Genomic DNA, 72,089 nt, shown 5'->3' on the forward strand with positions numbered 1-72,089 from the left:
AAGAACCCATTGTGGCCCTCGAGTCAAAAAGTTTGCCCACCCCTGTTCTAAGGAGAACCCCTTGGAGGCCCTACAATAACCCTATGAGGCTGGGCCTTAGTTTACCCTGTGTTCAGAAGAACAAATGATCGGAGAGATGCAGTGACCTGAAGAGTCACAGCAAGCAGGCGACTGAGTGACCGCTGTGTTGTGGAGGGACAGGGATGACCTGGTACATGGTTGGTCCCACACAGGTTGTTAGTAGCAAATGTTCTGTATTAACACAGAATGGTGGGTGGGTATGAAGGTTGGGTCACTGCCCAGGAAGGCGGGCACCAGGGATTTGATCAGATTGTCCAGGCGGGGGCCTGGGCAGTGTGCATCTTGCAGGTCCTTTCTTTTGTCTGTGAGGGTGAAGTTTATTTGGAACCCCGAGTGAGAGGTGCTGGGCTATTTGGCTACTGTGGCTATTCTCCATCTCCATCTGAAAGCTGGAGTGGAACAGGTCTTCCAGGTATAGCCTGAGCCAGGGCTTCGGGGTACCGAGAACACTGTCATGGGCCACTGTCTCTGAGGTTTTCTAGCGAGTCATACAGCATATCCAGGTCCTCCGCCAGCTCAGGGACATGCTCTGAATACTCCTGCTTCAAGTCTAGGTCTTCCTCCCACACTTGCACCCTGCACAGCTATATCCTAACTTTCTTGTTGGAACATTGTTGCCTGGTAACCAATGGTGTTCTTATTACTCTTTTGTGCTGCTTTTTGGCTCCTCCCACATTGCAGTCCTCCTTTTCCAGGTCCTGCACCCGCTCAGGATCATGGATAGCCTGCTGCTCAGAGAATATTTCATCTTCCCTCTCAGTGTACTGAACCCTGGATTTGGCTTTGGGCCTGGCCTGCTGAGTGTTATTTTCAGGGTCCATGGACTGGCTGGACAGGGAGTAGATGCTGAGCTCCGCCATGTAGGCAGATGCCTCCCTGATGGTTTTGTAGAGGCTCAAAACCTGGCCATCCTCGGAGGCTCCCTGCATCACCTCAGCCATGTCTATGTTACCCACTGTGAGCATCTTGTACCCTTGATGGTCTGTTTTTTAAGGTGTTGCTTCTGCTGCAGCATGATCTGCAGTTTGTTGCCTAGTGGTAGAGGGGGTCCTGCTAGGAGAATGTCAGCTCTAGGTCAGTCTTCACTAACCCACTGGGGAGCAGCAGAATCTGATCAGACCTCAGGATGCACTTTGAGTCCTTAATTCTCACAGCTATCACTAAGGAGATGATCTCCTTTGCCAGGGCCTTTAGAACCACCAGCTTGGTTAAGGTGAGGTTTCACAGCCTGGGCATGCAGGTGGAGGTGGAGCTGGAGCAATCCACCTCCCAGGGAGCAAGAGGTTCATGGGCACCTGTTTGTTGCGGGCAGGGGGGATGCTGTCCAGCTCTGCTGGTGGTGGATAAGCTGTAGCAGCATGCCATATTATTTCCAACCTGTGTTGGGACAGAGAGGGCACGTTCCATCAGAGGCAGCTCAAAAACTGCCAGATGGGTTGGGGGCTACAGCTCAAACTGAACCCCCAGACACTCAGTGATTGATGGCAAGAGGTGGGGCAGGAGTGACCACAGGGGCACACGCTAACCTTGCTACCTTGCAAACTCAGAGACCTAAAGTAACCACAAAGGATGTTCTGAAATAAAACTTTTAAACTAAATCAGTTTATGGTGGGTAGTCATGTCCTAGGCCGGCATCTTCCCTGACAAAGGTCAATTGTTACCTTACCTGAGCCTGTCTATTGTCTTTTTGCCTATAGTATAACATATCTTTGGAATGTCAATATAACTTTCCTTAATTCAGACTCCTGAAAGCACATGCCCCACTCTGCTCTCTGCAGAGACCACACACCCCCTCATTGTCACTGAGTCCATTGTTGATTGTTAACTGTCCTACACACACATAAGTGAAAGAAGTATGTGTCTATCATCTTGCTGTTTATCTAATCCCAGAGGTTTCCCCACTTTGCTGTCTCTAGCCTCCCTAATCTATCACTAATAGATTTCGTGGAATCCATATAGGTCTCCTGTATTGTAATGCCTAACATAAGGTGCAAAACTGCCGTTCCCCAGGGCATTATCTGCTTCTATTGAGATTTTTGTTTCCCAGCAATTAATGACACTTTGGCTCAAATTCACAAAACTTCTTCACAGGTTTGAAAATTTCTACATTGACAGGAGAAAATATTCTTGACAGGAAAAGTAGAATTGGAGGTGGGGACTGGTGAAACACATTAGTGTCTTAGGTCTTTTCTTAGCAAAGGACGGACAGCACATGCTTGTACTAACAGTATCAGTCCTGGGATTTCTGTCTAAACATCTCATTCGAAGATGAAAACACAGAGGCTTTTCCTGGGGTGGGAGGGTCAGGCTATTAGGACAAGTGGGATGTTCAGGGTACCATGGTTGATATGGCAACAGAAAGGGATGATGTCCAGGTCCCACAGCAGTGAAGAGATGCATCGCTAGCCCTAATAACAGGTCCCATGCTGGTATGTTGTGTAGCCCACGGAGGCCCCAGCTCCTGACCTGGAGGGGACAAGGGGATGTGGTCCGCGGGGCAGTAAATGGCAAAGCAACAGACTTGGTACCTTGAGCCCCATGTCCTTTTGGGGAAATCATCCCAACTAATCACAATGCTGTGTAAGAGTGGGAGAAGGTTTGTAAGGATGGTCAGGCCAACATGGACACTCGGGGATGGGCATTAAAAAGAAGAAGTAAGTAGAAAAATGCAAAAATACTCTTGAGTGAGCATAAAGTGAAATGGAACTAAGTCTCTCCTCTGATATTCCTAGCACTTTGTGGATAGTGACTTTGCATCTCTTCTGAAAGAGGATGGACAGTGAGAGTGGGTTCGGAAGAAGAGATGGGGATCCAGATTCCTTTGGAAATTGGAATCTGGGATAGATCTTAGGGGAATAACAGGGCAGCTTCTGGAACCCAGACCTCCCTTTGACTGCATGGGGTCCACGAGTCTGGGTCATCTCAGCACCCACACTCACCCTGAGGCCATGCTGCACACTTGAGGATGTATGGGACACCTGTTTCCCCTCTAGGGACATGGAGTAGAGGACCCCATCTGTCAGCTCCATTTCACTGTCCTGTGCGGAGCTCTGTAAATGCAGGTCCCAGTCACCAGAAAATCCTCAGAGCCCCCTTTTGCTGGTTCTCGGTCCCTGTGACCCTCCACTCCAGACACACACACATACACCCCATGGTCCGCTTAGAGTAGACCCTCAAAGGGGAAGAAAATGCATGACAGCCTGAGGGCCTGATTCCCATTGGCACAGATAAGAAATTCCTCTGGAAGCCCATCTCCATCTGCCTGCCAGTCCTGGGTTGTGAACATGACAGAACTGCTAGGTTATCCACCACCCAGCAGCCCCATCCTGCCCCGGGGGCTATGTTGTGAAGGCAAACCCCTATTCTGTAAAACTACTGTTTGGAATTCTCTGCTATTCTTTAGACGGCCTCTTATTCAAAAAATAAGTTTGCTTTCTAGCCCGCTTTAGCCTGCTTGAATAATGGGGGAGATAAACTTAGCTGTCTGACCTTGTAGGCCAGAGACTAGATACACCCAATGCCATGCCAGGTGCATTTTTAATTGGATAGAACTGTGTAGTTTTCAAGGCCTCCGCCAGCTAGCAGACAAAGGGCTGGCTCTTCCATAAAAAGGGAAGTTCTGCTTGTAGCGGGGCTTAGAATTTGGATTCATTTCCCTAAGTCCACCACAGTGAATAAAGTGTAACTCCAAACTCCAGAGCGTCGTTTGGTTCTTCTCCGGTTTTTCTGTAACAATGTGGGCTGCAAAGGGATGGTGCACAGAAGTGGCCTAGCCAGGATTGGTCTGGCCAAGGCCGCCTGTGTTACCTTAAGCCATATTCTGGAAAATGGCCAGAGAGAACAGGGACAAGGGTTGAATCAAGGTCTCCACCATCTGGAAAAGCTCTCACTGCGGGGTCTCTGGAAGCAAGAGCAGCAATCACTGGGAACACAGCAAGAGAAGATCTTACACTGGAAAATGACTTTCGCAAGTGAGCTTGCGGTTGGGTTGTTGCTAGAATGTGGGTGCCTGTTTACAAGGGTCCCCAGTTCTATTGGGAAGTGACCTCAATTCCAGGGATTGTCTTCCGTGAGTCCCCTCATCTACTAACAGCTCTGCAAATAGTCCTGTGGGCTGCTGTCTGCAGGTCTCTATTCTCTGGGAAACACCGTATCTTTACACAGTTGCCCCCAACACTCTCCTCTCCCCAGCACCCTAGAAGGCTTAACCTAAGCCAAGGTCCCAGAGTTGAGGAGACAGACCTGGATTCAGACTCAACCCCTCATTCTTACCTCTTCTTAATCCTGCATAAGTCATTGTACCTGTCAGGGCTTTTCTCTCTCCCGCCTGCACAATGGGTTATTGCAACAAGTGTTTCTTAGGGCTGCTCAGGCTCATTGGTGGGTAGGAGCTATAAAGTAGGAGGAGGAATGTCACATCTAGGTAGTGCCTCCAACCTCTCTTTCCTTCCAGTTTTCACCTTCTCTGTGTCTGCTTTGCTTCTCCTCCCACACAAGGTCACTACATCTAGACCAGTGGATTGTATCTGCCAGGTCTGCCGTAGCACACCTCAGTTCTGGTCCTGTCCCACTGACAACAGCAGCTCAGAGGGCACCAAGGGGGGCTGGGTTGTGCCATTCAGCTGTGTGCCCCAAGTTGGGTGAATGTGTTTTGATGGACAATTAAAGTTCTCTGACACCATGAGGAACTCATTTAGAATTATGGTGCTGTTTATGTCTTTACAGAATGTTTACCATATGCCAAGCGCTGTGGAAAGAGCTGATGGAGGTCTGATTGAGCACAATCTTGGCCTGGGACAAGCTTCTGATCTCAAGGAGATAAGACATAGCATGAAGTGCTGGCACTTTAAGGGTAACAGATATGGTGGATGTGCTCTGGAGGGATAGTGAATGATTGTACATTTGGAAACTACCTGGAGCTCATAGCTGTTGAATTGCACTTTGAAGAGACAAACAGATGTGGTTGGCCAAGAGGTAGGCAGCAGGTCAGTTATGTACAACGTATCATAAGAAGTGCTATGCAGCTGTGCAATCTTAGGTTCAAAATTATTAAAGAACAGGGATAATATTCATGTTAAATGAATGGTGAGTGGGAATGTAGGGTGACCCTATATTAGGAATGACTGTGTTTACATTTAGATTAAAGTATTCAAGTAGCTTGAGGGGGAATGATCCAATCATCTGAAATGTTTCTTGTTTAATCAGAAGGCTTCCATCAATATGCTTTGGTTTTATGTACTATTTTTTCAATGAACATATGGCAGGGTGATGTGCAACCATTATCCCCACACTACCTTGACCCTGCCCTCAAGTCCAGTGGCTGGGATCTTGCCTGGCTTTTCTGTTCTGGAACCCAGGACCTGAATCAGGAGCTCAATACAGACTCCTTGAAATACCAGACTTGAGACAAAACCTGTGTTTTCCTAGTGTGAAATGATGGGACAATGACTTCTACTAGAAGGTACCCCAAAAGATTGACTCTTACTATTTTATTGTAGTCTTGAGGCAAGCCCATGCAAAGGCTCAGTTTGGTGTCTGCTTCCAATTCTGTCAGAACCAGGAGCCCCACAACACGTGTGCCATGTCTCACTCGGCCACTAGAGGGCAGTCATTGCAGTTCATGGCAATAACCTTGACCCACTTCCAAATTTGACAAGTTCACTTTCTTCAGAAGGTGCTTCATGAACTTGGAGGATTTCTTTAGGAATATTCACTTGCTTATGTTCTTCAATTTAATTTGGAAGCTAATGTAAGTACCCTTCAAGTTAGAAAAATAAGATGATCCTCTCCTGGCAGCTGTCACTTGTGGCACAGACATGTAAAATCACGTATTACACCTTGTATGTGCACCTCCATCCCTACCTTTCTCCCTCCCTCCATGTATAAAGGTCTGTGCAAAGTGTCTCTGACCTTACATGTGATGTATTACAGACATCTGTCTATCATGTAGCCCCATCTTGGTGATATGGATTTTTGGGTAGCAAGTGGTCTACACATAAGCCTGCAGAACAGTCTCTGGAAACTGGGAGGCTGGAGGGGGTTGACTGGCAGGACATCTCAGGCGAACCAGGCTGGCTGCTTGCACATCTCTGGTTAGAGGAGTGTGATGTGGGCGGTGTGGCCCCCTACAACTGTGTCTCCTGAGATAGGAGTCCTGAGGGCCAATTTTTTCAGCGGTGCAACCCCCAAGGCCTTGCAGGGGCACAGCAGGCATCTTATTATTTATGGAAAGAAAAGGCTGTGCTATTCAAGGGGATTTACCTCCAGTCTCAGCAACTGCCCCGTCATCTGAAGTCTGTGACAGTCACCATTGTCCTGCCCACCCACACTCAGCTCAGCGCCTACACAGAAAGGAGGCTGCTCTGACTTGGCCACTGTTTACTGTTTACTGTTTACAATGCAGCAGGTGGTAGCACATCTGGAAGTTCAGTGACACCTGTGCCTGGAGCCTGCTCTGGCTCTGGAGAAGGTACCAGAGTTGGTGTTTCCTCTTTAGGTGTTCCTTGATCTTACTCTGGAGCTGCTAGATCCAAAAAAAGAACATATTACCACCATGACTGACTGATTTGTGTACCTTCCAAAGAATGGATCTCTCATCTGCATCACTGAAGTCTCTGTTCCAGAGCCCACCCCAGGAAGTAATCCACACTGCAGGCCATGGGGCACTGACCTGAGGGACTATTTGCTCCTGCCTATCCCAGCCTCTGGGAGCTCTTCTCTGTGGAATCCAGCCCCATTCCCTCCCCACTCACAGACACCACCATGCACAGCGATCTTTGAACCCCTCCGTGTTTTCTAGGAGAAGCCCTCAGACCTCTGCCCTCTTGCAGAAATCTCACAAGGCAAGGCATGGGATCCAAGATTTTTCCAGCTTCTCCAAGTCACAGCCTCCATACTTCCCTTAAGGCTCTGATCCAAAGCCCATTCACTTTTTCTGCTGGTCTTGAGATCCACTTTCTGCTTCCAAATATGGCAAGGTGCAGCGATATTGGAACGAGGAAGTCATATGGCCTGACCTGTGGATGCTACCTGCCTGTGCAACCTATTGTGACTAAAACACTCCTGACTAGAAGGAAGCTCTGGAGGGAAATCCTGGAGTCAGGGCATTTGTTGACTGAATGAGCCCAAACCAGCCCTATCTCAGATAGCTGGGTGACCCTGGGGAACCCCTGGGATTGCTAAACTGGCTTCAACCAGGATAAGGATGCCTAATGGAATCTCCAATCTTTTTCTCAAAATAGAAAATAGCTTAGACTAAGGCCCCAAGAAGAATCCAAATAAGGCAGGAGGTTTGTTAAGAAAAGAAAATGGTCAATTAGAACAACCACAGACCCTCTGCACACCTCTCCAGTGTCCAGGCACCCAGAGAGCCATTTCCCAGGGAGATTCCTCCCCCAACCCCTAGTCCCTACAATAACCCTATGAGGCTGGGACTCGGCTCTCCCCATGTTCAGAGAAACAATCGCGCGGAGAGATGTAATGAACTGAAGACACAGCAAGCAGGTGGCTGAGTGACCACTGTGCTGTGGAGGGGCAGGGCTCACCTGGTACATGGTTGGTCCCACACATTGGTTAGTAGCAAATCTTCTCTATTAACACAGAAATGTGGGTGTGGTCAAAGGTGTGGATGCTGCCCAGGAAGCTGGGCACCAAATATTTGATCAGTTTGTCCAGTCACTGTTCCTGGGAGATCTGCACCTTACATGTATTTTTTTCTCCGTGTGAGGGTCAAGTTTATTTGGAAGCTTGAGTGAGTGGTGTTGTGGTCAACATGGAGGCCCAGGGCTGAGCTGACTGGCCTCCATGTCAGGCTGAGGATGCCCCCAATGGGAGGCCAGCCCTTGCCATTGGCCACCCAGCTCTGAGTCTGGGCACAGGGTGGAGCCAGCTCCCTGTGAAGCAGAGTCCTGGCTTCCAGGAAAGGCAGGTGGAGAAGGTGTGGACAGTTCTCCCTGGGTGGGTCAAGGTCCAGAAAAATAGACTTGTTCAAAGCTCTGATGATTTAAAGGGTTAAATTTTATAGAATCTAAAGTAAGGTTATGTTTAGGAGTATTTTATTCAAGGTTCTCTACAATACACTATATGTTACTGAATATCATTAAGAAGTACAGTAGAAGTATAAGCATATGTAACAAACACAAAATGTTAAATACTGCATCAAAATGGGGGTGGGGGCACCCTCTCTGCAATGGCTGCTGACACAGGCTGTGGCCCAGGATCTGGCACCAAGGCCTCAAAGGAACTGGGGTGAGTTGCTCAAATGGGGCAGGTGGTTCTGCCTCTTAAAGTTCAGTGAAAGCTGGGCCTGGATCTGGCTCTGTCTCTGGTAAGGCCACTAGGTTGGAATTGCCTCTTGAGCATTTTCCTGATGTTGCTCTGGAGCTGGTTCTGTAGATCCAAGAAGAGGTAATGTTACCACCTTCACTGGCATTTATTTATTTATTTATTTATTTATTGTTTTGCCTTCTAAAGGCTCACTCACCCACACCACCCACGGAGGCCTCCTCCTCTGTTTCCTCCTCAGTGGTGCAGCTGTGAATGGAGACTCTGGGCCTGGTTTGGCAGGTCAGCGACTGGAAATTTGAGCTCTAGGGAAGCCAACAGCATCATCAGGCTGGGAAATCCTGGAGGTGCTGGTCCACCCAGATGCCCAGGATGCAGGAGAGGGTTCTTGGGAAAGAGATAGGTGGGCAGCAGGGTCTGAGGCCTGGCCTTTCCTTCCACACGACCCTCCCAGAGCACCACTCAGAGAGCCTGGGGTTCTGTATCTGCTCCTCCTGCCCATCCAGAAGCCCGACCTACTCCTTGTCCATCTTCAGTCTGGCAGTCCTTGCAGAGAAATGCCTGGTCAGCCAGGAGGGGCTGGCAGAATTCGCTCCTAACTGACAGCTCTGGATCAATGAGGAAACCACCAGTCCCCTTCTCCAGGGGAACCTGACAGGCTCTCTCAGTGTCCCTGCCCCTCTCACGACACTCCTATTATGACTGAGAGGGCTGGTATCCACTGTGTTCATGTTATTCATTGGCACAGAGTAGGTGCTTCAGGAATATTGACCAATGACCGAACAAAGGAACCCCAGGGCCTTTCTATCACCTCAATCTTTGGCTCCTGCACCTACATGCTGCATAATTCAGGAGCTGTCCTGTGTGGTTCTTTGCCTCCCATTGAAACTCAGCTCCCACAGGGTGGGGTGCAGCTGCCAAGCTGCCACTGAGGAGGTTCTACCAGATTAGTGATCAACGTCCCCGGGATAGGGGTGCAGGCAAGATTGGATTAGGAGGGGAAGGATATGAATTTGCTGAGGGTCTGACTCTCTCACTGAGCTCCCACTGCTCTCCACACCACCTAAATCCACATGCACAGCTCTCTGACTCCTTCCCTTTTTGTAGGAGAAGCCTCAGACCTCTGCCCTCTTACAGAAATCCCACCATGTGTGGGATCCAGGGTTTGGCCAGCACCTTGAGTTCACAGTCCCTATACTCCCCTCATGGCTCTGATCCAAAACTGACTCACGTTTTCTGCTAAAACAGAATTCTATCATCTCTTCACAATACAGGCAGAGGCAGCCATAGGTAGAGGAAAAGAGGAGGACATCACATGTGCTGTCCTGTGGACACTACGAGCCTGTGTTTCCCAGTGTGACTGAATCACTTCCGACTAGAAGGAAGCTCTTCAGTTCAGGCTTGAGGTCTTCTCTGAGCACTGGATTATGGTCAGTGCCTAGAGACATGTCTGTACCTGTCAGGGTGACTAATATATGTGCTGAATGAATGAGCCCAAACCAGCCCGATCTGAGAAAACTGGGTGACCCTGGGGCCCCACTGCTCACCCCCGGCATACCTGATGCAGATTCACCTGGGAAGTGGACTCCTAATCGTATCTCCAATCTCTTTTTGAAATCTGGAAACAGCTTAGCCCAAGACCCCAAAGAGAATCACAAATTTGGCAGTGGCTTCCTAAACAAGAATAGGAAATAACCAATTGGCTCAATCACAGCCCCTCCAGCAGACCTCTCCACTGTCTAGGCACCCAGAGAATACTTACCAGGGAGGACCCCAGTGAGTCCCTACAATAACCCTAGCTCCTGGGTTCACCGAGGGTTCAGAGGAACAAACACTCAGAGAGTTGCAGTGACCTGAAGGCAAACAGCCAACAGGTGGCCTGGTGATCATGTGCTCTCGAAGGGGAGGGGCTCACCTGGTAAATAATTGGTCTCACAGCTGTTGGGTGGTAACAAAAGTTCTGTAAGTATAGACAGGAATGAAGGTGGGTTCCCTCCCCAGGTATTCAACCACTTTGTCTAGCCAGTATAGCAGGGCCCTGTGCACCACACAGGTCAGGTTTTTTGTTGTTGTTGTTGTTTGTTTTTTTCTCCCTGTGAGGCTGAAGTTCATTGGAAATCTCAAGAATGTGGTGCTGGGGCCATTTGGCTGGGTGGCAGCTGGATCCAAGGGCTGGCTCACCGGCCTCCCTGTTCTGCTCAGAATGCCAACAATCAGAGGCTAGCCCTTCAGCTCTGGCCACCCAGCTCTGAGTCTGAGCACAGGCTGGAGCTGGCTCCCCAGGGAAGCAGAGTCCTGGCTTCCAGGATGGGCAGGTTCTCAAGACCATAACCCTTTTCACTTGGAATGCTGGGGATCCTGAGGCCAAAACATATCTTCCATGATTCTCGAGCTCAACAATACCCTCCTGAATGTCCACGGACAAGAGCATTCTTGTATTGAACAGAGCAGTTAGGAGCTCCCAGTGAGAAACAACCCCCTTAGGTTCCAGGCTCTGAGTGCATTCATACTCAGAACAGTTTCTCTTTGGGTGGCTCCAGGGCCTGTGTCTGTAGTAAACCGATCTGTTCACAGAAAAGCAGCTGGGTCCTTCTGGGCTTAGCCAAGGCAGAGCTAAGGGCAGGGAGAGAGGCAGGGCTAGAATGTGGAATTGGGATGTCCAAAGATGCAGATGGGGAAGAGCTTGACGTGAGAGGACCACTGGGCTGCCAGCTGGAAGAACGTCACGTCGTTCGACTCTGTGCCATCAATGACGACTGGCAGCATTTTCTGCTGGTTCTTTGCCTTGCAAACCAGGTGACCGATGCCCTCAATGCACTGGATTGTGGACTCCACATCCTTGTTCTTGGTTTTCTTGGGCGCCTTCTTTTTCATCTCATTGGTGACCACTGTCATGGACATGGTGGGTGTTGCTGTGTCCTCACCACTGCTGGGCAGCCTGCTGGCCTGGATAGACTGGAAGAAGCACTTGAGTGTGCTTTTGGCGGTAGGCAGGTCTTTATTCTCCACAATTCTCTTCATGTCTATTGGTTGGGCTGCTGTTCCGTAATCCACCTGCAGCTCCATCATCTCTGCATGGACACTCTGGCTGGGGGAGAAGAGGCCCCCACTCATTGACGAAGGGGAGAGTGTGTTGGATGAGGCCTTCCTGGCAGGAAGAACACTGGAGCATGAGGGGTCCACATCATCTGAATCTCTTGACATGGCTGAAGATCGATCCACTCTTCCAACCTTCACTGCCCACACTAAGGGAATGAGCTTCTGTGAGGACATCTCATTGGGGCGCTTCTGCTGCTCATTGAGCATGGCCTCTGCGATGGGCAGCAGGTAGACACAGTTGGCACCTACTCTGTGATTCTCGACAAAACGCCCTGTGTGTCCTGCAAGGTGTTCTGGGACTCCAGGTTGTTGAACATGTCCCACCAGTATAGGTCCTGGAAGAAGTTGTTGTAGCGACATTCCATGGAACCCAGGTATCTGGCCAGGGGGTGGGAACCCATCAGGATGACCAGAAAACGCATGTAGTCCAGCCATTGGGGTGATTGGTGAGAACACTGCTATCAGAGCTTGGGAATTGCAGTTGCAATATCTCTGCATCCGGGAGATGATGATGCTAAATGCCTCCTGGACATCAACTGTGGAACAAGCGCACACCACAGGCAGTGTGTGCCCCTGCAGGATGTCTGAAAGTAACTGGCCCTGCCAGTCCGAGGTGTTGACCAGGATGATGTTCTCGGGCAGCTTGTTCTGGGAAATGAGGGTGTTGTTTGGCTGGTCACTCATGGGCTTCCTGGGGATCTGCCGCTGGCTCTGTAGGTCTGGGCCGTCATTGTTCAGGGTGTTGAACCACTCATTCAGGGCTGTGTTGTAGCCCCGGTGGCCAGCCTGTTTCCCCTTGGCCTGCTGGAGGGGATGACTACAGACTTGGAGAAGAGCACTATGGATGGGAGCATCTTGGTGAACCAACCCCAAATGGAGGACTCTGCCTCCAGGTTGTCCTCCAGCTGCTCCCCAGGTGAATTCCTTGGACTATTGAGTCAGAGCCACCATCACTTGACATGCTGTCAAAGTATCGCCTGAGCGTGGGCTTTGGGGTGCTGGGGACACTTACATCGTCCTCCATGTCTAGACTACTCTCGCTGGAGCTGTCCACAGGGTGATACCGAAAGTCCAGGGCCTTCTCTACTTTGGGGACATGCCTCACCAGGGCCTGTTGTGAGGATACGACCTCCTCCAGCACTTGGTCCATGAGCATGCATTCCACAGCTCTCGGGTGGTAATTCTGGTGCCTGGTCATGCATCTCCTTCTTACTATCAGATTCCCTTCATGAAAGTTATTCCCCTGGGATGAACTGTGGGTGGCATTTTAGCTAGCTGCCTGCTGAAAGTAGAAGCTCTCAGACATGTTGGCAGAGTCGTTATGCAAGGTCTGGGCCTTGGTGCTGGCCTGTATGGCACCGACATCATGATCCATGGGCTGACTGGACAGGGTGGCCATCCAGGATCTTGTCCATCTGACGGGTGGGTATGCTGTAAGCCACAAATTTGGAGTCACTGTGGCTTGGCTGCTTGCCTCCTTGGGCCCATGTGATCTCAGGCAGATGGGCCAGACTCAGTGGCTCCTTTCAGATGCTGGCACTGTGGAGGCCCCACATCTCCATCTGCAAGCTGTAGTCTGACAGGCCTTCCAGGTATATCCTGAACTTGGGATTGGGGCTGCTGAGGACACTGTGATTGTCCCTCATGTCTGGGCGGCTAGACAGGCTTTCGAAGTATTGCCTGAGCTGAGGCGTTGGGGTGCTGAGGACACTGTCATCGTCCTCGATTTCTGGATCACTGTCACTGGCGTTCTCCAGCATGTCATACAGGAGGTCCAGGTCCTCCTCCACCTCCTGGAATGCTCCACATAGTCCTTCCTGCCCAATGTCCAGCATCTCCTCTGACACTTTGACTGTGTGCAGCCATAACAAGACTTTCTGGTGGTAGTTCTGTTGCCGAGTCATGGACCTCCTTCTGACTATCGGATTCCCCTTGTCGAAGTCATCCTCCTCCTGTTCCTGCCTGTGGCTGGCATTGTAGCTGGCCCCGAGCTTCGAGAGAAAGTTCTCAGACTTGCCATTAGAGTGGTTCTCTGAGCACTCAGCCTTGAGATTGGCTTCTCTGGCGCTGTCCTCATGGTTGATGTACGGCATGGACAGGGAGGAGGTATGGATCTTTTCCACCTTGCTGGTGGTGTGCTGTAGCCCACAAATTCATTGCACTGTCACTTAGCTGTTTTCGTCCCAGGGCCCACGCATTTTCTGTCATGTGGGCAACAGTCAGAGGCTCCTTTTTGGTCCTGGCAATGTGGCTTCCTCGCATCTCCATCTGCTAGCTGGAGCCTGACAGGCCTTTGAAGTATGGCCTGAGCTTGGGTCTGGGGTTGCTAAAGACGATCTCATCATCCTCCATGTAGAGGTCACTTTTCCTCCGGTTCCGCATCATGTCAGCCCGAAGGTCCCTCTCTGACACTTTGGACCTGTGAAACAGCACCAGGACTTTCTGCTTCAAGATTCCTTGTATTGATCACTGCAGCTTCTTCGGCTTCCTCTTCTCGAAGTCATCCTTGTGAAGGTCCTGTCTGTGCTTTCCACTCTAGCTGGCTTACAGCTCAGAAAAGGAGCTCTTATCCTGCCCTCAGTGTTGTTACCTGTGGACTTGGCCTTGAGGCTGGTCTGCTTGGCACTGTCCTCCTCATTGATAGGCTGGCTGCACAGTGAGGAGATCCAGATCTCGGCCATCTTGGTGGAGGACTCCTTGACTCTGCTGCAGAGGCTCAGCATCTGGCCACACCTGGGGTTTTGGTGCATGACGTCAGCCATGTGGATGGCGCCAGAGGCCAGTGTCTTGTAGCCCAGGACGTTCCTGTTCTTAGAGCACTTCCTCTGCTCCAGCATGATCAGGAGCTTGTTACCTTCTCCCTTGAGGAAGTGGTTGTACTGCAGGGAGAAGGTGATCACCAGGTTGGTCTGCACCGGTCTACTGCGGGGCAGCACAATCTCTTGGGACCTCAGGATGCCCTTGGAGTCCTGCATATTCACAGAAATCACCACGGAGATGAGGTTCTTGGCCAGCTTCTTGGAGATCACTAGCTTCTTTAAAGTGAGACTGCACCACCTGGGCACTCAGCTGGGGCTGGAGCAGTCCACCTCCCAGGTAGCTAACAGGTTCCTGGGTACCTGTGCTTTGAGCACTGTGGATGTGCTGGCCTGGCCCACAGTTTGTGAGGAAGCTGCAGCTGCTGGCACCCTACTGGTCCTTTTCCTACTCAGCATTGATGGTTTGTCCTCTTGTGGTGGAACAGAGGAGGGACATGTTTGGTGGCAAGAGGTGGGGCCTAAGTGATCAAAGGAGATTGTGGTCACACAAAAAGTGGGCACTCACTAACCTGTGATTAGGTCAGAGAATGCCTGGGTGGTGGTCTTTTAAGCTCAGGGACCTAAAGTTTTCACAAAGGATGTCCTGAAGTTAAAACATTTCTAATCAAAAGCAGTTTTTGGTGTTTCGCTACATCTAGCCTGGCATCTTCTCTAAAAAATGGTCAATCTTTAACTTAGCTGAGCCTGTCTATTGTCTTTTGGAATCCACAAAAACATAGCTTTGGAATGTCAAAGGAATGTTCCTTGTTTTGGACACACCGTGCTGTGTGGAGACCACAAATCCCCTCATTGTTATTAAGTTCATTGTTGGCTGTTCTATCCTATATCCACCAGTGTGAAGAAGTATGTGTGTATCTATCGCCAGCGGATTTGATACAACAAACATACATCTCCACTTTTGATGGTAATATCTAAAATAAGGTGAACACGGCCATTCTCCACAGCATTGTTTCAATGCATTGAGATTTTGCTTCATGGCAATTGACAGGTGGGCTCAGATAAAATCTCTACAATTGTTCACAGTTTTGAATGCTTCTTACATTGACATGTACTTGGCACAATACAGCAGGATCCCGGAAAAGCTCACCCAGCACCACTGTGCAGACCTACACCTGGTGCTAGGATGCAGGAAAGGGCCCATTGACTTCCCAGCTCCCTGTCCATTTGGTGAACTTGTGTGAGTTGTCTCTTGGACCCAGGACTTCCCCTTGCTTGTGCTGCGGACTTTATTTGAGCCGTATTGTTAATACTGTTGGGGGAACTAAGTTTAACGATTGACAGATCCCAGGCTAAGGAGAGACAGGAGGGAAAATGGGCCTGGACTTGACCACTGGCTTTTCCATTGGAATTGCCATTTGAGAGTCTGGGGCAAACACCTGGGCTGTACAAATGACAGCTGGTCTTGTTCATCTCAGAAGATGAAGGGGATTTTGATTGTGAAAAATCTTTCACTTAATATTGTAATTCAATATCCAATTACATGCTCTTTCCTGCATGAATCTCAGGTGTTCTTAGACAAGTAAGGATCTGTGCTGCTGTGTCAGAGGTCAGTCCTCAGGACATGCAGGAGCCCCATAAATTCTCACACAACTGTAATTAAACTAACTGGCTCTTCAGGGGGAGCACTAATCAGGTTTGGTCCACCTGCACTGGTGGCCCTTCTGGTTGTTGTAGACAGCAGGGAGAGAAACCGAGGCACATAAGAGGGTTGAATGAGACTCTGGGAAAGGGAGCAACATGCTGCTCAAGCCCTAAAGCAACAAACCTCAATCCACTACATCACACCTCTAGAAAATTTGCTGAGAGACTGCAGATACCAAACAACAATAAAAACAAGAGCCACAAACACACCTATAATTAACATTGGAAGTTGTGCCTCCATGGCTGGGAACTCCCAGACTCCAGCCCTCATTACTATTCCTGATAGGACACCTTGACTTGCAAGTGCTTTACAGAAATGAGAAGATTTAACTAGAAAATATTAACTGAAAATGGCCAATATACAGTTGTCTTTCGGTGCCTTAATTAATTTTTCCCAGGCAAGAAATACAAACACCACCATTAGAAAAATGCCTCCTGAAAATTAAACTGATTGAATGAATAGGAAACACATCTTGATTTGGAAATTAGAAACTTCTAAGGAGGAGCACAGATAAATTCTCTTTAAAAACGAAATTAATAAGAAATTTCAGAGATTATCTCTGAACTCTCCTGAAGCTAATAAATTCTAACATCCATTCTCCCCCTTCTATAGAACTTCCACTATATGTGTAGCTCTGCTGTAAAAAAGAAGGGATTCTTACCATTTGCCACAGTATGGATGGAGCTGGAGAGCATTATGCCAAGTGAAATAAGCCAGTCAGAGAAGGATAAATACCACATGATCTCACTAATTTGTGGAATATAATGAACAACGTAAACTGATGAACAATGTCAGATCCAGAGACGGAGAGGCATCGAGTGGACTGTCAGGCCTTGGAGGGAAGGTAGGGGAGGGTGGGGGTAAGGGGGAGAGATCAACCAAAGGACTTATATGAAAGCATATAGGCCTAATCAATGGACACGGACCACAGGGGGTCGGGGGGAGGGCATGAGCGGGGGGATAGGGGGTAACGTGGGGATAAGGACACATATGTAATATCTTAATATATATATATATATATATATATATATGAATAAAGTAGCTATACTATCTAATAAAAGAGAAACATGGTAATTACCGTACGACCGCTACCCTTCCCATTGGCTAATCAGGGAGATATGCAAATTAACTGCCAGCCAAGATGGTGGCCGGCAGCCAGGCAGCTTGAAACTAACATGAGGCTTGCTTGCTTCAGTGACAGAGGACTCCAATGTTCCCCGCCTGCTGCTGCCGGCCTCTGAGCCTGCAGTTTGAAACATTGTAACAAATATAGAAGCTAAACAAAACCCAGAAACCTGCTTTTAGTGAGCCAGGATCTCAGAGCTGGAGTTATACATTGTTTCGATTATAGAACCCAAAAACCAGATACCTGCTTTCAGCAGCAGAGGCCTCAGAGCTGGAGCCAGAGCTAAAGCTGGCCCAGAATAAAAATAAGAGGAAAAAAGGAGCAGTTGGGAGCTTCAGCCCTCAGCCCCTCACCCAGACTGGCCAGGCACCCCAGTGGGGACGCCCACCCTGAAGGCTGTGTGACCAGCTGCAAACAGCCATCATCCCCTCACCCAGGCTGGCCAGGCACCCCAGTGGGGACTCCCACCCTGATCCAGGACACCCTTCATGGCAAACAAGCCAGCCCAACCCATGCACCAGGCCTCTATCCTATATAGTAAAAGGGTACTATGCCTCCCAGCACCGGGATCAGTGGAGCCGAGAGGCCTCCCGGCACCAGGATCAGCATGACAGGGGGCAACGCCCAAACACCCTGATCGCCCTGCAGCTCTGTGTGTGACAGGGGGTGGGGCCACAACCTCCCTATCCACCCTGCTCTGTTCGCGACAGAGGAAGGTGCCCCAACCTCCTGATCAGCCCTCCTCTGTGCCTGATACGGGGGAGCTCCCCAACCCCCTGATTGGCCCTGCTCTGTGCATGACAGGGGGCAGCTCCCCAACCCCCTAATGGGCCCTGCTCTGTGCATGACAGGGTATGGAGCCCCAACCCCCCTGATGGGCCCTGCTCTGTGTGTGATAGGGGGTGGCGCCTCAACCTCCCTATTGACCCTGCCTTGAGTGTGACAGGGGGCAGTGCCCCAACCAACTGATTGGCCCTGCTCTGTGCGTGACAGGGGGTGGCGCCGCAACCTTCCTATTGACCCTGCCTTGAGTGTGACAGGGGGCGGTGCCCCAACTCCCCTATCGGCCCTACTCTGTGAGTGACAGGGGGGAGCTCCTCAACCCCCTGATCGGCCCTGATCTGTGCATGACAGGGGGGAGCTCCCCAACCCCCTAATGGGCCCTGCTCTCTGCATGACAGGGGGGAGCTCCCCAACCCCCTGATCGACCCTGCTCTGTGCATGACAGGGTATGGAGCCCCAACCCCCTGATGGGCCCTGCTCCGTGCGTGACAGGGGGTGGTTGCCGCAACCTCCCTATTGACCCTGCCTTGAGTGTGACAGGGGGTGGTGCCCCAACCCCCTAATCGACCCTACCCTAAGCATGACTGAGGGTGGCATCGCAACCTCCCAATCTGCCCTGCTCTGTGCATGACAGGGTGCGTCGCCCCAACTCCCCAATTGGCCCTGCTCTGATCCCGACCAGGGGATGCACCTAGGGATTGGGCCTGCCCTCTGCCTCACAGGAACAGGCCTAAGCCAGCAGGGCGTTATCTCCCGAGGGGTCCCAGACTGCGAGAGGGCACAGGCCAGGCTGAGGGACCCCCCCCTACCCCCCGAGTGTACAAATTTTTTGCACTGAGCCTCTAGTTATTAATAAGAAAGAACGAAAGAAAGAAAGAAAGAAAGAAAGAAAGAAAGAAAGAAAGGAAAGAAAGAAAGAAAGAAAGAAAGAAAGAAAGAAAGAAAGAAAGAACGAACTGGTGAGCTGATAAAATTGTCAAATTACAATATCAAACACCTGAAACACTATAACTATATAAGATTGTATATCAACTATTCTTAAAAATAAATTTAAAATAAAAATAATTAAATTTCTCAGATGTTGTTGGCTTTTTAGAAAATTAAACCTGAGAATGAATATTCTAAAATTTAAAAAGTTATCTTTATAAAAGTTAATGAAATTGACAGGCATTGAAAAAGCATCTGATCCAAAATGCAACAGCCATATCTGATTATTAAAATATTGTTGTAAAATACAAATAGATAGTTACTAAATATCTTTCACTTAAAATCTTTCACTTAAAATCCTCTAAAACTCCTCATTGCACCTGGAATAAATCTTACAACCTGAACAAGACTGCAGGCTCTGGACCCCATGACCTGCACAACTTCTGTCTCACACTCGTCTTTACTCCAGCCACCCTGGCCTGTATTTCATTCCTAAAACCCGGGGAGCTCTTTCCCACCTCAGGGCCTTTGCACACACATCTGTGTCTGCAAGGCTCTTTGTTCAGGACTTCATAGGACTGACCTTTTTCCTCCTTTACATCTCATCTCCCCCCAAAAAACATCAACATGTGGAAAGTGTTATCTATCTCTACATCATGGAAGTGAATAGAGTCTATTTATATTCTCTCATTTTTTGTTTTTAAATTTTTCATTCCACCTGCTCTAGACTTTCAAGAGAAAAAAAGGCGCGGTAAAATGTATTCATCTTAAACTCATTTTAAATGTTTTTGGTGAGACCTGAAATACTGATCTAATATGTTCCCCTAAATCAGTGGTTCTCAAACTTGGCTGCACATTAGAATCACCTGGGAGTCTTTTTAAAATCCTGATTTCTGGGCCTCATCCTCCGAAAATTCTGTTTCTTTGTTACTAATGTTGTGGCCCCAACCCATAACAAAGAAACAGAATTTCCGGAGGATGAGGCCCAGAAATCAGGATTTTAAAAAGGTTCCCAGCTGATTCTAATGTGCAGCCAAGGTTGAGAACCACGGCAATAAACAGCTGTCCCAGGGCTATTTGTTGCCAAAGGGCCCCATAATGATCCACTCAGTCCCATGTGTGCTCTGCCCTGTTCCTGATGTCGCTGCCCAGCTCCCAGGACCTGCTCACTCCAGCACCAGGGCCGCACTACCTGAGAGTCCTTTCTAGTTGACAGAGCAAGTCCCCTTCTTATATTCTTTTCAACTGTTTCCTGATTTGTTTGCATATTTATTTTTAGATAAAATTTAGAATAGTTTTTGTTTCCCCAAAATCCTGTTATGATTTTTACTTCAAAGAAGTAAATTGTAGATTAATTCATGAGACTATGTGCCCTTGCAACATTTTATCTTTCTATCTAGAATTTAGGAAGTCCCTCCACTTAGGATTAAATGGAGAAATAGAGCATTGGAAGGCCCTGGGCAATTCCTGTTAACATCTTAAGGCTTTAGATTGTTTTGTTGACGTTACACTTTGCATTTCCACCTGATTGTTTACATACATATGTATTAATAAAGTAATGGACCATATATATTGAGTGTCCACCATGTGCCTATTCTTTATGTTAAGCCCATTTTACTTAATTTTATCCTTGCAATTCATTTTCCACATGAAAGGAGCAAGCCTTAAAGAACTCAGCTAACATGCCTGAGGTTTTAATGCAAGTGGCAGTGCCATTCTTCTCACTAAATTATTGTTGTTGTTGTTGTTGTTAATCCTCACCCAAGGATAAGTTTCCATTGATTTTTAGAGAGAATGGAAGAAAGGGGGACAGACAGAGAGACATACATCGATGTGAGAGAGAAATCGATTGGTTGACTACTGCTCTTCCCAGACTAGGGACAAGGATCTAGCCTGCAACCAAGGTATGTGCCCTTACTGGAATCAAACCCAAGACCCTTCAGACTGCTGGCTCCCCGCTACTACTGGCTGACTGCTCTGTCTCTTCCACTCTCTGACTGCTCTAATTTAATTGAGAATATCCAGAATTTCTTTCTGGTCACTAGTATAAAGATTCTTATATCCACATACAACCACTGAAAAAGCATCTGATCCAAAAGGCAACAGGCCAGTTAGATGTGCTGATACCTCCACTCCAGGGCCCTGAACCACACTCCCCAGAACCACCTGGATGTGGAAACAGGCAGCTGTAAGAAAAGGGGGAAATAGACGTCATGTCCACCACAGGCCATTGCCAAATAAAACGTCAACTTCTGGTTTCCACTCTGACATATAAGAAGTAGGAAGTCCTTACTTTCATCCTTACTATAAAAAATGAAGAACAGGTGAACAATCTGAAAAAAGGAACCCTTTTGAAATCCATCAGTTCATTGAAGTCACATGACTATGAAACTAACTTTTGCTGCTGCAAACCACTGAGGTTTAGGGCTCTGTTAGCACAATACAACCTGGCCTATCTTCCAGATAAGACAGAAAACATCTTTTCCACTCAAAGTGAGAAACAAAATCAAAAAGCATAAGAGAAGACAGATTTGACCACATCAAAATGGAATGCATTTCCTTGGCAAAACACACAGCAAGTGGAGACAATGGCAAGCTAGAGAAACCATTTGCAAGTGACATGGCAAAAAGCTGATATCCATAGCAATTGAGATTTCCTAACAATCCAATGGGAAAGAGGGCAAAAGCCCTCCAACTGAAATTCCAAAACAAGAAACAGGGCAAATAGTATGTGAAAAGGTATCCAATTGCAGTATAAACCAGAATGAAAAATTCAAATGAAAATATTGCTCTCTCAAAGCCTGGACAGGGTGCCTCATCAGTTGGTTGGACAGTCATGTCATACACCAGAAGGTGGCAGGTTTGATTCCTGGTCAGGGCACATACCTAGGTTGTGGGTTCTGAAAATGTTCCAGAACTAGAGTGTGTTTGTGATGTGATGTGACAGTTGTGAAAAATTGTGAATGTACTTGAATTTGGAATTTACACTTTGAGGGATCATAGAGTTAAAATTTATATAATTTAAATTTATTTTAAATAAATTTTATTTTAAATAAGTATTCTTTTACTGAATCATATAAGAAAAATACACTAAAATTCGAAGTATGTGTAAGATAAACAATTTTTTTTATATTGCTGTTATCAGGGAGGGGAAAGCCCTCCTGCCATAGCAGCTGACACATGCTGTGGCCCAGGACCTGGGACCACAAGCCTCAAAGGAGAGGAGGACAGTGGCCTGTATCCTCCAGATGATGGTGCTGAAGGCTGCCTGGACCTCAGGCTTGGAGCAGGTGCACACCTCGCCAGCATGTGTTGCTGCAGGACTCAGCCAGGAACTGCCCCTGCCAGTCAGAGGCATTGAGGAGAGGGTGTTCTCGGCAGCTAGTTGTCAGAGATGAGGATGCTGTTTAGTTGATCATACACTGTCATCCTGGGGATCTGCAGCTGGCTCAGTCGGTCAGGACAGTGCTTGTCCAGGCTGTTGACCTGCCTTTGTGTGGCTGTGCCACTTGTCGCTCCTTCTGGGATGTGCTCCAGCCCCAGCAGCCCACCTGCTGCCCAGAGGATCTGGGGGAGGGGATGAGGAGAGACTCGGTTTGGTGATGTGCCCGCTGATTTCTAGCATCTCATCCTGTCACGTTGGTTGGATTTGGCTGCTCCTTCTGGCTCCGGCACTGTGGATGGTCTAGATCTCCCTCTGAGAGCCGGGGTAACATAGGTCTTCCTAGAATGGCCTGAGCCAGGGATTTGGGGTACTGAGGACAACTCTCATGATCTACTGTCGCTAATGTTCTCAACCGAATCACACAGCACATTGAGGTCATCGTCCTCCTCGGTGACATTCCCCCAAGACTCCTGCTCCAGGCTCAGTTCTTCCTCCCACAGTTTCTCCCTACGCAGCCACGCCCCAACCTTCTTGATGGCATATTGTTCCCTTGTCATGGGTGGCACACTTCCTCCTCCTTGGAGCTGCTTTTTGGACTCCCCAAAGTCAAAATCCTCCTCCTCTTGGTCCTGCCAGAGCCTGGGATCACGGCTAGCCTGATGGTCAGAGTAACTAAAGCTGGACTTGGCATTGGGGCCAGCCTGCCGGGTGCTGTCCTCCACTTCCATGGGCTGGCTGGACAAGGAGGAGATGCTGACCTCAGCCACATGGGCAGATGTCTCCGTGATGGTGCTATGGAGGCTCAGCATCTGGCCGCCCTGGAGGGGTCGCAGCATCAACTCAGCCATGTTGATGGTGCCCATGGCGAGTGTCTTATACCCCATGAGGGCCTGGGTGCTGAGGCGCTGCTTCTGCTGCAGGAGGACCTGCAAGGTGCTGCCTTTCCTCTTGAGGGAGTGGGGGTACTGCAGGGAGAAGGTCAGCGCCAGGTCGGTCTGCACTTGACCACTGGGGGGCAGCAGGATCTCATCCGACCTCAAGATGGTCTTGCAGCCCTGGATCTTCACACTGATGACCACACCCCTGACCTCCTTCTCCAGCTCCCTGTAGATCAGCAGCTTGTTTAAGGCGAGGCTGCACTGCCGAGGCACACAGGTGGGGCTGGAGCAGTCCACCTCCCAGGTAGCAAAGATGTTCATCGGCACCTGAGTGTTGAGTGCAGCGGGCAGGTTGTCCAGGCCTGCAGCCGCAGGCCCCATAGAGGCCTTATTTGCACCCTGTGTTGGGACAGAGGGGGCACATAGCATCAGGGTCAGCTCATAAACTGCCAGGTGGGTTGGAGGCTACAGCTCAGACTGAACCCCAAGCACTCAGGGATTGGTAGCTGGAGGTGGGGCAAGAGTGATCACAGAGACCACATGCTAACCTGGCGGCCTTGCAAACTCAGAGACCTAAAGTAACCACAAAGGATGATCCGAAATTAAAGTGTTTTATAAACTACTTGTAAAAGCAGTGTATGGTGGGGAGTCATGTCCCAGGCTGTCATCTTCCCTGACAAAGGTCAATCTTTACCTTAACTGAGCTTGTCTATTGTCTTTTTGAATCTACAGCAACATATTTTTGTAATGTCAAAGTAATTTTCCTTCTTTCAGAACACTCAAAGCACAGGCATCATTCTGCAAAGACCACAAATCCGCTTATTGTCATTGAGTTCATTGTTGACTGTTAACTATCCTGCTCACACCTATGTAAAAGAAGTATGTGTCTATCATTTTACCTTTTATCCAACCCCAGAGATTCCCTGCTTTGATTTCTCCTGCCTCCCTAATCTATCACCAATGGATTTCATGCAACCCACACAAGTCTCCTCTTTTGATTGTAATGTATAAATCAAGGTGCAAAGCTGCCATTCACTGGAGCATTACTATCTCATTCGGTTGAGATTTTGCTTCAGCGCAATTGTTTACACTTTGGCTCAGAGAAACTCTGAAAAATTCTTCACAGGTTTTCATGTTTTCTACATGAACAAGAGAAAAGGTTCTTGGCGGAATCCACTTGAAGGTGAGTTATGATGAGACACATTAGTATCTTATTCATTTTCTTAGCAGAGAATGGACAGCACCTCCTGGTGTGAACAATGTCAACCTGGGATTTCTGACAGAAGATCCCATTCTGAGATGGAAACACAGAGGCTTTTCCAGGGGTGGGCAGGTCTGGATATTAGGACAAGTGGGGTGTTCAGTGCAGCACCCTTGACATGGCACAGGAGGGGATCATGTCCAGATCCCACAGCAGTGAACAGTTGGATCGCCAGCCCTGATAACAGGTCCCCCTCTCAGTATGTTGTGCATCCCAGGGAGGCCCCAGCTCCTGACCTGGAGGGACCACAGGGATGTGGTCCTCGGGGGGCAGCAAAGGGCAAAGCAAGAGACTTGGTACCTTGAGCCCCATGTCCTTTTGGAAAAAGCATCCCTACTCATCATGATGGTGTGTAAGAGTGGGAGAAGGTGTGTAAGCATTGTCAGGCCGACCTGGACACTTGGAGATGGGTGTTAAAAAGGGAACGTTTGTAGAGAAATTCGAAAATACACTTGACTGAGCATGAGGTGAAATGGTACAAAGTCTCTCCTCTGATATTCCTAAAACTTTGTGGGCAGTGACTTTGCATCTCATCTGAAAGATGACGGACAGTGAGAGTGGCTTGGGAGGAGGAGATGGAGAGCCAGATTACTGTGGAAAATGGAATCCAGGATGGATCTTGAGAGAATAACAGGGCAGCTTCTGGAACCCAGGGACCCCTTTGCCAGCATGGAGTCCTGGAGTCTGGGTCACCTCAGCACCTGCACTCACCCTGGGGCCATGCTGCTCACTGGAGCATGTATGGGGCACCTGTGCCTCCTGCAGGGGCAGGGAGTTGAGGACCCCTTCTTTCAGCTCCTCGCTGTTCTCCTGCGTGGGGCTCTGTGAAGACAGTTCCCAGTCACCAGGGGGAAAGCCTCAGGGCCCTGTTTTGCTGGTTCTGTGACCCCTGGGTCCCTCCACTGCCGACACACACACAGTGTGATGAACTCAGACCTCCCTTGCAGAGGAAAATGTCTGACAGCCAGAGGGCTAGGAGTGTCATTGGCACAGATAAGGGACCCTGCTGGAAGCCCATCTCCACCTGCCTGCCCTGTCCTGGGGTCTGAACACAGCAGGACCTCTAGGGGATTCACTGCCCCAAAAGCTGTTCCTGCCCCCAGGCTTCTCCCTTCAGGTCCTTCTTCCCACCACATCAAGGGGAGGGGATGTGGACTGCACAGGGATCGCACACAGAGGTCGCCTGGTCTGAATGGGTCTGACCCAGGCCACCTTGTGTTACCTGAGGCCATGTTTTTGGACAAGGCCAGATACGTCTGGAACGAGGGTTGAACCAACGTCGGCACCGTCTCCAAAAGCTCTCACTGCGGGGTCTCCCGAAGCAAGAGCACCAATCACGGGGAAAACAGCAAGAGAACATCTTGCTCTGCCAAATGCCTCTTGGCAAGTGAGCTACCTGCTGGGCTAAAATGTGGGTGCCTGGTTACGGGAGTACAAAGTTCTATTGGATAGTGACCTCATACCTGGGATTGTCTTCCCTGAGTCCCCTCATCTCATGACAGCTATGCAAGTAGTCCTGTGGGCTGCTGTCTGCAGACCCCTCTTCTCCATGAAGCCCCTTATGTGTACACAGTGACACCAACACCCCCCCAGCTCTCTAGGAGCTCTGTGTGCAGCCAGGGTGCCAGAGTTGAGGAAACCGACCTGAGCTCAGACTCAACCTCTCATTCTTTACTCTTCTTGATCCTGGAGAAGTCATTGTGCCTGTCAGTGCCCATATCTCTCTTGCCTGTGCAATGGGTTACACAGCAAGTGCTTCTTAGGGCTGTTCAGGCTCCTGTGGGGGAGGAGCTGTGAAGTAGGAGGAGGACTGTCACAAGTAGGTAGTGCCTCCAACCTGTTTTTCTTTCCTGTTGTCACCTCCTCTGTGTCTGCTTTTCTTCTAATCCCACCCAAGATCATCACATCTAGACTGTTAGTGTGTGTGTGCGTGTGCATCTGCGTGTGTGTGTGTGTGTGTGTGTGTGTGTGTGTGCGCGTGCGCACGCGCATACCAGTGCTCCCTTTCTGGATCCCAGAACAAAACGGCCCTCATAGGGAGGAACAGGCAGGAGCTACCAAATAGGTCAGGATTTCTAATTTCCAAACCAACTCTGTGGGGGAGGTGGGAGCCTTGGCCTAGAACAGTGATGGGGAACCTTTTGAGCTCAGAGTGTCAGCATTTTGAAAAGCCCTAACTTAACTCTGGTGCCATGTCACATATATAAAAATTTTTTGATATTTTCAACCATAGTAAAACAAAGATTTATATTTCTGATATTTATTTTATATATTTAAATGCCATTTAACAAAGAAAAATCAAACAAAAAATGAGTTCGTGTGTCACCTCTGACTCGCGTGTCATAGGTTCGCCATCACTGGCCTAGAAGGTCTGAACTTTCCTGAACTCTGGACCCTGAATGCCATGTACCCTGGCCAATCTCTGCCTGACTACAGGCTTCTGTTTCCCAGTTATCCAATGAGGATGTGATTCAGGACTGCGTAAGCATGAGCTCAACATAAGGGGGCCTGGCTTTCTCCACTGTGGGTGGGTTGTGGACAGTGGTGCACCTTCCTGATTCCAGATCTGAGCGTCTTTTCAGACAAATACCGTCTAGGCTGCCAAATGCCCACTGTCTCCCCCATGCCATCTCCATGTCTGCACACGATTCTACCAGCACAGCCTTTTCCAGAGCCCCTGAGCAAACCTGGGTGCACCTAGGATCCCAAATTTGAGGACACAGCTGGGTTTACTTCAGGCTCTGCATTCTGACCGTCTGTGATCCTGGGCAAGGCATGGACCTCTCAGGTCAGCAGTTCTCTCCTCAGGGACTCCCCGTGGTCTTCACCTTCCTCCTGTGGTGTGAATGTGTGCCATCCCCTTAAGTGTGGGTGTCAGTAGTGCCTGCAGAAAAGACGGCAAAGGGATCCAACACAACCACAGTGACTTGGTTCTAAAGGTCAGTGCCTGGCCCAGCCAGAGAGGCTCAGTTGGTTCAGTGTCATTCTGTGCACCAAAAGGCTGCTGGTGTAATTCCATGACAGGGCACGTGCCTAGGCTATAGGTTCAATCCCTGGTTGGGGCGGGTACAGGAGGCAACCAATCGATGCTGCTCTCTTGCATGGATGTTTCTCTACTTGTCTCTCCCTTCCTTGCTCTATAAACTCAATTAATTTTTGTTTTCTAAAAAGTTGGTGCCTCACACTTGCTCACACTGAACTGTTTTCTCTCTGTCTGTCTGTCTGTCTGTCTGTCTCTCTTTCTACCTCTCTGTCTCTCAGGCCACACTGAGGAATAAGCCTCTGTGCTGGGAGTTGCTATCTGGAGAGACCCACATGGCGTGGCACTGAATGAGACCAACAGACAGACAGGAGACAGGTCTTCCATCCAAACTGAATCCTAAAGACCCCCAGCCGCCGAGTGAGCTCAGATCCTCAGTGACATATCCTGCCTCAGGTGAGACCACTGTAGTCCCAGCTGAGCCATACGGGATTCCTTGTCACAGACTTGTGAGCTAATGCGTGTCCATTGGTTAAGTCTGTAGTGTGGGGTAACTCTCAGCAATAGATCACTAGCACAGTTGTCCCACACCAGGCCCTGAGCCTGCCCTCCCTCCCTCCCTTATCTCCTCCCAGTTCCCTCCAGCCATGCATCCATCTTTCTAACCTCCTCTCCATCCAGACACTTACTGCCTCTAAGTGTCTGCACAGCTAGCTGTGCCTTCCGCCAGGCTAACTACACCTGAGTGTGTGTAGGGCTGGCTCTTTCTGGTCATACTGATGTGAAAATAAATGCCACCTCAGTGCAGGCTTTCAGCCCTTCACCCAGAAGCCTCCAGTCCTCCTCTTAGCACCTGCTCCCTTTCTACACAGCCACTGCTCTTCCCTATCACATGACTGTGTCTGCATGGTTGTGTCTGCCTTGCCTGCAGCCTGTGAGCTCCTTGGGGGCAGGCCCTATGGTTTCTCCTCATGGACCATTGTGAGTGCTCAGGACATAGTTGCGGAGGGAACAGAAAGGCAGATCCATCCATTACAGATCAGCTCAGTTCTTAGAGCCAAATTGACTTTGTCATTTAAATGGGACTTCAGTGAGTGAGCAGGAGCCCAGGTATCAACATGGCACCTCATGCCTACCAGCTTCTACCCCAGCATGATGCGGAGGACATAGGGAAGAGGGCACCAGTGAAACAGGAGTTCTGTGGATTGGGGACATGTGGGCACTGGAAATGAGACACTCAGTTGTGCCGAGAGGCCTGGCTCCCTAGTCCTGTGCCCTGGGCTCCTGAGCTGTGTTCTCTCAGTGTGCATCTGTGTGTATTTAAGACTGTGTGCGTGTCCCTATGGAGGTGAGAGAGTCACCCTGTTAGCTGAGCTGATTCTCACAATGGTTCCTTAAAAACCAGGAGCTGGGAGTCTAGGGAAACCACTTGTTGATGGTACTCCAAGTATGAGGAGTGAAGTTAGGCCTGGATTGCAGACAACCTCGGGGTTCCCAGTGAGCAGACAGGGCTGAAGGGGAGTAGGGAGGAGAGGGCACTGAGGGGAGAGTGGAGAGCTATGCTGAGCATCCTAAATAAGCAGGCCCTTTATCTTTCATCTGAAGGGTCATGTCATTACCCTTGGGCTTTTCAAGATCATAAAGCGTGCTAGCATCTGAGGATTTCAGAAACAAGCAGGACACACGGGCTGAGGAGCGCTGGCTCTCCCACAGTTATGGGTGTGTCCATGGTGCCAGCAGGCCAGTCAGCACTCACCTGTGTACTCTGGGCAACCTCCAGACATGCTTCTGTTGCTTCAGGAGCCCCCCTCTTTGAGATTCCATCACCCAGGTTGGTAACTACTAACTTCTGCCACAGTCTCCTACTAACCCATCAATCAGGCCACATTCTTTAGGGACAAAATAGGCAACTGTCTCCAAAATCTCCTTCTGTCTCACCTGCAGGAAACTCGGGATTGTCCTTGAGGTTGCCTCATCCACCTCTTACTCCCACCATTTTATTAGCACCTCAGTGCTGAGACCATCACCTCCCTCCACTTCATGGACACCTGTCCTCACCATACTCTGCAGCTTTTCATCATTTAGGACATGTGTGACGTCTCCCCACCTACACCCCACTCTCTCCTTACTATTGTCCATGCCCTTCTGCTTCTCATTCTACCTGCTCTCAAACTCAGGAACATCTGCTTCCCTTTTCCCTCCTGTACCAGGACAGCGGGTCACTGCTAGGGACCATCATGCCAGGGCTCCCAGAGCTGGTGTCTGACTTGCTCTCTGCTCAGCCATCCCTGTTCTGGTCCTGGGAACCAACCTCCTGATGATCCTAGTACTTGCAAGCCCACCCCCACATCCCTTATTGTTTCCTGACTCAATTCTATTTTTCTAATTCTTCCTTCTGCCTGAAATGTCTCTCAATGCCTGGCTTGCCTGGTTAATATCATATATCTCCACTGACTAGAAATAGAAAGTTCTCTATAGGGACTCTCTTTGGAAGTGGAAACACAATACTTCTCCACAAAGAAATGTCCTCTTCCTGTCACCCTAAGCCCACTTGTACTATGGGAACCACATGATGTCATTGTCCTCATATATCTGTATTCCAATGATAATCATGTTGAAAAGACTTTAGCATCGCTGATCCCTAGTACTTAGCAGTTCCAGCATACAGGACTTACTCTAAAACCATTTTTTTTGTTAAATATATTTGTTCAAAATCTGGTTTATCCCAACTAATGAATGTTAGGATTGTTAACAGCAATCCTAAATGTACAAAGGCCCATGGTCTCTAAGGTAAACCTACCCTCCCTTTACATCTCCAGCCTTTGTTTAATCTCACAGTGCTTCCCTCAATTGCCATGGCGCATGAAAAATCAGGATAAAGTGGGTAGACAAATCCTTATGCATCTTCCGGTTTGCTTTAGGAATCCGATCCTAAAGAGCCTTGTGTATGGTCCCCAGATGGGCTCCTGTTCTCAGTGCTTATGGTGCCATGTCAGCCATAGGAGTTGTCACATTCCACTAGAATTTTTTAGTGCCCCTGTCAGCCCAGAGAGGTGCTCATCTTGAGGGCATGGTTTGCATGTCTGGTACAAAGATTATTCCCATTTGTTCAGAGACTTTGCAGCTTTTTCCAGAGCATGGTGCCTAGAAGGATGTCAGTCCTTTCTCTACAGGGTGGTTTGGAGCAGTGGAGAGGACTGATGTAAATGGAGAAGCCAGGCTGTCTCCACAACCTTGTTCAGCCTTGGGGCGTGAGAAAGAATTGCTGCTGGGCTCTGGTGATACAGAAGAGCCTCAGGAAAAAGCCCAGCTGAACCAGAGCTCAGGGGATGAGCGTGGAGAGAGACGCTGACCCCAGAGGAGACTTGGAAGCAGTGCCTGTGGAGGAGATGTGTGTGGACCCCGGGCCCTGGGACATTCCCTGTTCCCTCTTCAGTGCTGTGGGCCGACAGAGGAGATGCTCAGAAAGCTGTTCAGTGCCCGTGGAGCAGGGTGGACTTTCTGTCCAGGTGCAGGTGGCAGTCAGTGTTCAGGAACTGCTCTCTGCTGGTTAAACCCTACAGCATTTTGCAACGTGGACACCAGGGGGCGCTTAAGGCCAGGCTTTGTCCATGTGCTGGTGGGAGATGAAGTCAAACACAATGTGGGTTTGCAGCCCTGACATCAAGGGTCCCTGCCCCAATGCTGGTGGGTCAATTTCCCCCAAAGTCCCATTGTCCTGGGCCTCAAGTACATCACATCCTTAGAGCAGATGGCTCCTGAGAGACTAATTCTTCCCAACATATGACTCATAGTAACACGACGCAGACCAAGAAGAAAGGGACTTGCTCAAGGCTCTGAAGGACTGTGGAGTTAAATTTTATAGAATCTAAATGAAATTTATGTTTAAGAGTATTTCATTACATTTTCTTTAATTAGACTATATGTTACTGAATAGTATGAAAAAATACATAAAGTTGTATACATGTATATGATGAACACAAATATTTTAAAACTTCATATAAATGAGGGGAGGGAGCCCTCTCTGTTGTGGCAGCTGACACACGCTGTGGCCCAGGACCTAAGACCACAGGTTCCAAAGGAGCTGAGGTGCGTTGCTCACAAGCTGCAGGTGGGTCCACATCTGGAAGTTCATTGACTGACGGCTGTGTCTGGAATCTGCTCTGGCTCTGGAGAGGGCACCAGAGTAGGCGTTGCCACTTTAGGTGATTCTTCATCTTGCTCTGGAGCTGCTTCTGTAGATCCAGGAAGAGAACATGTTACCCCCATCACTGCCTTTTGTGTGCCTTCCAAGGAAGAAACGTCCCATCTCCATCACTGAAGTCCCAGTTCAAGGCCCCACCCCAGGAAGCCCTCCAGACTGCAGGCCCTGGGCTATGACGTGAGTGGCTCTGTGCTCCTGCCTAAGCTCAGCCTCTGGGAGCTCTTTTCTGTGTGGGCCAGCCTGATCCCCACTCACCCACACCACCCAATCCACATGCACAGCTCTCTGACTCCCTCCCTTTTTTCTAACAGAAGCACTCAGACATTTGGCCTCTTGCAGAAATGTCACAAGGCATGGGATCCAGGGTGTTGCCAGCTTCTCCAACTCACAGTCCCCATACTCCCCTTAAGGCTCTGATCCAAAGCACATTCACTTTTTCTGCTGGTCTAGAGATCCACTTTCTGCTTCACAGTACGTGTAGATCAGCGATACTTTGAGGAAGAAGTCATATGGGGTGTACTGTGGATGCTACCTGCCTGCGCAGCCCAGTGTGACTGAATCACTCCTGCCTAGAAGGAAGCGCTGGAGTGCAGCCCTGGGGTCAGGGCCTTTGCTGAATGAATGAGCCCAAACCACCCCCGTCTCAGAAGGCTGGGTGAGCCTGGGGTCCCCCTGCTCACCCCTGGGATTTCTGATCTGGCTTCACCCAGGACAGAGACCCCTAATGGAATCTACAACGTCTTTATCAAAGGAGAAAATAGCTTAGCCTAAGTCCTGAGGAGAATCACAAATAAGGCACAAGTTTCTTTAAAAGAAGAGAAAATGGCCAATTGGAACAAGCACAGCTCCTCCAGCACAGCTCTCCAGAGTCCAGGCTCCCAGCGGGCCTTTTCCTGGGAGGAACCCCCACCCGCCGCCCCAAGTCCCTACAATAACCCTATGAAGCTGGGCCTAGGCTCTCCCCATGTTCAGAGAAACAAACACTCAGGGACATGCAGTGATCTGGAGACTCACAGCAAGCAGGTGGCTGAGTGACCACTGCGCTGTGGAGGGGCAGGGCTCACCTGGTCCATGGTTGGTCCCACACACGTTGGTGAGTCCCAAAAGTTCTGTATTAACACAGAAGGGTGGGTGCGGACCAAGGTGGGGACGCTGCCCAGGAAGCTGGGCACCAAGTATTTGACCAGTTTTTCCATTAACTGTTCCTGGGAGGTCTGCACCTTACATGTCCATTTTTATTTTTAATTTAATTTTTTTTTTTTTTTTGCCCTGTGAAGATCAAGCTTATTTGGAAGCCTGAGTGAGTGGTGTTGGGGACAACGTGGAGGCCCAGGGGTGAGCTGACAGGCCTCCATGTTGGGCTTAGGATGCCCCCACTGGGAGGTCAGTTCTGAGTCTGGGCACAGCACAGGGTGGAGCCAGCTCCCTGGGAAGCAGAGTCCTGGCTCCAGGAAGGGCAGGTGGAGAAGGTGAGGGCAGTTCTCCCTGGGTGGGTCAGGGTCCAGAAAAACAAACTTGCTCAAAGCTTTGAGGGTTTTTAGGGTTAAATTTTATAGACTCTAAATTAAGTTTCTGTTTAGGAATATTTCAGTATATTTTCTCTACGGTACACTGTATGTTATTAAATATCATAAAAATATAATAAAATTATAAACATATCTAACAAGAATATTAAACATTTAACACTGTGTCTAAATGGGGTTAGGAGGGTGCCCTCTCTGCTATCTCTGCTGACATGCGCTCTGGCCCGTGATCTAGCACCACAGGCCGCACAGATGCTGGGGTGAGTTGCTCAAATGCTGCAGGTGGTTCTTCTGCCTCTTGAAGTTCAGTGAAAGCTGGGCCTGGATCCGGCTCTGGCACTGGAGAGGCCACTAGGGTGGCGTTGCCCTTGAGGGTTTTCCTGATGTTCTTCTGGAGCTGGTTCTGTAGATGCAAGAAGAGGACATGTTACCACCCTCACTGCCTTTTGTGTGCCTTCCAAAGGCACACTCACCCACGCCACCCCCGGAGGCCTCCTCCTCCTCCTGTCTCGGCCTCAGTGGGCTCAGGTGCTCCCGCTGAGGCACTGGGCCTGGTTTGGCAGGTAGGAGACTGCAAGTTGAGCTCTATGGAAGCCAACAGCATCATCAGGCTGAGAAATTCTGAAGGTGCTGGTCCAGCCAGATGCTCAGGATGCAGGAGTTGGCCCTGGGGAGAGAGATAGGTGAGCAGCAGAATGTGAGGCCTGCCTTTCCCTTCCACACGGCCCTCCCACAGCACCACTCAGAGAGCCTGGGGTCCTGTGCCTGCTGCTCCTGCCCATCCAGAAGCCCGACCTACTCCTTGTCCACCTTCAGTCTGGCAGTCCTGGCAGAGATGGGCCTGGTCACCCAGGAATGGTTGGCATGAAGCCCTCCTACCTGACAGCTCTGGATCAATGAGGGAACCACCTGTCCCCCTCTTCAGGGGAACCTGACATGCTCTCCCAGTGTCCCTGTTCCCTCCCATTAGGACTGAGAGGGCTGGTGTCCACCCAGTTCATGTCACTGATTGGCACTGAGCAGGTGCTTCAGGAATACTGACCAGTGAGCAATCAAACAAACCCCAGGGCCTTCCTATCACCTCAAACGTTAGCTCCTGCACCTACATGCTGCCTCATTCACTAGCTGTCCTGTGTGGTTCTTTGCCTCCCACTGAAACTCAACTCCCACAGGGTGGGGTACCCCAAGCTGCCACTGTGGAGGTTCTACCAGATTAGGGAGCAAGGTCCCGGGATAGGGGTGCAGACTGGGCTAGAATTAGGAGTGGAAGGCTATGAATTGTCTGAGGGGCTGTCTGTCCACTGACCTTCCCACTCGCCCACACCACCCATATCCACTTGCACAGCTCTCTGACTCGTCCTTTTTTCTAGGGAAGCCCTCCGACCTCTGCCTCTTGCATAAATCCCACCATGAGTGGGATCCATGGTTTTGCCAACACCTTGAATTCACAGTCTCCATACTCCCCTCATGGATCTGATCCAAAACTGACTCACGTTTTCTGCTGAACAGAGCTTTACCATCCTCTTCACAATACGCGAAGATGCAGCCATAGGGAGAGGAGGCCAGGAGGACGTCACATCAGGTGTCCTGTTTACACTATGAGCCTGTGCAGCCTAGTGGGACTGAATCGCTCCCTCCCAGAAGGAAGCTCTGGAGTGCAGGCTTGGTGTCTGCTCTGAGCACTGGGTTATGGTCAGTGCCTAGAAACATTTCTGTACCTGGCAGGGCTTCTAATATACGTGCTGATTGAATGAGCCCAAACCAGCCCCATCTCAGATTGCTGGCTGACCCTGGGCCCGACTGCTCACCCCTGGCATCTCTAATCTGGATTCACCTGGGACAGAGACCCCTAATAGTATCTCCAATCTCTTTGTAATATTAGAAAAGAGCTAAACCCAAGGCCCCAAAGAGAATCACAATTTGGCAGTGGCTTCTTCAACAGAAAGAGAAAATGACCAGTTGGTTCAATCACAGCCCCTCCAGCAGACCTCTCCACGGTCTAGGCTCCCAGAGAACACTTACCAGGGAGGAACCCAGCCAGTCCCTACAATAGCCCTATGAGCCTGCTCCCTGCTTCTCCGAGGTTTCAGAGGAACAAACACTCAGAGAGTTGCAGTGACCTGAAGGCAAACAGCCAACAGGTGGCCTGGTGAGCATGTGCTCTGGAGGGGAGGGGCTCACCTGGTCAATAATTGGTTCCACTGCTGCTGGGTGGTAACAAATGTTCTGTAGTAACAGGAACGAAAGTGGGTTCCCTCCTCAGGTAATCGACCACTTTGTCTAGCCAGTGTGCTAGGGCGATGTGCACCATACAGGTCTTTTTTCTTTCTGCCTGTGAGGCTGAAGTTCACTGGTAACCCTGAGTAGGTGGTGCTAGACCAGTTTGCTGTCCGGCAGCTGTTTCCCAGGCCTGGGCTGACTGGACTCCAAGTTCTGCTTAGAAGGCTGCCAACACCTTGAATTCACTGAGGATGTCCGAAAGTAACTGACCTCTGGCTGCCGACCTCTGAGTCTGGGCACAGGTTGGAGCTGTCTCCCAGGGAAGCAGAGTCCTGGCTTCCTGGAAGGGCAGTTCTTCAAGGCCAGAACCCTTCTCACTGAGAATGTTGGGCATCCTGAGGCCAAAACACATCTTCCATGATGCTCCAGCTCAACACTGCCCTCCTGAGTCCCACCCGCCACAGCGTTCTGGTTACTGAACAGAGCATTGAGGAGCTCCCAGTGAGGGGCAACCCCCTTAGGTTCCAGGCTGTGAGCACATTCTCTTTGGGTTCCCAGGGTCTGTGTCTGTAGTAAACTGAACTGTTCACAGAAAAGCAGCTGGGTCCTTCTGGTCTTGGCCAAGGCAGAGTGAAGGGCAGGGGGAGGGGCAGGGCTAGAAGGTGGGATTGTTGTGTCCGAAGATGCAGATGGGGAAGTGCTTGACGTGGGAGGACCACTGGGCGGACAACTGGAAAAACGCCACGTCATTCCACTCCACACCATCGATGACGACCGGCAGCATGCTCTGCTGGTGCTTGGCCCTGCAAACCAGGCGACCAATGCCCTGGATGCACTGGCTTTGGGACTCCACATCCTCGTCCGTGGTTTTCTTGGGCGCCTTCTTTTTTCTCTCCTTGGTGACCACAGTCATGGACATGGCAGGTGTTGCTGTGCCCTCACCACTGCGGGGCAGCCTGCTGACATGGACAGACTGGAAGAAGCACTTGAGTGTGTTTTTGGTGGTAGGCAGCTGTTTCTTCTCTGCGACTCTCTTTGTATCTATTGGCTGGACTGCTGTCCAGTAATCCACCTGCAGCTCCATCATCTGTGCATGGACACTCTGGCTGGTGGAGGACAGGCCCCCACTCATTGATGTGGGGGAGAGTGTGTTGGGTGAGGCCTTCCCGGTAGGGGACAGAAGCTCACCGCACCATGAGAGGACTACATCATCTGAGCCTCCTGACATGGCTGCAGATGGTTCCACTCTTCCAACCTTCACTGCCCCCACAAAGGGGATGAGCTGTGTGGACTTTTCATTGGGGCGCTGCTGCTTAGACATGAGAATGGCCTCAGCAATGGGCAGCAGGTAGACACAGTTGGCCCCCGCAACGTACTCAGAGATTCTCGACACAACGTCCTGTGTGTCCTGCAAGGTGTTCTCAGACTCCAGGTTGTTGAACATGTCCCGCCAGTACAGGTCCTGGAATAAGTTGTTGTAGCGGCAATCCATGGAGCCCAGGTAGCTGGCCAAGGGGTGGGGACCCAGCGGGATGACCAGGAAGCGCATGTAGTCTAGCCATTGGGGTGGCTGCTGGGACAGCTGCCTCACGAAGACCCGCAGCACAGCGCTGAAGTAGGGCTGTGCCCCTGCCACGGCCATCTTCACAGGCGTCAGGGCCTGGGAATTGCAGTTGCAGTATCTCTGCATGTGGGAGACGATGATGCTGAAGGCCTCCTGGACGTCATCTGTGGAGCAAGTGCACACCACGGGCAGCGTGTGCCCCTGCAGGATGTCCGAAAGTAACTGGCCCTGCCAGTCGCAGGTGTTGACCAGGATGATGTTCTCGGGCATCTTGTCCTGGGAAATGAGGATGTTGCTGAGCTGGTCACGGACGGGCTTCCTGGGGATCTGCCGCTGGCTCTGTGGGTCTGGGCTCTCGTTGTCCAGTCTGTTGACCCACTCATTCCGGGCTGTGTCGCAGCCCCAGTGGCCAGCCTGCTTCCTCTTGGACCTGCTGGAGGGCAGGACCAGAGACTTGGTGAAGCGCACTATGGATGGCAGCTTCTTGGTGAACCAATGCTGGGCGGAGGACCCTGCCTCCCGGTTGTCCTCCAGCTGTGCCAGCTGCTTCCCAGGGGAGCAAATTCTGTGGGCCATTGAGTCAGAGCTGCTATCACTTGACATGCTGTCAAAGTATCGTCTGAGTTTGGGCTTTGGGGTGCTGGGGACACTGATATCGTCCTCTGTGTCTAGGCTACTGTCACTAGAGCTCAGCACAATGTCATACCGACGGTGCAGAGCCTTCTCCACTTTGGGGACATGCCTCACAAGGGCCTGTTCTGAGGATATGACCTTCTCCGACACTTGGGCCCTGAGCATAGATGCCACGGCTTCCTGGTGGTAATTGTGTTGACTGTTCATGCACCTCCTTCTTACTATGAGATTACCTTTGTCCAAGTTATTCTCCTGGGACTGCCTGTGGACGGAATTGTGGCTGGCCGGCTGCTCAAAGAAGCAGCTCTCAGATGTGCTGGCGAGGTCCTTATGCGAGGTTTGGACCTTGTTGCTGGCGGGCATGGCAGTGGCCTCCTGATCGATATGCTGGCGGGACAGGGAGGGCATTCGAATCTCAGTGGTGGGTTTGCTGTAGGCCACAAGTTGGGAGTCACTGTGGCTTGGCTGCTTGCCTCCCGGGGCCCTAGCGTTCTCAGGCAGGTGGGCCAGACTCAGAGGCTCTTTTTGGATCCTGGTGCTGTGGAGGCCCCACATCTCCATCGGCAAGCTGGAGTCTGACAGGCCTTCCATGTATGGCCTGAGCTTGGGATTGGGGCTGCTGAGGACACTGTGATTGTCCTTCATGTCTGGGCCGCTAGACAGGCCTTCAAAGTATGGCCGAAGCTTAGGTGTGGGGGTGCTGAGGACGCTGCCATCGTCCTCAGTGTCTGGGCCACTGTCACTGGGGTTCGGCAGCATGTCATACAGGAGGTCCAGGTCCTCCTCCACCTCCGGGACATGCTCCCCATGGTCCTGCTCAGGGCCCAGGACCTCCTCCGACAATTGGACAGTGCGCAGCCATAACAGGACTTTCTGTTGGTAGTTCTGTTGCGTGGTCAGGGTGCTCCTTGTGAATATGAGATTCCCCTCATCGCAGTCATCCTCCTCCTGGTCAGCGGTATGGTAGCTGGCCTCCCGCTGCGAGAAGAAGCTCTCACACATGCACTCAGAGTAGTTGTCCGAGGACTCAGCCTCAGGACTGGCTTGCCTGGCGCTGTCCTCGTGGTCGATGGGCGGCATGGACAGGGAGGAGATCTGGATCTTGTCCACCTTGCTGGTGGGTGTGCTGTGGGCCACAAATTCGTTGTCCCTCTCGCTTGGCTGCTTGCCTCCCAGGGCCCACGAATTCTCGGGCATGTGGGGCAGACTCAGAGGCTCTGTTTGGGTCCTGTCACTGTGGCTGCCCCACATCTCCGTCTGCAAACTGGAGTCTGACAGGCCATCGAAGTATGGCCTGAGCTTGGGCCTGGGGGTGCTGAGGACGCTCTCATCATCCTCCAGGTATGGGTCACTTTTCCTGCGATTCCCCATCATGTCAGACCGAAGGTCCCTCTCTGACACTTTGGACCTGTGAAACAGCGCCAGGACTTTCTGCTTCAGCTTTCCTCGTATTGATGGCCGCTGCTTCTTTGGTTCCCCCTTCTCCAAGGCATCCTTGTCCAGGTCGTGTCTGTGCTTTCCCCTGCCGCTGGCGTGCAGCTCATCCTGCCCCTCGTAGTTACCTGCCGACTTGGCCTTAGGGCTGACCTGCATGGCAGTGCCCTCGTGTTCGATGGGCTCACTGCACAGGGAGGAGATCCAGATCTCGGCCACCGTAGTGGAGGATTCCTTGATGCTGCCAAAGAGGCTCACCATCTGGCCACACCTGGGGTTTCGCTGCATGACGTCAGCCATGCGGATGGCGCCAGAGGCCAGTGTCTTGTAGCCCAGGACGTTTCTGTTCTTAGAGCACTTCCTCTGCTCCAGCATGATCAGGAGCTTGTTACCTTCTCCCTTGAGGAAGTGGTTGTACTGCAGGGAGAAGGTGAGCGCCAGGTTGGTCTGCACTGGTCTACTGCGGGGCAGCACAATCTCTTGGGACCTCAGGATGCCCTTGGAGTCCCGCATCCTCACGGAAATTACCACGGAGTGGAGGTCCTTGGCCAGCTTCCTGAAGATCACTAGCTTCGTTACAGTGAGACTACACCACCTGGGCACACAGCTGGGGCTGGAGCAGTCCACCTCCCAGGTGGCAAACAGGTTCTGGGGGACCTGTGTTTTGAGCACCGTGGACGTGCTGGCCAGGCCCACAGTTCGTGAGGAAGATGCAGCTGCTGGCATCCTACTGGACCTTTTCCTACTCAGGGTTGGTGGTTTTTTCTCCTGTGGTGGGACAGAGGAGGGACATGATTGGTGGCAAGAAGTGGCGCATGAGTGATCAAAGGAGAGTGTGGCCACACAAAAAGTGGCCACTCGCTAATCTGTGATTAGGTCAGGGAAGGCCTGGGTGATGGTCTTTTAACCTCAGAGACCTAAAGATATCACAAAGATGCTTTGAAATTAAAACGTTTTAACTAAAAGCTGTTTACGGTGGGTCGCTGGGCCCTAGGTTGGAATCTTCTTCAAAAAAGGTCATTATTTACCTTAACTGAGACTGTCTACTATCTTTTGGAATGTACAAGAACATAGCTTTGGAACGTCAAAGGAATTTTCCTTTTTTTTGGATACTCTGTGGTCTGTGGAGACCACAAATCCCCTCATTGTTATTGAGTTCATTGTTGGCTGTTCTGTCCTATATCCCTCTATGGGAAAGAAGTATGTGTCTGTCATTTCACTTTTCATCCAATCCATCACCAATGGATTTCATGCAACTCACATACATCGCCACTTCTGACTGTAATATCTAAAATAAGGTGACAACTGCCATTCTCCAGAGCATTATTTCAATCCTTTGAGGTTTTGATTCAAGGCAAATGACCATTTGGCTCAGATAAAATCTCAACAATTGTTCACAGTTTTGAATGCTTCTTACATGGACATTTACTTGGCACAATACAGCAGGATCCCAGAAAATCTCACCCAGCACCACCCTGCAGACCTACACCTGGTGCTGGCATCCAGCAAAGGGCCCATTGACGCACCAGTTCCCTGCCTGCCGGTGAACTTGTGACACTTGTCTGTTGGATTCAGGACCTTCCCTTGCTTGTGTTGCTGACTTTATTGGAGCCATATTTTGTAATACTCTTGGTGGAACAAAGGTTAACAGTTGATAGATCCCAGGCTATGGAGAGACAGGAGGGAAAATGGGACTGGTTTTTACCCCTGGCTTTTCTATCGGATTTGCCTTTTGAGAGTCTGGGCAAACACCTTAGCTGTTTAAGTGAGAGCTGATCTTGTTCAGCTCAGAAGATAAAGGGGCACATCCTCCTTCCTGCATGAATCTCAGATGTTCTTAGACAACTGAGGATCTTTGCGGATGTGTCAGAGGTCATTCCTCATGACATGCAGGAGCCCCATAAGGAAATTCCCACACAACTGCAATTAAACTAACTGGCTCTTCAGGGGGAGCACTACTGAGGTTTAGTCCACCTCTGCTGGTAGCCCTTCTGGTTGTTGTAGTCAGCAAGGGGAGAAACTGAGGCACATAAGAAGGTTGAATGAGACTCTAGGTGAGTGAGCAACTTGCAGCTCAACCCATAAAGCAACAAACTTTAACCCACTACATAACACTCCCAGAAACTGTGCTGAGACTCTGCAGATACCAAGCCATAAAAACAACAGCAACAAGCACACCTATAATTAACATGGGAAGTTGTGCCTCCATGGCTGGGAACTCCCAGGCCCCAGCCCTCATTAATATTCCTGATAGGAAGCCTTGACTTGCAAGTGCTTTACAGAAGTATAAATGTAGGAAGTTTTAACTTCAAAATATCAACTGAAAAATGGCCAATATACAGTTTTCTTTGGGTGCCTAATTTAATTTTTCACAGGCAAAATAAAACAAAAGAAACAAATAACTATAACAGTGGCGGCCTGAAAATTGAACTGATTGAGTGTATAGGATGCATATCTTGATTTGGAAATTAGAAACTTCTAAGGAGAAGCACAGACAAATTCTCTTTAAAAAATAAATGAACAATAAATTTCAGAGATTATCTTCAAACTCTCCTGAAGCTAATACATGCTAACTCCCCATCCTCCCCCTTCTATAGCACGTCCCCTATATCTTTTGCTCTCTGAGCTTCCTTGTCCAGATGTGTTCCTTCCCTTCCCTTCTTTCTTCCCCTTCTGTCCCCTCCACTGCCCCTCCCTACTGACTTAAGGGAAAATGAGATGAGGAATTCTGCCAACTCCCTTTGGAGAAAAGCTGCTCTCAGCCAGAGAGGAACCAGCAATCATCCTCCATTTTCTCTATGGCCCTGATTGGTACACAGAGAAATTTAACTGATGGAACATGTAATCCTGGCTATTTTAACCTATTGCAATTAATATACTCCTGGTTTCTGGGAGCAAAAGCAAGAGAATTACTCAATAAGGTTTATAGAAAACTCCCATAGAGAAGCCTCCACACTTTAGGGATATAGGAAACTGAAACAGGATTTAGAAAAAGGATACAAACAGAAACATGCCTAGGGCTGCTCCAAGATAGAGTGTCGCCTGCAGACTGAAGGGTCCCAGGTGTGATTCTGGTCAAGAGCACATGCCCAGGTTGGAGGCTTGATCCCCATTAGGGGGCGTGCAGAAGGCAGCCAATTGGAGATTCTCTCTCATCATTGATGTTTCTATCTGTCTCTCCCTTTCCCTTCCTCTCTGAAATCAATACAAAATCTATTTTAAAAAACGGGGAGGGGGAGAAGCAAACATATAAACCCTGTATATATTGAGGCTATTTTATTTGTTTTTAACCACAAACAATTAATTGCTTTCACCATCGGAATAAAGCTTTCCTACAAATGTCTGTTTTTTAATCAAAACCTGTTTCCTTCCAACTAGGGAATGTTATGAGAATATATATGGTTTGCTTATCAAATCTTCCCCAATTCCCCTGTTTATTGAGTGGGTTTTTGTTTTTTTTTACTGTTTAATGATATCAGTGATGCTGACATATGCTTTCTCCAGAATAGTAACATATATACTTAGAATAAATGAACCAGATACTGAACCAAAAGGGAAAGTAATGATTTTAAAGGAACCTTCCAGGAGGAAACTAAGCTTGAGACTGACTGAATGTTTGCTAATCCTCTCTTCTTCAGTATTATCTTCCACAAGACCCTGAGAGATGGCTTAACAGGGTACCCACCCTACTCAGAATGGCCGCAAACAGCCCAGAGACATGCAGACATGCCTCTGACACTAGGCTTTCTCATATGTCTGCCTAAAGATGGGGGACCAGCCCACAGTGAAGTGAGAATTCTCTTTTGGGGTACATATTCACCAAATGGGAGTAACTTCACCCTGGGTGCCTCAAACAAGAAGCCAATCTTCTTTTGTTACACCAATTACCTGGTTGCAATATAAAGTGGGTAATAGAGAGGCTTTGGCACCATTAACTTTAAGACTATCTTGCACCTGGGACCTGTGTTGCCATTCCCAGGGGAGACAGACGGAGGTTTCATATACCTGAAAGTCTTTATACCTCTCAGAGTTGTGAGCTTTCTGGAAACTAGAAGAATATTCCCAAATAGAAACAATCCAAAAATGGGCGAATGAATTTGTCAGTCCCTTGCTAACATTTGGGGGGGGGGGGGGCAACCCAGTTCCTGAGGTATTGAAAATGACTCTCCTTGTTTTACAAATGAAGTTTTCAAGGTGCCATAGGTTTTGCTCCAGAAACAATTCAAAGCCCACCAAGTCCTTTTACCTTCTCCAAACCTCCCCTATTCATTTTGAAGGCTTACAGGTAATTAGCTTCATGCAACCAAAGTCCCGGGACCTTTGAAGTGAAAATACCTGAGTTCACCAAGACTTCTTGTATAGGCCATTTTTAAAAATACAAATCTCTGGAAGATATGACTTATCCCAATAGAAAAAACAATACCTTACCCACCTACACAAATCTCTTTAGCTTTTTCAACTATATCTTTCTAACTTAGTAAGTTTTAATGAAAGTTATTAAATATCTACACATTTTGAATTAACGTGAATACTGACACATTGATTGCTAGAGAAGTCTGAAGTTCACTGCTTTTGGGGGTTTTTTAATTGCAGAAGGTCTGTAAAATGGATTTGGGGCTGTTGATGTAATGTTTTTTGCTTTGCTGAAGGTGTGTTTTTTGAAAGTAAGAGTTTGATTAAAATATGTTCATCAACGTCTATCTAAGGAATGCTGTTTGTTCACTTGTGTGCTTACGATTGGAAATTAATGCTCCTAATAGTTAAAAGTTCCAGTTAAGTTGGAAGAAATTATACAGTTATGACAATAGAAGGCTTGAGGTATGGAGAGTCATATTTGAAGGAAAAGGGCAAATGTAAGTTTCTCTAAGGATAGTTATTTCTGAATGGGTAAGAAGGTTTGTAAAAGGTGAGGAAAGGTTTGTAAAAGGGGGTATAGGCTATACAACTTTGTGAAAGTTTTATATAAAAATATTCTTTTATTTCTCTACCAAAAAAATAATTCAAATTGCGTGTACAGTCTTTGTGTGATATGTGTTCATCTATGTGTCATCTGTGGTGAATTGTCAGCCTCCATATGACATTACTAGGATATAATCTTTTATTGGCCTACAAAGATTAAATGCTTATGTAAATTAAGGAGAATTCTGTAGTCTGGACAAAATACTTAATATTACAACTGTTTGCAAGTATGATTAATATCTTTTAGAGTTAGTTACCCTAAGTCTGTGTTTGCTTTACGTAGATTTACAAAAAGTCCATGGTATAATCTTTTGCACAAGTATATTTGCAACCTTCCCAAAGTTTCTATTGTAAGAGACTTTTAAAACAGGAGATGACTTTGAGTCAATTCCAATGGGCCCTGGAGTACCTCAAGGATTTATTCTCTCTCCTTATTAGAGAAACGTTTTTAACTAATTTAGGACTACTTAATATGCTTGAAATTACCTGAGGAGCTTTAAAAAATTAAAAATATAAATAACTGTGCTATTTGTGTACCTATATTTTTATTAAAATGGATGTTCTAAAGATTTCAACCTGCTCTAGGAAGGAATGTACAAAGATTCAAGAAAATTTCAAATAGGAAACACTCTGGTGTAACAGTGGTCTTGGTGTCAGCGACACCAGGCCAGCCAAGAGGATGGTTCCCTGTGAGGGTGTCTGGCAGTTGGACTCCGGGTATTTGTGGCACAAACATTGGAAGTTTATGAATTATATCCAATTCTCAATACAAGAAGCCATGGACAATGTTTTAAAATCTTACATTCTATCTGTTCCTTTTATATTGAAATTATGTATTGAATCCAAATATATACATATACGTATATATTTTCATATCGTTCTCTGTAATTTTACAGTAATTTTTGTTACCCAAAAATTATTGCCTTGAAATGTTATATTTTACCAAAAAGGCAGGATTTCATCAATTGCATTGCAATCAAAACTATAACCATACCACTTTGTTTTGTCGTTCATAGATATTGTTTTACTTTACTGCATTTTCAAATATGTTACATCTTTAGAAAAATTCATGAAAAGGACTCTTGACTTACTCTATTTTTTTATTCTTTTCATATATTTTATTGATTTTTTACAGAAAAAGAGAGGGATAGAGAGTTGGAAACATTGATGAGAGAAACATCCATCAGCTGCCTCTGGCACAATCCCTACTGGAAATGTGCCTGCAACCAAGGTACATGCCCTTGACCTGAATTGAACCTGGGACCCTTGAGTCCTCAGGTCTAAGCTCCACCCACTGAGCCAAACTGGTCAGGGCTTGACTTACTCTAAGTAACAGGTTTCTACGCAGGTCACATCTTTGAACTGAATGAAGAAGTATAGAACTCTAAGGAATGACTGAATTCACGAAAATACTAGCAAATAACCAGGATAAACAACAAAATGGGTAGGGAACTAAATGAAGAGAAGATGGTTATTATTATTATGACTCTGTTTAAAATACTGCTGATTTTTAAATCATTTTGTTTTTCAAATATAAGGAAAACTAAAAGCAGAAATTCTACATTACTATCCATGACTCACTACGAAGGTTAGAGGGAATGATACATTAGTGACACTCATTTCACAGTACTTCCAAGAGACAAAGACTTCAAGGACCAAAACGTACAACCAGGAGATTTTGTTTATTGAAACACATTAATTAAAGACTCTCTCCAATGTGTTAAAAAGGACGTTACCTTATGAGAGGCCTAACCCTAAATGGATATCTGTCACTGACACTGCCCTCCATCCACCAAGGAGACTGAAGACTTTTCAAGGATGAGAACCCACGGGCAGTGGGGGCTGACAGCTTTCCCAAGAAGTCAACAAGGCCTGGATGCTGACAGATTACTGCTGCTCAAACCTTGTTCTTCTATCTCCTAACTGTTATTGATTATATGTACATCAACTGATTTTTATATTTCTATTACACACCTTATTACATATGAATAGTTGAATTTCGACATCTGCTAAGTTTTCCCACCTACTAGACAAGTACATTCTAATGATCAGTATGGTAAGGAAACAGTAGAGAGTCTAAATTCTTCAGGTCAAATATAGCATAAGTACAAGGAACAGTGGATGAAGAAGGAAACATAAAATTAGCTTAATAAACAATTATGTAAATACATGCAAAGGGTTTTTGGTTGGCTGGGATGCTTACTTTCCTTAGTCACTTTCTTGTCTAGTAGTAGACATTTTCTATTCCTAAGCAGTGTTCCTGCTTTAATGTTTTTGCTTTTGTTCCTGGTATGTAAGTGTTATACTAGATGCAAAATACCAAAACTTAAGACAAGCAGCAAACGGACTCTGCTCATGTTAGCTCAAAATATAAAATTGATACAGAATATTTTTTAAGAAGAACATATAGTATCTCATGGCTTCACATCCACTTTTTATGTTGATTAATAATAAAAATTCCACTTTGAATGCCATTCAAGGTTAGAGTCTTACCTTATCCCGAATGGTCCATTGTTCAGCAAGACATGACACTAACACTCATCATCAATGCATAATTTGTATTGATTTCTGAATAAAAGGAGGATGTATGAATGAAAAAGGGGCCCCATGCTAACCTGACTAGCTCAGGGAAGTCCTGCAAGGCAGCCTTGCAAACTCAGAGACCTTAAGTAACTTCAAAGGATGGTCTGAAATTAAAACACTTACAGGAGCTCATGATGGATCGTCAGATCCTTGTCTGGCATCTTCCCTGACAAAGGTCAATCTTTACCTTAACTGAGTGTGTGTACTGCCTTTTTGCCTCTATGATAACAATTCATTGGATTTTCCTTATTTTGGACAGCTCATGCTCAGGCACTGTTCTGTGCTCTGCGGAGATCAGAGATCCCTTCGCTGCTATTGAGTTCTTTGTTGACTTGAAACTATCCTACATCCACCATGGTAAAAGAAATATGTGCCTATCATTTTACCCTTTATCCAATAACAGAAGTGTCTCCTATTTGCTTTCTCCTGTCTCCCTAATCTATCACCCATGGATTTCATGCAACCCACAAAAGTCTGCACTTTTGCTTGTATTGTATAAAATAAGGTGCAAAATTGTCATTCTCAGGAGCATTCTCTCAACCCATTGAGATTTTTCTCGCTCACAATTGTTGACACTTTGGATCAAACAAACACACACAAATTTTTCAGAGCTCTGAAAGTTTTTCACATTAATAAGAGAAAAGGTTCTTGGCAGGAAAAATAGAATTGCAGGTGAGGAATATGAAGCACATTAGTATCTTAGGTCATTCTCTTAGCAGAGGACAAACAGCACATGCTTGTATTAACAGTGTCACCCATGCGATTTCTGACAGAACATCCCAATGTATGATGAGAACACCGAGGCTTTTCCTGGGGTGGAGGGTCTGGATATTAGGACGTGGTATGTTTAGTGTGGCACCGTCGTCATGGCAATGGAAGGTTTTAAGTCCAGGTCCCACAGAAAAAAGACATGGATTTCTGTGATAAGCATTCCCGGTCCCCATACAATGTGCAGCCCTGGGAGGCCCCAGCTCCTGACATGGAGGAGATGAGGACCCAGATTCCTTTGGGAACTGGACACTAGGAGGGATCTCAGGGGAGTAGCAGGGTGCCTTCTGGAACCTGAGTCCTGTTGACTCCCTGGGGTCCTGGAGTTTGGGTCAATTGGGCACCTACACTCACCCTGCGGCGGTGCTTCAGGCTTGAGGATATATCAGGTGTCTGTGCCGCCTGCAAGGGCGTGGAATTGAAGACCCCATCTGTCGGCTCCGGTCCGCTCTCCTGTGCAGAGCTCTATAAAGACAGTTTCCAGGCACCAGGGGAAAACCTCAGAGCCCTGTTTTGCTGGTTCTCTAAAACTTGTGACTCTCCACTCCAGACACACAGAATGTGATCTGCTGAGACCTCTACTGGCAAGGAAAAGTCATGACAGCCTGAGAGCCTAGGACTCCCATTGGCATAGATCAGGGACCCCTCTAGAGCCCCATCTCCACCTGCCTGCCCTACCCTGAGGTGTGATCACAGCAGGACCTCTAGGTTATCCACTGCTCCAAACACTCCCGCGGTTCTCCCTGCAGGACCCCCTATCCACCACATGAAGAGGGGGGATGTGGGCTGCACAGGGATGGCCCACAGAGGAGGCTGGCCTGGTGGGAATGGGTCTGACCCAGGCCACCTTCACTTACCTGAGGGGATCTTCTTGAAAACGGCCAGAGATGTCGGGCACGAGTGTTGAACCGTCTACAGAGTCTGGAACAACGCTCCCTGCAGGGTCTCTGGGAACCAGAGCCCCCATAACTGGGAACACAACAAGAGAACATGTTGAACTGTCAACTGTCTCTTGCCAAGTGAGTGGCAGTTGGGCAGTTGCTAGAAAGTGGGTGCCTGGTTACGGGGGTTCCAAGTTCTATTAGGAAGTGACCTCACTTCCTGGAATTGCCTCCCTGACTCCCCTCACCTAATTACAGCTATAGATACTCCTGTGGACTGCTGACTGCTCACCTACCTTCTCCATGGAAAACCAACATTGTACACAGTGACAGGAACACACCCTCTCCACAAGGTCTAGCTGCAGCCAGGGTACTAGGTTTGAGGAGACAGACCAGGGCTCAGACTCAACCCCTCATTCTTACCTCTTCTTGATCCTGGATAAGTCATTGTGCCTGTTAGATCCTGTCTCTTCTCTGCCTGCACAATGGATTATTGCAGCATGTGCTTCTTAGCGATATTCACGCTCATGAAGGTAGTAGCTATAAAGTAGGAGGAGGAATGCCACAAGGCAAAAGTGCCTACAACCTCTTTTTCTTCCTATTGTCACCTCCTTGGTGTCTAATTTTCTTTTAATTCCACCCAGGGTCATTTGATTGTGTGTGGGAGAGAGAGAGAGAGAGAGAGAGAGAGAGAGAGATTGTGTGTGCGCACACACACATATGCTAGTGCTAGGTTGTATTGTGTTAACAAAGCCTGAATACAGTAGTTTGCAGAGGCAAAGGTTAATTTCATAGCCATATGATTTCAATGATCTGGTGTAACTAAAAGGACTTCCTGATTTTTTGGATTATTCATCTTTTTTCTAATTGTAAGGATGAGAGTAAGAACTTACAAGGTCATATGTCAGAGTGGAAACCAGAAGTTGACATTTTATTTGACAATGGCTTGTGGGGGACATGACTTCCATTTCCCCCTTTGTAACAGCTGCCAATGTGCATATCCAGGTGGTCTGGGGAGTTTGGGTCAAGGCCCCAGAGTGGAGTTATCAGCACAGCTCACTGGCCTGGCCACAGTGATGACGGTTGTATGTGGACATGTGACTTCAGTGAGTTGAATAAAATTCTTTTTGTTAGTCACAAGAAAAAAAGTTCTGTTTTCATATGTCTCATGGCCTTATGAAAACATGCTTTTAGTCAATAATCATGTGAGAGGTGCAAATGAAAACCAAAACGAGGGCCCTGGCCGGTTTACTCAGTGGATAGAGTGTTGGCCTGAGGAATGAAAAGTCCCGGCTTCGATTCTGGTAAAGGGCACATGCCCAGTTTTGGGCATTGATCCCCAATAAGGGCATGTAGGAGGCAGCTAATCAATGATTCTCTCATCATTGATGTTTTTCTCTCTCTCAATGAAATCAATAAAATGTATTTTTTTCAAAACACAATGGGATAGCATCTCACACTTGTCAGAATGGCTATCATCCACAAATCAAGAAAGGACAAATGCTGGTGATTATGTGGAAAAAAAGGAACCCTTGTGCATTGCTGGTGGGAACATAGACTGGAGCAGGCACTCTGGAAAACAGCATGGAGCTTCTTTGAAAAATTAAAAATGAAACTCCCATTTTACCCAGTAATTCCACTTCTGGAATATATCCCAAGAAAGCAGAAACACCAATCAAAAAGGATATATGCATCCCTGTGTTCATAGCAGCACAATAGCTAAGATTTGGAAACAGCCTAAATTCCCATCAGCGTAAGTGCCCAACAGCAGCTGAGTGGAAAAAACCTGTGGTATATCTACATACTGGAATACTATGCTGCTGTAAAAAAGAAAGAAGTCTTACCATTCACAACAGCTTGGATGGACATGGAGAGCATTATGCTAAGTGAAATAAGCCAGTCAGATAAAAGTAAATATCACATGGTCTCATTCATTTGTGGAATATAATGAATAACATAAACTGATGAACAAAAATCGATCCAGAGACAGAGAAGCATCAAACAGACCCTCAAACCTCAGCAGGAAGGCAGGGGAGAGTGTGGGAGAGAATAAGAGACCAAGCAAAGGTCTTGAATGCATGCATATAAGCATAATCAATGGACACAGTCATTAAGGGGGTAGGGGCATGTGCTGCAGGTGGGGGTGGGTGGGGAGGGGTCTAGGGGAAAAATGGAAACATATGTTATACTTTAAACCATAATAAAATAAAATGATACAAACATTTCTCTTAGTAAAAAAAAAAAAAGAGAGCTAGTCCTCTTTCTGGGTCCCAGAACAAAGCGCCCCCTGACCCCTAGATACGGAGGAACCTGCAGGAGCTTCCCAGTATGTCCGGATTTCTAATGTCCAGACCAACTCTGTTGGAGAGGTGGGAGCCTTGGCCTGGAAGGTCTGAACATTCCTGAACTCTGGGCTCTGAATGTCACGGACATTGGATGATATCTGCCACTCTATGGACATCAGTTTACCAATTTTCCATTGAGGGTTGGGTTCAGAACTGCATAAGCCTGACCTCACAACAAAGGGGCCCAGCTCCCTCCACCCTGGGTGGGCACTGGACAGAGGTCCATGCCTGTGGTTCCAACTCTGGGCTCCTTTTCAGTCAAATACTGGCCAAAGGCTCATTTACCTGCTGAATGCTCACCATCTCCCCCATGCCTCTCCATGTCTGTGCATGATGCCACCAGCAGATCCTTTTGCAGAGCCCCCGAGGAAACCTGGGTGCAGCTAGAACCCGTACTTTGAGGACACACCGCTGGATTCATCTCAGGCTCTGTTGGGCTCAGTATCTTGTTCATTTATTTCTAAATACATATTACCCTTCTGGAAAAAGCATGTGTGGGTATTACTGATTTCATAAAACAAACAAATAAGCAAACTAAACACCTCTCCCTATCAGCTGATTTGGGGCATATTTTTTTAGCAAAATAGATATTTGCTAATATTGCTATAACATTCCCTAGTTGGAAACAGGTTTTGATTAAAAACAGACATTGGTAAATATTCCTGCGATTTGCACAGAAGCTTTACTCTGAAGGAGAAGATAATTAGTTGGCTGTGGTTAGGAATAAATAGAGTAGCCCCAGTGTCTACAGGGGTCTTAGTGGCTTCTCTTTCTATGATAATTTCACCTGCTCCCAAACTATCAGTGAGAAGGGAAACACCCATGGATCAACCCTATATTTGTGTGTGTGTGTGTATGTGTGTGTGTGTGTTTGTGTGTGTGTGTGTGTGTGTGGTTTGTTTGTTATTGGTTTTCTACATCCCATTTCAGTGAACAGATTTCTCTACAGGAATTTTCTTGAAAGCCTTATTTAGAATTTGTGTTGCATTTGCTGACAAAAACCATTAGCTATATTAGTTGGAATCAGTTAGAAAATCCAGGATTACATATTCTAAGAGTTCAATGCCTTTGTGAACCCACCAGGGTCATTGGGAAAATCAGGAACATTTGCTAGTTCCTCTCTTGCTGAGACAAGCTTTTCTCCAAAGGGAGTTGTTAGAATTCCTATTCTCATTTTCTCTTAAGTCAGTAGGAAGTGATAGTGGAAGGGACTGAAGGGAAAGGAAGAAGGATGGAAAAGGGTGCAGAATATAGTGGGGGAACTAGAGAAGGTGGAAGAATGGGGTGTTGGAAATTATTACCTTCCGAAGAGTTCAGAGACAGTCTATAAAATTTCCAATTCCTTAATTGTTTTTAAAGGAATTTATATGTGCTTCTGAAAATCTCCTGATTTCCAAATCAAGATATGCTTCCATTCATTCATTCAGTTTAATGTTAGACCTGGCATTTTCCTAATTTTTATTGCATGCCAAAAATTAATTTAGGCACACAAATCAAACTGCACTTTGGCCATTTTTAGGAGGACATTTTCTAATTAAATCTTCCCATTTCTGTAAAGCACGTGTAAGTAAAAGCTTCCTATAAGGAATATTAGTGAGGGATGGGATCGGGCATCTCCTGGACTTGGAGGCACCATTTCCCATGTTAATTTTAGGTGTGTTTTGTTGTTGTTTTGTAGTTGTTTGTATGTGTATGTGGTTTTTCTTTTCTTTCTGATATCTGCAGAATCTGAGCAAATTTTCTAGGATTGTTATATTATGTAGTTGGTCAACCTGTGTTGCTTATCGGTTGAGCTACATGAGGCTCTCACCCCTCAAATCACATTCAAACCTCTGATGTGCCTCGGTTGATCTCCCTGCTGTCTCAAACAACCAGAGGGTCAGGGAATGGTTGACCAAACCTTATGGGTGCTCCCCCACCAGAACCAGTCACTTTAATTGCAATTGTGTTGAAATTTTGCTTTGGGGCTCCTGCACATCATGAGGAATGACATCACACATCCACAGATATTCTTAGTCTCCTAAGAATACCTAATACTCGGACCTGAGGGAGAATATGACACTGTATTTTTGGAGCTGATTAAGTTCAACTCTAATTTAAATGATAATGGGTTTTGGTTTTTTTTGTTCTTGTTTTTTTTTTTTTTTTGCTCTGATTCTCAGAAAGCAATTCCGATTGGAAAGCCACAATTTAACAACGGCCACCAATTTTTTTCCTACTGTATTGTCTTAACCTAAGTTCCATCAACCCTTAATCTTAGTTCTATCTGGACTATTTAAAAATACAGCTCAAATAAATCTAACCCTCTACCACCAGCAAGGGAAAAGTCATGGATTTAAGATACAAACCACCCAGGTTCACCCAATGGGTGGGGAACCAGCAGTTCAATGGATCCTTTGTTGAATCCTAACACCATGTCCACGGGTTGGTCCTGGGTGAGCTCTTTTGGAATCCTGACCCACTACGTCAAGTAAATGTCAAAGTATGAAACATTCAAACTTGTCAAGAATTTTGGTCGTTTATTTAAGTCCCACTGTCAATAACTGGCAGGATGAAAATCTCAGCAGATTGAGATATTCTCTCTGGCAGTTTTGCACCTTATTTTATACATTACAATCAGAACAGGAGATGTATGGTGGTAACAGGAAACCCAGTGTTGATGCATTAGGGTTTCAGAGAAATCAAAGCAGCGAATTCTCTGTGACTGGATAAACAGTAAAATGACACAGACATACTTCTTTTACATGTGGATATAGGATAGTTCCAAGTCAACAATGAACTCAGTAAGAATGAGGGGATTTGTGGTATCCGCAGAGCATTGCCTATGTGTTGAGGGGCCTGGAAATAGGGAAATTCCTTTGACATTCCAAATTACATGTTATTGTAGATGCCAAAAGGCAATAGACAGGCTCAGTGAAGGTTAAGATTGACCTTTGTCAGGGAAGATGCCAGCCTAGGACACGACTACCAACCATAAACTGCTTTTAGTTTAAAAGTTTTCATTTCAGAACATTCTTTTTGATAACTTTAGGTCTCTGAGTTTGCAAGAACACCACACAGGGCTTCCCTGAGCTTGTCAGTGAGCATGTGGTTCCTTTTCGCACACACAGTTCTTGGATCACTTGTGCCCCACCTCCTGACAACAGTCACTGAGTGCTTAGGGCAGTGGTCGACAAACTCAGTAGTCAACAGAGCCAAATATAACAGTACAACGATTGAAATTTCTTTTGAGAGCCAAATTTTTTAAACTTAAATTATATAGGTAAGTACATTGTTATTAACTTTATTAGGGTACTCCTAAGGCTTAGGAAGAGCCACAGTCAAGGGGCCAAAGAGCCGCATGTGGCTCGCGAGCCGCAGTTTGCCAATCATGGACTTAGGGGATTGGTCCGAACTAAAGCCCCAACCCACCTGGCAGTTCATAAACTGCCCCTGAGGGAATGTCCCTCCTCTGTCCCAACACAGGAAGAGAAACCATCACCCCAGAATGCAGCAGGACCTGTATGTTGTAAGCAGATGCAGCTACCTTGCTGCCCACAGTCCTGGTCTCCACACCTCCCGCTCCCCCATCCCTGTGCCCAGGTTCAACACCAATGCCCAAGAACCTGTTTGCTACCCAGGAGTTGGACAGCCCCAGCCTCAGATTCGTTCCCAGATTGTGCAACCTGACCTTAATGAAGATGGTGGTGTTCAAAGAGTTGGAGAAGGACCTCATCTCCATGGTGATCGCCATGAAGATGCAGTACTCCACCCTCATATCGATGGTGACCACGGTCAAGATGCAGGGCTCCAAGTACATCCTACGGGAGTATGCTGTTCCCCAGTGAACAACTGGACACAGTCCTGGGGTTGACCTCACTGCAGGACCCCCACTTCCTCTGTGAGAAGGCAACAAGCTATAGGCCCTGTTGCACTGGAGGAAGTGCTTTAAGAACCAGACCATCTGGAGCTAGAAGACACTCCCTGTGGGCGCCATACGCATGGCCAAGGTCAGGCAGCGAACCCTGAAGGGTGGACAAAGTGGCCGAGGAGGCTTCTGCTAAAGTGGCCGATATCTGGATTGCTCCCTGTCCAACCAGCCCATCCACTGGGAGGACAGTGCCATACAGGACAGATGCAAGGCTAAGTCAAGGGTTAATTACTCCGAGGGGGTTCATCAGAGCTTCTCCTCTGAGCAACAGGCCAGCAACTATGCCACCTATGGACTGAACATGGCTGAGAAGGGCATTGACATGGGGGTGCTCAAGAAGTAGAGGCCATGGATATTAGGGAAGATGTGCATTACCAGGCCACAAAATATCAAGGAAAAAGTGGTGGCGTGGCTGGGAAAGTTCAAAGTGTTGGAGGAGGCTGTGGACTCGAGCAGGACACAGCAGAGCATGTCCTAGAGTTGGAGTGGGACATGGACCTTCTATTTAACACACTGCGAAACCCCAGGGACAGTGGCCCAGACATGGAGGATGAGAACAGCACCCTCAGCACCCACAAGCCCAAGCTCAGACTGTTCTTTAAAGGGTTGGCACACTCCAGCTCACAGACACAGACCGAAGCATCCACAGTGCCCAGAGCCAAGAGGAGCCTGCAATTATGGCCAAAGTGCAAGAAAACACGTGAGGCCTCAGGCATCGAACAGCCCAGAGACAGTGTTTCAGACTCGGCGGCCCACAGCACCCCCTCCCCCAAAGTCGCCTGAATCTGGACCTCTTTCATGTCTAGCCAGTCCACTCACCGTGTAGACAGCGCCATGTAGGCCGGCCCAAGACCAAGTCTACAAATCACTACTCTAAAAAGGAGTATGAGAGTTTCGCTGAGCAGGAGGCCGGTGAAGATGCTGCCCATGGATAGGAACTGGATCAGGAAGCAGTGACTATTGAAAGTCACAACAAGGTCCATGACAAGCAGAATGTAGTGGCTTGGCTGAGCAGGGCCTAAGTGTCGGAGGAGGCCCTGGACCGTGAGCAGGACCCTGCAGATCATGTACCCGAGTAGAGGAGGACCCGCACCTTCTGTCTAACATGCTGGAGAACCAGTGACAGTAGCCCAGACAGGGAAGAAGATGACAGCCTTCTCAGCACCACCAAACCCAAGCTCAGGCCATAATGCGAAGGACTGTCACATTTCAGTTCAAAAATGGACATGGGGAGCATCCATGGTGCCCAGAGCCAGGCGGAGCTTCCGAGTTTAAGCTGGTTCTGCTGAGGGCTAGTGTGTTGACGCACGGAGTAAATGGTCCCGGGTTCAAATCTGGTCACGGGCACAACTGTGTTGATTACAGGCTTGATCCCCAGCCCTGGCCATGGCACATGCAGGAGGCAAGCAATCCATGTGTCTCTCTCACATCGATTCCTCTCTCTCTTTCTGTCTCTCCCCGTCCCTTCAAGTTTCTCTAAAAATTCAGTGGAAAAAAAACCTCTGGTGAGGGTTCACAAAACAAACAAAGCCAAACAAAGGAGCTTCCTAGTCCAGCTGAAGTGCCCAAAAAGACCAAGCTCAGTCAGCAACAGCCAAGTGACAGTGTCTCCCACTTAGAGCCCCAGAGCATGCCCACCCAGGGGAGCACCCAACACCGCCCAAGGACAGCCCGGAGGCAGAGACCTCAGCCCTGGACATGCTCACCAAGAAGATGCGGCTCACTAGGCGCATCACCAAGACTGAGTCTCTCATCCCCTCCACCAAGGCCAAGGGGAAGCATACCCGCCACCATGGCTGGTCACGTTCCTGAAGCGGCGGCAGATGGCACAGCCGTAGAACAAGTGAGCCAAGAGCCCAGACAATGAGCATGGCCAGACCCAGGGATCCAGCTGCAGATCCCCAGGAAGACCACGTACAACCACCTGAACCACATCCTCATCTCCGATGACCAGCTGCCAGAGAACATCATCCTGGTCAAACCTCTGATTGGCAGGAGCAGTTCCCCCTCAGACACCCTGCAGGGGCTCATGCTGCCTGTGCTGTGCATCTGCTTCATGGCTGACGTCCGGTGGCCTTCAGCTCCATCATCTGGTGGATACAGAAATACTGTAATGATAATTCCCAGCCCCTTAAGCTGGTGAAGATCCTGGTGGAAGGGGCACAGCACTACTTGAGCGCTGTGCTGCGGGTCTTCCTGGAGCTGCTGTCCTACAAGATGCTCGGCTGGCTGGGCTATGTGCACTTCCTGGTCATCCCGCTGGGTTCCAATCCTGTGGCCAGGTACCTGGGCTCCATGCATTACCACTACAACAGCTTCTCCCAGGACCTGGCCTGATGGGACCTGTTCCATAATCTGGAGGCCCAGAGCGCCATACAAGACACACTGGACATCGTGACGAGAATCACGCAGTACATCACGGGAACATCTGTTCCTCTCAGCTTCCCATCGAGGAAGCCCTGCTCTCCTACAAGCAGAAGAGACCCCATGAGGATTCCTTATAGTTCATTCTTTTCAGGGAGGCAGGTGAAAGTTGGGACAGTGCAACAGTCCTCAGACACGTCGGGAGACTCAGATGATGGGCCCCCTTGGGCTGCAGGGTGCTTTTATCCTTCCCTTTGTCCCTACCTCTGTTCACCAACGATGCCTTGTCATCCCACTCATCTTGTCAGTGAGTGGTGGTTGTCCTCCCCCAGCCAGGGCGATGGCACCAAGCTGATGGAGCGGCAGGTGGATTACTGGACGGCAGCCCAGCCCACAGACAGGAAGAAAGACTCGAAGAAGAAAGACCTGCCTTGCGCCAACAACACCCTCAAGTGCAGCTTCCAGTCTCTCCAGGTCAGCAGGCTGCCCAGCAGTGGCCAGGCCAAAGCAACACCCACCATGTGCATGACAGTACTCACCAAGGAGAAGAAAAAGAAGGTGTTGTTTTCGCCCAAGAAAACCAGGACAAGGCATGGAGTCCAAAATCCAAAAGCCAGTGCTTGGAGGCATAAGCCACCTGGTCTGCAGGGCGAAGCAGCAGGAGAACATTCTGCGGGTCCTCATCAAAGGTGTGGTGTGGAATGAAGTTCTTCCAGCTGGCAGCCCAGGGTCCTTCCGCATCCAGCACTTCCCCATGTGCATCTCCAGACATTCTGACTCCACCTTCCAGCCCTGCCTGCGACCCTGCAGATGCCAAGCACAGGAGGGCCCACCTGCTTTTCAGTTCACCTTTCAGTTTAGTACAGAAACCGACCCTGGAAACACAAAGAGAAACCTTCTTAAGTACAAAAGTGCTCACTACCCGGAAGCTAATGTGCAGCCCCCATTGGGAGCCTCAACTGCTCTGCTGATTAACCAGAGCTCTCTGGGGGTCAGGCGGGCAGTGCTGAGCTGGAGAATCATGGAAGGTGAGTTTTGGCCTCAGGACCCCTAACACTCCCAGCGAGAAGGGTTCTCCCGTCTCCACCTGCCCTTCCCGGAAGCCAGGACTCTGCCTCCACAGGACTCAGAGCTGGTGGTCAGATGCCAAGGACTGGCCTCCCATTGCGGGCATCCTGAGCAGAACATGGAGGCCAGTCAGCCCAGCCCTGGGCCGTAGCTGCCAACCCGCCAAGTGGCCCCACACCATCCACTCGTGCTTTCCTAAAATAATAGGTGTGTGGTGCAGACCCCCAGGCACACCGGCTAGACAAACTGGTGCAATACCAGCTGCCCGCCTTCCTGAGCAGGGACTATGCTTTCGCCCTCATCTCTCTGTGTTATGACAGAACATTTGTTCCAACCAACAGGTGTGGGTCCACCTATTTACCAGGTGAGCACCCTGTCCCTGCACAGCACAGTTTTCACGCGGCACCCTGCTTGCTGGGAGTCTTCAGGGCACTTCATGTCTCTGAGTGCTTGTGCCTCTAACCACAGGGTGAACCTAGGGCAGTAATGGCGAAACTTTTGAGCTCTGCATGTCAGCATTTTGAAACTCCCTAACTTAACTCTGGTGCCATGCCACATATAGAAATTTTTGGATATTTGCAACCATAGTAAAAGAAAGAGTTATGTTTTTTAAATTTTTTTAAATATATTTTATTTATTTTCCACAGAGAGGAAGGGAGAAGGATATAGAGTCAGAAGCATTGATGAGAGAGATACATCAATCAGCTGCCTGCTGCACATCTCCCACTGGGGATGTGCCCGCAACCCAGGCACATGCCCCCGATCAGAATCGAACCCGGGACCCCTCAGTCCACAGGCAGACGCTCCATCCACTGAGCCAAACCGGCTTTGGCAAGAGTTATATTTTTGATATTTATTTTATAAACTTAAATGCCATGTAACAAAGAAAAATCAACCAATGAGTTTGCATGCCACCTCTGACACATGTGTCATAGGTTCGGCATCACTGACCTAGGGTCAAGCTCACAGGTTTATTGTAGAAACTCAGTGGGGTCCTCCCTTGGAACTGCTCTCTGGGTGCCTGGACAGTGGAGAGGTCTGCTGCACGGGCTGTGGTTGAGCTCATTGGCCATTTTCTCTGCCTCGTGACAAAGCCTCAGCCTCATTTGATTCTCCACAAGGTCTTGGGCTAAGCTCATTTCTCCTTAGATACAGATTGGAGATTCTATGAGGGGTCGGTGTCCTGGGTGAAGCCAGAACCAAAAATCCCAGAAGTGAGCCATGTGGCCCCATGTTAATTTTATTCTTGACTAAAAGAATACAGAAAAAGAGTGGAAAAAATCTAAAATATTAGTGTCAGCACTGTGTAGTTGATGAGGGTAGAGGAATGATACACAGGAGGGCATATTAAAGAGCATGTCTTGCTGAGGAAAATATAGATATGTGTAATAAATCACAGGGATACGTTTAAGTGCATGTATTTTAAGTTATGGGAAAGCACCTTGTCTTGCAAAATAGAATTCATTAATTTTAACCCTGCCTCCTGAAATAGGACCTATTAAATGAGAAGCAATAAAGGATTTTTTAAAATAAGAAGAAAATTTGACAAATGGAAGTTATTGTTTGCTTTGTTAGACATATTATATCAGACTAACAGATAATACCCAGTCTTTTAAACAAAATAAATCATTACCACATACCATGCCACATAGGAAGTCTCAATAAATTCCAAAGAAGATATATATGTTTTTTCTCCATTGATATGTTCATGAACCATCATGCATGATGCCTATATATTCTCTAACCATAATGCACTAAGGTAAGAAGTTAATAATAAAGAATAGCTTTAAAATCACCAAATATCTGGACAGTTTAGAAAATATAGCAGAAGCTGAAGTGAAGTATATTCTATACAAACCCTGAGTTCAAAGGAAATTATGAGTAAAATTATGGAATATTCCCAACTAAAAAACAATAAAGAAAAGCTGCATATCAAAAGCAGCCATAAAAGACAGAGTTTTTGTTTTAAATAGACTTCTAAGGAAAGCATTACAGCTGGGAAGAGAGATTGAAGTATCCAAATAGTAAATTACACAGAGCAACAGAGTGACTTAGAAGAAACAAGGAAAGGGGGAAACATAATGGCAGAAATCAGTAAAACAAAGAATTTGAAAAAGCCTTCAACAAACCAGAAAACTGCTTCTCTAAAAATACTGGTAAAACAAACAGATTTCTAGCCAGACTGACCAAGAAACAGAGAAAAACGCTGTGCGCATATAGCTAACCAGTTAGGCAAAACGGACCAATACCTGGGAGGAAACAAACTATACAACCTTCCTCAAGAGAAAGTGATGCCCTGACTAGTCTATCAAAGAAGTTGAATTTGTAGTTAAAGCATCTAAGGAAGGGAATCCAGGCCCAGGTGGTTCACTGGAGAATTAAACAGAATAAATGAACAGACACTTCACTGAAGAGGCTATAACATGTCGCATGAGCACTTGAAAACTTCAACATCATAAGCCATTAGGACAAGGTTATTTAGACCACAAGGAGACTAACTGAAATAAAAGACTGTGATGACACTTGATGCTGGGGAGGATGTGGGAAAACTCACTCATACAGTGCTGGTGGGAATGTAGACTATTACAGCCACTGGGGAAAGTACTTTGGTTGTTCCTTATGAAATTCAACATGCAACTACCACACACCCCAGCAATTGCACTCTGGGGCATTTATGCCAGAGAAATAGAAACTTTCATCCACTCAGAAACCTGAGCACAAATGTTTATGGGAGCTTTATCTTAAAACCTGCAAGTGATCTCTGAAATCCCTTGTTGGGATTAATATCTACATTTTATAAGAAATGTCTGTCACATAAAAATGGGTAGAGTATATGAAAAGGGAATTTCATAAAGGGAAACCCAAAACGTTAACAAGGTATGAAGAGGTATTCAATTGCACTTGTAGTAAGATATGCAGAGATGTTGAATTGTACTTGTAGTCAGAGAAGTAATGAGGCCCTCTTTAAACCGATTTGCAAGACAAATTAGAGTGGGATGATGGGAAGTGTTGGTGAGGCTATGGGACAAATGGGAACATCATGGGCTATGATGGGGGTGTAAACTAGTACAGGCACCCAGGTGGGCCATCTAGAAGTACTTAGCAAAATTAAATATGCTCTTATATATTTGAATATTCATATGTATAATTTTGCTAAGTCCGAAGAGCAAAAGAATCACCATAGGAGAACCTAGAACATAGGCCTCTCATTCTCAATCTTGAACTGATCATTTTTTTTTCTTTATTGAATAAGATATTACAAATGTGTCATTACCCCACCAATATCACCTTATCCCCCCAATCCTGCCCTCTCCCTCTCCCTTCCCTCATGTTGTCCACATCCATCACCTATGCTGATATGCATTCATACAAGTCTTTTGGTTGATCTTTCCCCCTCACCGCACCCCCCAACCCCCGCCTTCCCTCTGAGTTTTGAGCATCTGAAAGATGCTTCCCTGTCTATGGCCATACCACCCTCAAAGCGCCCAATCTCATCTGATCACTTTTTGAATAACATTTTCTTGGCTGGGATACAGGGGGGTGAGCAGGCCTTCTGTGTCAAAATATAACCCCTCAGAGTCTAACAGCATGAATCTGGTTCTTCTGATCAGCATCACTGGGTGGGAATGGACCACTGGAAATATTGGCTAGAATAGATAGCAAAGAGATACCTGGAATAAGTGGGTTCCCAAACCTTATCCTGTCAATTCCACCTAAAGGACATTAGCCTTTTTTATGAGTATTTCCCCACTGACATAAATATCCTTATGCGATGTTAATTGCATTGTATATGAACAGCATGGCTAACAAATTCCTGTGACATGATGAAATGTGGCAAAGAGCTGTGATGGAGTCTAAACAGAGAAAATGGATCATCTGTGTACTTTCTTCTGCTATCATCTGAAAGTAAAACGATAGTATAGGGAAAACAAAAAGACAAAAGTATCACTCAAGGTGTACATAAGGCCACATGAATATTTTCTGTAATTTTTAAAGTGTGCCTATTAAGGATTAAATGTAAAAGAATAAAATCTATGTAGAATAATTTGTGATCACCTGTGTTCCTATTAAATCTTAAATTCTGCCATTGCCTGTGTGTCTTTAAATAGAACATTAGGGTGACAGTTGGGAGACCTTTGAACTCCTGATTCCATCCCAGTTTTCCTTCCCCAGAGCTACTTACTATCATCCACTTTGTGCTTGTCCCTAAGTAGGTTTCTATAATTTTACTCAAAAGTTGTGTACACACAAGTTAATTTAGAGTTGATTTTGCATTTTTGAAATTTTATTTCAATAGCATCATTCAGAATGTACGCTGACACTTTCTTTTCCACACAAACCATGCTTTGAGATTTGTCCACATTGCCACACATACTGCAGTCCATTAGTTTTACCGCTTTACTACGCATTTACTACGATAACTTTATTCTCCTGTTGAAGGACATTTGGGTTATTTCTAGTTTTCCACCATCATAAACAATGCTGAAATGGACTTTCTTGTATCCTTCATGGGCACATGAATGAAGCTTCTCTAGAGTATGTTGCTAAGAATGAATTTCTAGCAGGAAGGCCATACACACCTTAGGTTTTACTAGTGGATGCAACTTCACTGGCTGGTTCAGCCATCCCCCCTCCCAGCTGCTGTGGATGTTGGCTGCTCATGGCTCCTGATGGCCCTTCCCCTGTCCTGAGCGGGTAGGTGCTCCCAGTCCACTACCCTGGGAGGCCAGTAATGACTGGTACTGGGTAGAGAAGCCTGGCTCCTTACCTAAAATGGGAATCACTCAATGGGTACAATTCCTCTTCCAGATCCCCTCTCAAGACCAGCCTGAACGTAATGTGCTGAGTCCACATCTCTGCTCACCTCCCTCCATCTTCTTTTTCTGAGGTCATTCCTTCACTAAACTCTGTCCCACTTCCCAGGAGTCACTGCTGCCAGGGAACCTGGCCCAAGATGACTAATATTGCCAAAGTCTCTCCAGAAGGGCTGCACCAATGTTCACAGGTAGGAGAGGCTTGAAGGCTGAGAAAGAGAAAGCCCATCCTAGAGATGAGGTGGGGGAGGGGGAGAAGGCAAAGGTACTGAGATGAAAGAAAGAGTTTTGTGAATTCAGCAAACTGAATGAAGCCAGTGTGGCTGAAGTGTGGGGAGCAGAAGAAAGAGAAGGACACTGGTTGAGGTTGGAGATGTATGTAGGAGCCGACAAGGAGACCATAGGCTGGTTTCCAATTTTTTTTTTTCTAATTGTAAATGGAAGTTTTTGAAATGGTTTAAGCAGAAAGTGATAGGGTTCAATTTAGACCAAGAAAATGTGTGTGTAGGGAGAATGGTTTGGTAAAAAAGATAAAATAAGCAGGGATTTGAGTATTTACACAGCAAGGAGAGTGGATCATAAAAATTAGTGTCAACACAGAAAGTAAGAAACACAATGGGATTTTTAACACAACACTTCCTGTGTCTATAAAACACACAGACATACAAAGACATAAATTCTTTAAGCATACATGCCAATTTTGAAGTGGCTACTATGTGGAGGGAGAGGAAGGGAATGGAGATTAGCGGTAATAAGAGACAATAAAACCTGGAAGTTGTCTTGCAAGGAATGGTGGTGAGAAGGTGGGATAAATTGAAGCATGTGATTTCTGGAGCCCTGAACCAAGAAAACAAAAATCAAAACAACAGCTACCACCCACCTCCCTACCCATTATTTCCCTTCACCCTGTGGAGACCCACATCTGCGATGGGGAACAGGTTTTCAGAGAGACCTTCCAAATAATCCAACTTTAACCTACTAAGTGGGTGGAACTGGATGGCAGAGGCCTTCCTAGTGATTAATGCAGCATCTGAGTCAAGGAACCTGGAGGGAAGAGGAAGCAGAACCTCCCTGGAGCCTCATTAGTAAGGACACAGATGGGAGCCCTGAGGCAGTCTCATGCCTGACCTGGTGGGGGGCTCCTGATGCTCCCTCTCAGCCTAGTTCCACATTTCCCTGGGGCTCCATGGTGCCAGGTCTTATCTCTGGGATCAGAGATAATCCAGGTTAACATGTCTTGTTATTTCCCCTTTATACAAGTTTATGACCTGGTCCCAGGAGATCTGGGGACCAAACTTCCACCAGGTCTGGTCACTCTGTGCCTGGGTGCCCAGGGCAGGAGTAGACACACATTAGGTATCAATAAATGCCTGTGGATCAAAAGTGATCGCTTGAATCCTTCCTTGATAGGGGGCAAGGACCTTGGGCTTTCCCTCCACGTTTTTCTTCAAGTGCCCAGAGAAGCACAGGGCATGCTCTGCAAATGCATTTGTCAGTTGGTGTTCAAAGAGTTTGTTGAGGTGGTTTCTTTGGTTCCCTGTCTGGCCCTGAGAGACAAACTCTCAATGGCTAGAATAGAGTGGATGCTGGCTTTATCCAATGGCCTGCTTCTCTGAGGTGCTCTAGAGCAGTGGTTCTCAACTTCCTGAAGCCGGGACCCTTTAATACAGTTCCTCATATTGTTGTGACCCCCAATTTCATTGCTACAAATTGAACATGATTAAAGCATACTGATTAATCACAAAAACAATATGTAATTATAAATATTTTTTACGATGGTCAAGGCGACCCCTGTGAAAGGGTTGTTCGACCCCCAAAGGGGTCGCGACCTACAGGTAGAGAACCACTGTTCTAGAGTCATATTCTCAGACACTGTTCAGGGAGATCCAACACCCAATGTTACTTACTGAGCAAGCTCATTGGTGGGTAGTATTTTCTTACTGATTTGTATCTGAATGAGCAGCTTGGGGGAAGCCAATCCTTCCTGGAGGCTTAGCCACATGATCTCCCCTTAGACAGACAGTACTCATGTCTTCTGGGCCCCAAGACCTTGCCTCAGCCCTTGGGACATTGAAAGGAAAGAGTAATTCTTGCCCAGGAGCAGTCCTGGATCTCAGTCCACTGACAAACAGACAGAAGTAAAATCACCTCAGATTCCATCACCCAGAGACAATCACATGCAACATATTAGTATATTTGTTCCTAGTATTATCCTGTGAATGTTGACATAGTTTCCATCTTGTCATTCTTATCTCATCTGTTTCAGTACCATCATGTGCTTAAGTATTGCCTAAATGTGTCTTTATGCTCTTTTTGTTTTTAAAATACATACATAATGCTGTGATGGATATCTTTCTTTATAAAATTTATACCATTTTGAATGATTTATGAGGATCTCTATCAGTGGAAATAGAATTATAGAATCAAATTATATGAACAATGATTCTTTTAATATCTTGTCATTTAAAAATAAAATCCTGATGTAATAATTTAGTAATGGACTTGCAGGTTTTTCTGGTAACATACAAGCACACATATAGGTAATTTAAAATAGGATCACACAAACTTGTGCTTTTAATTTAAACTTCATCTTGGAAAATTCCTGTCTAACTTAAGATAACATGACTCCTGTTTACAACTGCTCAAGTATTTCATTATGTATGCACAATAATGTCTTTTACTCTGTTCTCTATTGATAGATGTTGCAGTAATGCCAAAATATTATGATGACAGTGTTGTCATAAATTTACTAATATTCATATATTTCAACGTTTACACTGTTTCTTGAATTCCTATAAAATAAGTTCAACTTGGAGTTGTAACAAAATGATTGAATATTTTAATTTGTATGGATGCTCTAAATCAGGGGTCCTCAACCTTTTTAAACAGGGGGCCAGTTGAACGTCCCTCAGACCGTTGGGGGGCCGGACTATAGTTTAAAAAAAACTATGAACAAATTCCTATGCACACAGCGGCGGCAAAAACACCCGGTGGGCCGGATAAATGTTTTCGGCGGGCCGCATGTGGCCCGCGTCCCGTAGTTTGAGGACCCCTGCTCTCAATTATTCTCTAATAAGCTTGTCCCAATAAAATGTTTCCCTAAAATGTATGAGTGGCCATTTTTTCACACTCTTTCCAGTACTCAACTTTTCCTATTGCTCATCTGCAAAGGAAATTATTTTTCGTGAACTTGTCAAAGGAAAGTGTGGTTAAAGTTGTTTCCCTGGCTTCATAATTTAAAAGCTCCCCACTTTGTTGCCTTGACGCAGCATTCAAAGTGTGGTAACATTTTCTGACCTCCTGTCCTGGTTTTCATTCCCCAATTTTACCTTTACTGTGACTTTCCTTTGCCCTGTTTCCCTGTCTTACTCAATTGGATTCTATTATCAGTAGCGCCTCCTCTTCCAAATTCATACCACCATCCAAGCCTTATGCATCTAAATACCTTCCTGCCATCTCTCCTGCTCACCTCTCAGGAGTTCAAACACTTCCCCATATTAACCCTTTATGGACCCTCCTAGAGGTCCCCTAGTCTAAAATGAAGGGTCATCTTTGATTTTACCCTACCTTGTATCTCCAGGACCCAGTCCACCATTGACATGTCATGATTTCATCTCCAAGTGGAGTCAGTTCTTTTTCTACTTGTCCTGCTCTTGTCCTAGTTAAGGCCACCCTCCCCATCTGCTGGGCCTCTGCTCTCTCTGCTTCTGATCTTGTCCTGTCTTCCACCTGTTCTCCTCCCGGCAAACAGAGTGATCCATTCAACTTAAAACCAGCCATCCCACCCTACCTGCTTAAGACACTTTAATGACTTCTCATTGTCCTTAAAACATAAAACAGAATGACTCACTGGCTTGTTGTGCCCCATGGACCTCCCAACCTCAACTAGTGTCTCTCACAGCCTCACTCACAAAACACCAGCACTGACTTCCTTTCAGTCCTTGAGACACACTTTTGTGTCTTTGCAGATGTTCTTCCTTCTCTTTGCAAAGCTCTTTTCCCAACTCTCTGAGTATCAGACACTCTCAGCTGTCTGACTCAGCTTAAAGTCTCTCAGAGAAAACCTCCCTGACCATCTAATCTAAGACATGGCCCTTTTCTCTCCCCACACCCCGCCCCGCCATGACTCTCTATTCCAGATTACTGATTCCTTGTAGCATTTATCGGTTTGTGGTTATTTTGTCCTGTCTGCTTGCTTTGAGGAGCTCTCTCCTGTGCTGGTTTACAAAGTCCATGAGGGGAAGCAACCCAGCACCTGACCCAATCCCACCATCATAGATAATTATATTCTTAAGATAAATTTCTAGAACTAGAATTCAATCAAAAGCATGTCCTATTTGTTACTTTATTTTTTAAAGTCACAAAATGACAATGTTGAATGTACATTTTTCTCCTTTTTGGTGTGTGTGGAAAAATACTCAGTAATATGGAGACAGTATTTTTAAAGAATAACAGAGAGTGAGAGAGGGAGAGAAAGAGAGAGAGAGAGAGAGAGAGAGAGAGAGAGAGAGAGACAGAGAGAGACAGAGACAGAGAGAGAAGTGACTGTGTACCATACTTCCAAGATTTTCAAGAAATGTAAAATTAAATTTACAATAAACTGGAAGAACAAATATAAGCAGTTTGGTATTTGCTTCAGTGACTAATCTTATCACAATGATTTCTCGCATAAAAGCAAAGAGTTTCTTGGTCTCATGTATCTGCAATAATTGTCTGTATCATTTATGATTCTTATCCTTGCATCTTGGAGAGATACCTTTCTCAATATTTGTGATTTAGCTCCAAGAAGTTCCTTTTGCTATTTCCTTAAGATTTTAATTTTTTGCCAAACTGGTTTGGCTCAGTGGATAGAGCATCGGCCTGCGGACTGAAAAGTCCCAGGTTCGATTCCGGTCAAGGGCATGTACCTTGGTTGCGGGCACATCCCCAGTAGGAGGTGTGCAGGAGGCAGCTGGTCGATGTTTCTCTCTCATAGATGTTTCTAACTCTCTATCCCTCTCCCTTCCTCTCTGTAAAAAATCAATAAAACATATTTTTTAAAAAAAGATATTAATTTTTTAAAAACAACAACTTGTTAATCTTCACCTTGAATTACCAGTAAGGAGTGCTGTGAGAATTAAACCTGTTTCCCAGATCAGATTGGCAGGGCTGCATGAACCTGACAATTTCCATGAACTTGGGGAATGCAAGTTGAAACTACCTCCCTGGAGGACACTCTGGCAATATGTATAACAATGAAGTGTGCTTCCCTTTGAATGTACGTAGAAATCTGTCCAAAATTGATGTGCAAAGACATTTACTGATCCATTGTCTGAATAGGAAAGACAGAAAGAAAGCTAAATATCATCATCACAATATTGATTAAAAATATGTATGATGCAATCACAAAATGTAATAGCATGCAGCCATTAAAAATGAAGAAAATATTTAGAGTATGTTCACCAGCACATTGAGTGAATAAAAATAATTTAGTAAGAAAACAAAAATTGGAAGAATTTTGTTAACAAGACCTGGGTGATTTTTACTTCCTTTACATTTTATATTTAATGATATTACAAAAATTCAACAAAATCCAAACAGTAGAAAATAAACATATGTGGATACAAATTTACTATGGAAGTTACTGCAACAGATATCATAATAAAAAGGAAGTTTGGCACATACAAAAAAACAGCTGTGGACCAACTTATTAATAAATGTGACTAAGAGGAACAAACATGAGCATATCTACTTCATTAGCTTATACTGGAACACAAGTATGGTTTAATATTAGGAGAGCTTTGAAAGCTCTACGCCTATGCTCTACCCCTATGATCACTGCAGCATTATTTACAATAGCCAAGATACGGAAGTAACTAAGTGCCCATTAACAGATGACTGGATAAAGATGATGTGGTGCATATGTACAATGGAATCTTACTGGGCCACAAATAAGAAGGAAATCTTACCATTTGCAACAACATGGGTGGGTCTACAACAGTGGTTCTCAACCTTGGGTGTGCATTAGAATCACCTGGGAATCTTTTAAAATCCTGATTTCTGGGCCTCATCCCCAGAAATTCTGTTTCTTTGTTATGGGGTGGGGCCACAACATTAGTAACAAAGAAACAGAATTTCCGGAGGATGAGGCCTAGAAATCAGGATTTTAAACAGGTTCCTAGGTGATTCTAATGTGCAGCCAAGGTTGAGAACCACTGATCTAGTCTAGAAGGTATTATGCTAAGTGAAGTAAGTCAGGCAGTGAGAGACAATTACCATAGAGCTTTATGTATATGTGGAATCAAAAAACAAAACAAAACAAAAACAGACTCATAATAAAAGAGAGAAAAGGGATGGTGACCAGAAGGGAGGTGTGGGAGGTGGGTGAAAAGGGGAAGGGAAATATAGTCAATGATAATGTGATAAGTTTGTATGATGACAGATGGTTATATGAATTGGTGAGGTGATAAAATTGTCGATTCACTATATCATACGCCAGAAACAATATAACCATATAAGATTGTATATCAACTATACTTAAATTAAAAATAAATAAATAAGTTTCTCAGATGCTGTAGGTTTGTTAAGAAATTAAACCTAGGAATGAATAGTCTAAAATAAAAACCGTATCTTTATAAAAGTTAATAAAAAGTGCTAGGCACTGAAAAAGCATCTGATCAAAAATGCAACAGCCAAATCTGATTATTAAAGTACTATTTTCAAATACAAACAGAAAGATAGTTGCTAAATGTCTTTCACTTAAAATCCTCTAAAAGTCCTCATTGCACTTGGAATAAATTTTACAGCCTGAACAGGACTCTGCAGGCTGGGGGACCCCATTGGCCCGCACAACTTCCTGTCCCACACTCTCCTCTTTACTCCAGCCACCCTGGCCCCTATGTCATTCCTTCACCCCAGTGGGCTCTTTCCCACCTCAGGCCTTTGCTCACACACCTCTCTGTCTGCAAGGCTCTTTGCTCAGGACTTCATAGGACTGACCTTTTTTCTCCTTTACATCTCACCCAAAAGAGACATCAACATGTGGAAAGTGTTCTCTATATCATGGAATTAAATAGAGTTTATGCATATTCTCTCATTTTTTTTATTTTTAAAATTTTGATTCCACCTTCATTCAATTTTCAGAAGGAAAAGACACAGTAAAATATATTAATTGTAAATACATTAAAATGTCTTGGGTAAGATCTGAAATATTGATCTAAAGTTTTCCCCTCAATAATTGAGCAGCTGCCCCAGTGCTATTTGTTGCCAAAGGGCCCCCACAATAATCCCCTGAGTCCCAAGTGTGCTGCGCCCCGTTCCTGATGTCGCTGCCCAGCTCCCAGGACCTGCTCACTCCAGCACCAGGGCCGCACTGCTTGAGAGTCCTTCCTAATTGACAGAGCCAGTCCCCTTCCTATATTCTTTTCAACTGTTTCCTGATTTGTTTGCAAATTTATTTTTAGATAAAATTTAGAACAGTGTTTGTTTCCCCAAAATCCTATTATAATTTTTACTTTAAACTAGAGGCCCAGTGCACTATTGAAATTGCACTAGGAGGCACCCGGAGGGCTGCCACAGGAGTTGGACCTGACCCACGCTGCAGGCAGAGGGACCTGCACCTGACTTCCGCCCCAGGCACCCCCTGCCACCCTGCCTGTGTCCGCTCCAGGGCTGCCCTAGCCAGGCACAGCAACTCAACCCATCCCAGGCCTCCCTCTGCCCCCTTCCTGTGTCCACTCTCGCTCAGGCAGGCCCCCCTGTGTGTGTCTCCATCTCTGCCCCTGGCCTCACCTGCACAGGCAACCTCCTCCTGTCTGGTTGTGGTCCTTTAAAGCAGTGGTTCTAAACCTTCCGAATGCCACAACCCTTTAATACATTTCCTCATGTTGTGCTGACCCCCAACCAAAAAATTATTTTCGTTGCTACTTCGTAACTATAATTTTGTTACTGTTATGAATCATAATGTAAATATCTGATATGCAGGATGTATTTTCATTGTTACAAATTGAACAAAATTAAAGCATAGTCATTAATCACAAAAACAATATGTAGTTCTATATGTGTTTTCCAATGGTCTTAAGCAACCCCTGTGAAAGGGTTGTTCAACCCACAAAGGGGTCACAACCCATAGGTTGAGAACCACTGCGTTAAAGCTTCCTGGCCTAATTTGCATATTACATATATATGTAAATTTTAGATTAATTCAGGAGAGTATGTGCCTTTGTAATATTTTATCTTTCTATCCAGAAATGAGTAAGTCCATGCATTTATGATTAAATGGAGAAATAGACCGTTGGAAGGCCCTGGGCAATTCCTGTTAACATCTTACTGCTTTAGATTATTTTGTGGATGTTACACATGGTATTTCCACCTGATGATTGTTTACATACACATCAACACTAATGAAAGAGAAAAATGGCAATTGGCGTACGACCGCTACCCTTTTCATTGGCTAATCAGCGAGATATGCAAATTAACTGTCAGCCAAGATGGCGGCCCGCAGCCAGGCAGCTTGAAACTAACATGAGGCTTGCTTGCCTCCGTGACAGAGGAAACCAACGTTCCCCGCCTGCGCCTGGGGCTGCAGGCCTCTGAGCCTGCAGTTTCAAACATTGTAACAAATACCGCTGGACTTCAGCCAGCAGGATCGCAACATTGTATGCAAAGGCCAGAAACCTAGAGCCAAGCCTCAAGCTAAAGCTGGCCCAGAATAAAAAAAAAAAAAAAGGAAAAAAGGAGCGGTTGGGAGCTTCAGTCACCCCCAGCCTGAAAACAGCCCTCATCCCCTCACCCAGGCTGGCCAGGCACCCCAGTGGGGACCCCCACCCTGATCCAGGACACCCTTCAGGGCCAACCAGTTGGCCCCCACCTGTGCACCAGGCCTCTACCCTATATAGTAAAAGGGTAATATGCCTCCCAGCACCGGGATCAGTGGAGCCACGAGGCCTCCCGGCACCGGAATCAGCGTGAGAGGGGGCAGCGCCCAAACCCCCTGATCGCCCTGCGGCTCTGTGTGTGACAGGGTGCGGCACCCCAACCCCCCCCCCCCCCCCACGGGCCCTGCTCTGTGTGTGACGGGGTAGAGCCATAACCTCCCCATCGGCCCTGCCCTGAGTATGACAGTGGCGGCGCCCCAACCCCCTGATTGGCCCTGCTCTGTGGGTGATAGAGGGCGGTGCCCCAACTCCCCTATCGGCCCTACTCTCTGAGTGACAGGGGGGAGCTCCCCAACCCCCTGATGGGCCCTGCTGTGTGAGTGACAGGGGGCAGCGCCCCAAACCCCTGATTGGCCCTGCTCTGTGAGTGACAGGGGGCAACGCCCCAACCCCCTGATTGGCCCTGCTCTGTGCGTGACAGGGGGTGGCACCGCAACCTCCCCATCGACCCTGCCTTGAGTGTGACAGGGGGTGGTGCCCCAACCCCCCAATCGGCCCTACCCTGAGCGTGACTGAGGGTGGCATCGCAACCTCCCAATCCGCCCTGCTCTGTGCATGACATGGGGTGGCGCCCCAATGCCCCAATTGGCCCTGCTCTGAGCCCAACCAGGGGCTGCACCTAGAGATTGGGCCTGCCCTC

The 72,089-nt window shown here is 47.2% G+C and overlaps 2 protein-coding genes across 2 annotated transcripts; both read right to left on the reverse strand.

Annotated features, from left to right (window-relative positions):
• Positions 1 to 11,001: 11,001 nt before the first annotated feature.
• On the reverse strand, positions 11,002 to 30,121 carry LOC132218521 (phosphofurin acidic cluster sorting protein 2-like). Its single transcript, XM_059669807.1, is given in 11 exon segments — positions 11,002 to 11,711; positions 11,714 to 11,922; positions 11,924 to 12,263; positions 12,266 to 12,368; positions 12,476 to 12,653; positions 12,747 to 12,894; positions 13,004 to 13,495; positions 14,054 to 14,135; positions 22,904 to 23,422; positions 24,996 to 25,106; positions 30,101 to 30,121. Coding segments are annotated over 11 exon segments (2,913 nt in total).
• Positions 30,122 to 35,866: 5,745 nt separating this feature from the next.
• Positions 35,867 to 36,760, reverse strand: LOC132219347 (phosphofurin acidic cluster sorting protein 2-like). The gene has a single exon (XM_059671710.1). It carries the CDS (start codon positions 36,758 to 36,760, stop codon positions 35,867 to 35,869), a length of 894 nt encoding a protein of 297 aa, XP_059527693.1.
• Positions 36,761 to 72,089: the final 35,329 nt, after the last annotated feature.

This window comes from Myotis daubentonii, chromosome 16 (assembly GCF_963259705.1).
Source record: "Myotis daubentonii chromosome 16, mMyoDau2.1, whole genome shotgun sequence".
Classification (NCBI taxonomy): Eukaryota; Metazoa; Chordata; class Mammalia; order Chiroptera; family Vespertilionidae; genus Myotis; species Myotis daubentonii.

Coding starts and splice junctions, on each gene's coding strand:
- LOC132219347 (XM_059671710.1), bottom strand. CDS start 36,760: ATGCGCTTCCTGGTCATCCCGCTGGGTCCCCACCCCTTGGCCAGCTAC.